The sequence below is a fragment of the Lethenteron reissneri genome, chromosome 8 (genome assembly GCF_015708825.2).
Source record: "Lethenteron reissneri isolate LAM-NWPU_2019-01 chromosome 8, ASM1570882v1, whole genome shotgun sequence".
In the NCBI taxonomy this organism is placed as follows: Eukaryota; Metazoa; Chordata; class Hyperoartia; order Petromyzontiformes; family Petromyzontidae; genus Lethenteron; species Lethenteron reissneri.
Window position 1 is genome coordinate 4316038 of NC_083786.1, and position 60948 is coordinate 4376985.

A 60948-nucleotide genomic window follows, 5' to 3' on the forward strand; every position below is an offset into this window, starting at 1 on the left:
CCGCTCTTTTCTTTGTCAGTGGGCAAACGTACAAAATCAGCAGGGGATAAAATGTTTTTTTCCCTCACTGTATATACAACGAGGCAGAGTCATGTCAATGTCAATAGTTTTTTTTTTTTCACAAGGTGAGAAAAATGAACACCGGATATGGATCTAGAACCGGGTATGGACTTTTCGAGATTTGGTTTCATTGCAAAATTCGCAATAGCATCTTCAAATGGTGTTGTTTTTCGCACAACGTATCAGTAACGACATCTATCCAGCGGATGAACGAAGTACAACGTGAAGCAAGCGGAGTTGACAGCGGCGGTAGTAGATGTAGTAATAGGTTTTCCCCTTTTTTTCTGGCAACAAACCAGGTGTTAAGATGTTAAAACACCAAACTGAAACCTTTTACGAGGAATCATGTCTGCATTAACCACAATAATTGTGGTAACAATGCAAACAAAAAAAACATACTCTGATAGTATATGCATTGTCTTTGAAACTGATTGGTCCACACCAGAGACAGCTTTCTTTTGAGCCTAGTCTCAAAACGGTGTTAGACCAGAGGACGCCAATGCATATATTATCAGAGTACGGTTTTTTTTTTTTGCATTCTGACCACAAGTATTGTGGTTAATGCAGACATAATTCCTTGTAAAACGTTTCAGTTTGGTGTTTTAACATCTTAACACCTGTTTTGTTGCCAGAATAAAGGAGAAAACCCTATTCTCATATTTTGGTACTGGCAAAGGAGGACCCATGATATGACCACATTTCTACAGAATTTCACGTGAACTCCCAGCGCATCATCTTTCGAATGTGATGAGCATTCACAAGTCAGACCTGTTGATAATTCACCACAGCACGTAAGTATTAGTGCGTTGTTGTATTCCAACCTGTTGACATCAAGCCCCTGAGGCAAGCACACTCGCTAAAACAGTGTACAACTCGGGTAAGTGTATATATAGATAAATAGTGTTTGCGAGGAGGCATTTTTGCACTTTTGTGTGTGTGTCAGGAAAGCTTAATTTTATCTGGCTTCCCTGCGTGACATATATTACACAGATTATAGCAATACATCATTGCATCCTTTGTACATAATCCTCTTATTGAGAAAAAAATTGGGAGTTAATTGTCAACGGTTTGCTGACAATTCGTCTCCTTCTGTGAATTGCGAGCGGGTTAATGCACACATTGTCTGCCGAAAGGTCACAATAATGTATGATTATATTTTGAAGACAACAATACAAAAAAATCAAGCTAATTTTGTCCCTCAAATAATTACATCGCGCATCAAAGTTTCCACCCCCCCCCCCCCAAATCATTGCTCCGCTGTAGCAAACCGTTGACAATTAACTACCAATTGCTTTCTTCTTAATTGAAAATTCTCAAATCCTCATTGCTTGGCACGGAGAGCATGAATTACACTGTCACAATTATTTTTGGTCCTGGGTAGTAAGTGTTATTTCCTAATTGCTTATGCCTCAAAAATACTGAAAATGTATATTATTTCCCATATACTTTGCTTTTGTGACCAGGACATTGATATTTTGAAATTTACCTTTTCTCCAGAACATTCCAGATAGATTCAGTGCTGAGTAAAGTTGGAGTAATTTCTCGAACATTCTAATAATATAAATAGTAGTATATATACAGGGGCCTTAAGCCCACCAGTTCAGTTTAGTTCCAGCTGCCTAATTGGATACATATCTGCATTTTCTGAGATGGCATCAAGAGGCTGCAAGCATCCGGCACACGCATTTTGCTATGTCTGCGGCCAATTTATCAAGATCAAAGCGAAAAAGTACTCTGTGGAAGCATCTGCGTGAGGCCTACAAGACATATTTTGGTATGTCCCGATCAAGACAAACCCTGGGCACCTCATTTCACCTGCAAGCAAGGCAAAAAAACTTTGGAAATAAGATGGACAATTGTTGCTCGGAATTTTATGTTATCAAATGTTTTTTTTGGAAAACGTTTTAATTTTAAAATGTTTTACAAATTTAAATTTTATTGAAAAAATATACCATATATGAAAAATGTTGTGAGAATCTCTTACACATTAGTCATGGGTGAGATAATTTTATTTTTGTAGGATGGTACGGTGGGGAAAAGAGAGCCATGAAGTTCGCTATCCCAATAATTTGGCAGGAACCCACTGACCACTCAAACAACTGCTACTTCTGCATGGTGGACCCTTCCAAACGTCAGAGTGGCAAGAATGCACCTGCTATCACATATCCGGACCTTTCTTCATCCATCGCCCCAGTGCCACACTGCCATGCGCTCCCCGTACCCACTCCTCCGAAAAGAGAACAACCGTCTTTAGAAGAGAACAGCAAGTCAGAGAGCGAGGAAGACGTTGTCGATCCAGATGACAATTTTCGAGGTCGAGCTGAGGAGAGAAACCCATACTACCCCAACCAAAAAGACCTCAACGACTTGATCAGAGATCTTGGTCTCACCAAGTCCAATGCCGAGCTTTTGACGTCTAGGCTCAAGCAGTGGCACTTATTGGATGAAAGTGTGCAAGTCGCAGATCAGAGGAAGCGTCACCAACCTTTTGCAGCTTCTTCACCCGTCAAGATGGGCTCTGCTTCTACCACAATGTGAACAGTCTTTTCGAGACAATCGGATTCACCTGTAACCAGAATGAGTGGCGCCTCTTCATTGACAGCTCATCCAGGAGCCTCAAAGCCGTGCTGCTCCATAATGGTAACAAGTACCCATCTCTTCCCCTGTCTCACTCGGTGCACCTCAAAGATGATTACAACAGCATCATGACCTTGCTGGACGCCTTGAAGTATGATGAGTACGGCTGGGAGGTCATCGGAGACTTCAAAATGGTGGCATTCCTGATGGGTCTCCAAAGCGGTTTTACCAAATTTCGATTTAAAGCTTTCGTGACTGCAGGGATTCATCTTCTTGGTTCTTTCGGTAAAGTCACGTAGAAGGGAAGTAATAAAATAATAAAAATAAAACATAATAAAACAATTCTCACGACGTTTCGGCCACAACGCAAGCAGCCGTCCTCAGGTGAAAACCAGGTCCGTCGAGGCGACAGAGTCTGAATGAAACAGCACACGAGCTTGGAGCATATATATAAGCTGGGCGCATTGACAAAGGAATTTGCATATCAAAAGGAATTTAGCATATTTATGGGAAATGCAGGAATGTGATTAGTACTGCATATGCATGTGCATTATGCAGGATTAACAGCATCAAAGGGAGCTGCAGTTACTGCTGCTGCAGCAGTTGCTGCTGCTGCTGCAGTTTCTGCTGCTGCTGCAGTTGCTGCTGCTGCAGTTGCTGCTGTTGCTGCACTTGCTGCTGCTGCACTTGCTGCTGCTGCTGCTGCTGCAGTTGCTGCCTTATCCATTTTAATATAACACTATGTATTATTCTACCCACCCTAATGTGTATCATACTGCTATATGTTTACTGTACAATTACGACACCATACATTACTCTGCACACTGCACCATGCCAGTGAGTGGAACGCGGTCTGAAAGTCACCGTAAACGTGAACACAATCAGTTAAGATCCGAAATGGTTTATTACGTCCTTCCAATGATTGCTAAGCCAGAATCCATCTTCTCGGTTGAAATTGTCTCTGTGTTTGTATATGTGGATCGCCTCATGAACGAATCTCTCATGATAGCCAGATGGCTTGCAGAGAACCTCTGTCTTGGAGAAGTCAATATCATGTGAGCCCACTGAATTGTAACAGTGATCTGCCACGGCTGAGGTGTTTGTCCTACCGTGTTTCAGGTCTGCCTTATGTTCACGGATGCGGTCCGAGACATGTCGTTTGGTTTCTCCAATGTAACTGCTACCACAGAGGCAACTTAGTTTGTAGACGCCAGGGTACTGTATGTCTGGAACCACATCTTTTACAGACGGGACCAGATCACGGATTTTATGTACTGTGTTGAATCGGACCTGGATCTTGTGTTTAATCAGGATTTTGGAGATCTTTTTTGTGACCCCAGCAATGTAGGGTAAGGTGATGGTCTTGAAAGGCTCCTCAACAGGATCCTTCTTGATGGTTGGAGTGATGGCTTTGCGGATTGTGTAGTCGGAGTAACCATTAGCCTTAAGAGCTTGGCGTACGTGTTTGAGTTCACTGGAAATGTGTTCATGGTCGGAGATGCATTGGGCTCTATGATATAGAGTCTTGATGAGGGAATTCTTCTGGGATGGATGGTGGTGGGAATCCGGTTTTAGATAAGCATCCGTGTGGGTGGCTTTCCTGTAGCCACTCTGTCTACAGGAAAGCCACCCACACGGATGCTTATCTAAAACCGGATTCCCACCACCATCCATCCCAGAAGAATTCCCTCATCAAGACTCTATATCATAGAGCCCAATGCATCTCCGACCATGAACACATTTCCAGTGAACTCAAACACGTACGCCAAGCTCTTAAGGCTAATGGTTACTCCGACTACACAATCCGCAAAGCCATCACTCCAACCATCAAGAAGGATCCTGTTGAGGAGCCTTTCAAGACCATCACCTTACCCTACATTGCTGGGGTCACAAAAAAGATCTCCAAAATCCTGATTAAACACAAGATCCAGGTCCGATTCAACACAGTACATAAAATCCGTGATCTGGTCCCGTCTGTAAAAGATGTGGTTCCAGACATACAGTACCCTGGCGTCTACAAACTAAGTTGCCTCTGTGGTAGCAGTTACATTGGAGAAACCAAACGACATGTCTCGGACCGCATCCGTGAACATAAGGCAGACCTGAAACACGGTAGGACAAACACCTCAGCCGTGGCAGATCACTGTTACAATTCAGTGGGCTCACATGATATTGACTTCTCCAAGACAGAGGTTCTCTGCAAGCCATCTGGCTATCATGAGAGATTCGTTCATGAGGCGATCCACATATACAAACACAGAGACAATTTCAACCGAGAAGATGGATTCTGGCTTAGCAATCATTGGAAGGACGTAATAAACCATTTCGGATCTTAACTGATTGTGTTCACGTTTACGGTGACTTTCAGACCGCGTTCCACTCACTGGCATGGTGCAGTGTGCAGAGTAATGTATGGTGTCGTAATTGTACAGTAAACATATAGCAGTATGATACACATTAGGGTGGGTAGAATAATACATAGTGTTATATTAAAATGGATAAGGCAGCAACTGCAGCAGCAGCAGCAGCAAGTGCAGCAGCAGCAAGTGCAGCAGCAGCAGCAACTGCAGCAGCAGCAGCAACTGCAGCAGCAGCAGAAACTGCAGCAGCAGCAGCAACTGCTGCAGCAGCAGTAACTGCAGCTCCCTTTGATGCTGTTAATCCTGCATAATGCACATGCATATGCAGTACTAATCACATTCCTGCATTTCCCATAAATATGCTAAATTCCTTTTGATATGCAAATTCCTTTGTCAATGCGCCCAGCTTATATATATGCTCCAAGCTCGTGTGCTGTTTCATTCAGACTCTGTCGCCTCGGCGGACCTGGTTTTCACCTGAGGACGGCTGCTTGCGTTGTGGCCGAAACGTCGTGAGAATTGTTTTATTATGTTTTATTTTTATTATTGTATTACTTCCCTTCTACGTGACTTTACCGAAAGAACCAAGAAGACGGTTTTACCAAGTTTCCCTGCTATCTTTGCCTTTGGGACAGCAGGGACACCAAGGCGCACTACCACAGGCGGGACTGGCCACAGTGGACTGAGTTCTCTGTGGGGAGGAACTACGTCAAGTGGGAGCCACTGGTGGACCCCTGGAAGGTGCTGATGCCACCACTGCACATCAAATTAGGCCTTATGAAACAATTTGTCAGAGCTGTAGATAAGGAGTCGACAGCCTTCAAGAACCTTGAAGACTTCTTCCCTAAGCTGTCTGAGGCGTAGGCCAAAGCCAGTGTCTTCGTCAGAACACACATAAAGAAGATGCTGCAGTGCAATTAATTCCCCAAGAAGCTCACTAGTAAGGAGAAAGCAGCTTGGGACAGCTTTGTCGTGAACTTATGGACGCAATTTCGCTCGTTTTCTCATTGAAAATCGGTAAATTTCCAAATATCACTGTCCTGGTCACAAAGCAAAGTTTGTGGGGAATAAAAGCCTTTTTTCTATACTTTTTAGGCATAGGCAATTACGAAATAACACCTATTTCCCAGGAACAAAATTTGTGTTACATAGTATTATTTGCCATTATATCTGAATCGTACATCGGGCGCCGTGACATTTCTCGCGTTACGTAAGTGCCATTTGCTTTGTTGTTTCGACAGCCTGGACGGTGCCGATGCTTCTGGGACGCAATTGGTCTGAGTGTTTTCTCTCTCTCCCATTACATTCATCATTACCGAGTTCGGCGCAAGAAGAAGCACACTTGATTTGTACACTTGATCGGCGATAGCGATGGTATACCCCCAACCTTACTACAAACTTCCCTCTTGCCCCTCTCTTCAACCCAAGCAACATTTTTGCATGAGTTTAGAGTTCATTCAATCGGGAAACGATCACATTTTACGCCAAAATGTGCGCGTCACTTCTCAGCGTGTGTGTGTTTTTAAATTCTTTATATTAAGTTCGCTTGCTTGCTTACGACCGTGCAAATCTTTCGGTCGTTTTTTAACCCACTTCCCGTGATCCAATCGAGCTGACATTTTCCACACAGACTCGTTGTGCGTGACAATTAATGTTCGTGAAATATTTTTTCCAAAATTTTACACTTTTTAGGACAAAAATATTATATTTAATTACCAATTGCTTAATGGTGCAATGCAATCATCTGACCCATAGGTGGCAGCCATCTCAAGCCAGAGGACGAGAGGACTGTAGCCGCCACGCATATAAAGGATTTATAGTGAAAAACTTTGTTTTTACGGGTTATACTTGTTTTTAATTTACAAATGAACTCAACGCTTCAAGATACGCCAAACAATGGATGTTTTCACGTGACGCTGACACAAATGGGCCGTGCATTTGCGATGCATTTTGGACCGGCTGCTGTTGGTGCAGTCACGAGGCGACGATTTAAACCCCCCCCCCCCCCCCCCCCGGACACATCTGCACATTTGTTAAGATACGCACACTGGTAGGTGCACGCAATCGCCAAGCTAATGGTTGGCCTTTCATCTGTTGGACATTGGTCATTGTGAAAATGTCATACGAAAAAAAAGTGAACGCTTGCAATCGCGCCTCCGGGAGTCTGTCATTGTTGTTATCGCTACGAGCCCGTGTCTTGTGACTCGTTCACATGAGCACGTAATCGTCCGGTGGGAAAGTGGTGCATCGTGCGATGCGGACACTTTTTTTTTGTTGAGTAAAAGTTTCTGGTAAATTGCGTGACCGACCGGCGAGGTGGCTCCCGGCGCTGCAGGGACTAGCTCGCAATCGGAAAGTCGTGGGTTCAAATCCTGTTCCTGGGTCTTTCGGTAAAGTCGCGTAGATAGGTTCAAAGAAAATACCAAAAAAAATAACAAATAACAATTTTTGACCCAAGAGTATGAATTCCTGCAGTCACGAAAGCTTTAAGTCAGTTCAAATCCTGTTTTTCTCAGCACCCCACCCCCTTCACCCCCTGCCACCCTCCCCGATCATAGGAATTTGGACATTTAATTTGTCCCTGCATCCAAGGGCGTTTTGTATGACGTTTAAAAAAGTCAAAGTGCGCCCTTGCTCACACGAGTAATGAAGCGGACCGTGTCGTTATTGGTGACCCCAACTCGACGGAGGTAAAGTGACGCATTGCTGGTGGCAGAAGCCGGCGTTTCAAAAGAGGACAACCGCCGTTCAGCTCCCCGATGCCTACATTTCAAGCGTGCTCTGTATGTCCTCTCTATTGAACGGTATATGTTTCGTGTTATCTTTATTTCTGACACACGTGCGTACACTGCTGATACAAGCAAAATTATATTTAAAGCTTTCGTGACTGCAGGGATTCATATTCTTGGTTCTTTCGGTGAAATCACGTAAAGGAAAAAAACAATAAAATAAAATAATTAAAATAAACAGCAAGAACATTTTCTTCCTGTGGTTTTCCCACCTAATGATGATTGCTTGTGTTGCAATCGAAACGTCGTGAGAATTTTATCATTTTATTTGATTGTTTTTCCCTTCTACGTGACTTTACCGAAAGAACCAAGAATAAGCACAATTCTGTAAAACGCACACTTCTGATACAGACACACCTAGGAAAAAGGGTGGTGAAGTCATCTTATGTATTTTATTACGTTTTATTTGTATTTTTTTATTATTTCCCTTCTACAAAATAATAAAATAATAAAAATAAAACATAATATGTATTTCATTATGTTTTATTTGTATTATTTTAATAAAACATAATATGTATTTTATTATGTTTTATTTGTATTATTTTAATATTTCCCTTCTACGTGACTTTACCGAAAGAACCAAGAAGATGAATCCCTGCAGTCACGAAAGCTTTCAATCGAAAGGGTGGTGAAGGTTGCAGCCCTGAAACGACTTTCTCTAGCCCAGGGGTCGGCAACCAAAATAACAAGAAGAGTCATTTCTTTCCAATTCGGTACAAAATTCAGTATTTCAAGAGCCGCAATGCATCTGAGTACATACTGTACATACGTACATATCGTCAAGAAGCAGCCTGTAAAGAGCCGCATGCGGCTCCGGAGCCGTAGGTTGCCGACCCCTGGCCTAGCCCCTGCTGGCGAAAGGGCCTCCGCTAGACGGTAGCAACAGAGAAGCCTTTTAAATGGCATTTGGCCTACGAGTCAAGTCAAATGAATTACATTTTCTTGTTATACACACGTGGTGCCATTGCGGCACAAATCTGCCACTCAAAGTTCTATCATCACATTGTAATAAAATAAAATATTAGAAACAATGAGATTATATGCATACTATTGAAAGTTGTTTAAATATTAACATACAAGCATAAAACATTAAATATAAACATCACAGTTGTGGCTGTGAGTTAGTTGTTGTATGCAAGTGCAAAGAGATGTGTTTTGACACGTAGGCTATCGCGACCAATATTAATATTCATAATCATAATCAACGTTGGGTTTAGAAATTGTAAATGTTGTGGTTTCACGCTTCAACACACCGGTGGGCTAAAGCAGTGAACTATTTGTCTTTTTGTCAACGTGACACTTTTTTACTGATTGGCCGTGTCGGGTGGTGGAGGGTTACGACACATTTATAAATAACGCGATATAAACCCAAAAACGTTGATTATGAGATGTGTTTTGAGTTGTGACACGATCGCTTTTTGGTATTGTTTGTTGCTGTAAATGTCTGACGAGGCCCAACTGGACATCTGTGAAAAAGAGCTTCATAGCTCATCGGATTTCTCCAAGATATATATTCTGATTCTGAAAATGATGGAGTCCTGAGCGTGCGGGTTGCTTCGGGGAGGTTTGCTCCAGAGATTGTCGTGCTGCAATGGAGAAAGATCTGTCCAACCCTGTGGGTTTTTTGGGGTTTGGTTGTTGGTGGTTGGAGTAGTGTTTGGAGTTAAGGAGCCAAATGTGTGTGATGTAATAAGGTGGAAGTGCTTGGGTGTGTGCTACTCTTCCTTGACGGCCGGACATCGTGGAAGTGGTGGGAGTACTCACACTTTACCTCACCACACGGGACCTGCCGATAGACGAGCTGAGCTGCACCCTATTTGTGCTGTTGGGTGGACAGAGGCAGCACAAGGGGGATATGGAATGAAACTCTTAAAACTCAACAATGTTTTTATTTTACCACGTAAGGCCCACTGCGCTCTCTAGCCATTTTCCGAAGCGACCTGGCCACAAATGATAGCTCAACGAAGTGGCTCATCACGTGGAAATGTATTGCTGCCAAATACTCGAACCGATTCTAATTGTGGAGGGAAAACCCAAAAGGACTCGGAGAAAATTCCTACGCGACCACGGGGAGAACACGCAAACTCAACATATACAGCAGGCTTCATGGTCGCGATCGAACCCACGGCCTCCTGCGTACCAAGCGAGGTAGTTCACATCTCACCACCGTGGTGCCCAAAAACTGTGAGGTGTAGGAAATTTGCCCCGTTATTTCAACTGCCGTGTCGGGAGACAGAATCGACGACCTCTGGATTGCAAGTCCAGTGAGCTGACAGTTACACCACGGAAGAATCCCCCACTACTAAGTAGCTGCAATCATTGTGTAGTGACACAATGCACAATGCAAAAGGCACCGGTCTAATTCGAAACGGAGCATGTTCGTTCTAACACTCGTGTTCTACGCTTGAACCCAAACTTTTTTTTACATCACAAAAAAGCAACATTCATCGCATTATCCATCACCACACTTAAGACTTCACATACGATTGAAAGAACAAGTCATGGGCGATATCTGCCTATCGTGCGTCAGATTGCACTAACTCCACGGCCAGAATCGTCGCACAAAAGCTCCGTGCCTCGTTTGTTTGCACTGCCATCCTCTTTATGCAGGCATCTGAAAAAATCACTATAATTATTTCGTCACAATTCATTGAGCGGACACGAAGCTGAATAGAGCATCACGGGACCTCCTTTGATTTAAAGTTCAACCGTTCTGCACCTGTGCGTGTGTGTGTGTGAGGCATGTCGGGGAGATGTTCCAATTATCTCTTTCCATGAGCTTTGGTTTCCCTCTGACTCGGAAGGCTCTAGCAGCTGGGCGCGTTCCCTTACCTGGGGTCACAAGGTGGAGGATGCCCAGTCAGGCAGATAAGTCACCAGGCGGATCTACAGCTGCACGAGGTAGGCAGATGGCAGACGATGCTCTAACATCAGTGGCAGTACACTGCAGCACAGCGCCAGTGGAGGAATCCTCATACAGATTGGGTAATATCAAAATGTAAACGCCATTCGTTAATTTCGCTCTGGCTTTAAAAGGGAATATATATAATAGGCAACGTTACGGACAAGGGCCCCTTCTTCAGAGCAAATATAACAGACTAGCCTTTCGCCCATCCAAGGACAGGCAGTAAATTTTAAACTTGCAAGCGGAAAACAGACCGTGGCGTGATATTCACTACATCAATGCGTGTGCGATTTGTAAGAGCGCGGTGACACAGACCTATTTCATGTAAAGATTATAATCCCTTGTTCATCACGACGTCCTTTTTACTTTGATGTCTCAACAGCGTTACGGAGATCACGTGACGTGAGGGTTCTGCCTTTGTCGTGAAGGTTCTGAGTTGACGCCGTGGAGGGGGGAGTAGGCGCCTCACCCCCCCATGTGGAGTGACGTCAGCCACTAATTAATATTAATGGCGGGGGGGTGTCAATTTGGAGGACGTCACCTGTTCATGATTATTAATGAGGGGGTGGGGTGGCTCCATGTGGAGTGACGTCAGCCGCTCATGATTATTAATGAGGGGGGTCCACGTGGAGGACGTCTCCTGTTCATGAATATTAATGAGGGGGGCTGGCCGACCTGGAGTGACGTCACGCGCGGGACACACAGACATTCCTGACTCATTATAGTAGTAAATTGCGTCAGATGGTTACATGGCCAAACCCCAACAAAACACGTTCTTTCGTAGTGGGCAGGTAGGAACTTGGTTCAACCAATCCGGCAGCGTACATGTTTGGGAGGGGCGCACCTCTGGTTGGCTGCTGGCTCGCGGTCACGTGACGCACTTCAACCAATCCGAGAGCGTACGTGTTTGGGCGGGGCTATGCACGACAGACAGACAGACAAATAATCCCTGGTGGGCAGTGTGGAACTGTTGTTCCTACCTGTAAAAGTATCCATGAATCACGGGGCCAGAACTTGATCCGATCGGAGAAAATCATGCACATGTATGTATGCTGAACTTCTTTCGCACCCTACATAGCCAACTGTGCTAATCGCAGGTGCGGGGGAAGGACGACAAACTAAATAGCCTGGATCGGAGACAACAACTGCCGGGTATAGTATTGTCCCGCTGAAATCCGAGTGCCAAGCACCCTCCGCCCAGGAGTTCCAGTTGTGTCAGTTATGCATGGCTTAACTGGAGAATAGTCGCGACTTAATCGCGATAACTAAATGATGACCGGCCTCTTTAAGCCCACGGTCTAAATGACGCCAGAAAAGTGTTGTACCTCCTGATACCCACGATGGTATAGAATCTGAAGACGAAGAAGAAAAAATATATAAATCATCTATTCATATAATAAAATACTAACAAAAATAACCAGTATTCAACTGTATAACAATTCAAGTTGATATCAGTGGTAGAAATTAATGGCAAACGTTTTGGTATCCTTTGTAATAGTTACAGCTGCAACTAGCACCCCTATGGACTCATGGGCCAACGTACTTTGCAGTAAATGAATCAACCCATATTTATTATGGGGAAGAGATGTTTCGATATACAATAGCGATGTATATGACTGTAGTAGAACAGTAATATACAGGATGTTTGAAAAAGATGGACCCGATTTGAAATCGCTATATCTCTGCAACCACGAACCGCCCATGAATGAAACTCTTACCACTTGAAAGGGCGGGGCATAGAGAGGGCGGGGCATAGAGAGGGCGGGGCATAGAGTTTCAAATGATTACCGCAGGATGCCTCTCCCAGTGCACAAACAGCCCCTATCCTCAGTCATTCGCAAGACGGTGACCCCTCAACGCAAGGCGTTTTGCGTTCTGCAGTTTAGCAAGACTGAATCCGTAATTGCGGTGCAGCGTGCGTTTCAACGGCGTTTTGGCATTGATCCGCCGATGTCAAAGAGCATTCGTCGTTGGTACCGACAATTTGAGGAAACAGGCTGTTGATGTAAGGGGAAGAGCACAGGGCGACCACGCACCTCGGAGGAAAACGTGAGAAGAGAGGCGTTTGGGACAAATTCAACTATCCTCTCGATGTTGTCCGTACAGCAGGTGGATGGCACATAGAGCATTTATAAAATGGTTAGTGAAACTTGACAACTCATTGAACCGTTTGGAAATTTTCGTGTAAATGTAACATGTTGCCATCGTGAAATATACTGCTTCGAAATTGGGTCTATATTTTTCAAACACGCTGTACATTACAATTCGCCATATCACAGGCAATGGCATGAGCATTCGCGTGTATTACATTCCCTGGCACGTGTCGTGACGGGTTCTGCAAAATCCACCCATGTCCGTCCAGAGCTTAGCGAGCTGTATTTACTTCCGGTTGACAAAAACACGATAAGGTCGAAGGTCGCACTCATTAACACACAAAGTGCTTGCCACGAATACACCACAATATCTTGGGGGCCGTCCATAAATGACGTCACGCACCTAGGGAGGGGGGGGGTCACCCTTTTGTGACGAGGGGGTGGGGGGTTTGAGAAATGTGACGTCACATCAAAACGCGCAACTTTAAATAAATATAGACAACACGTTCTACTAAATTAAATATACGTTTAATAAATGTTTTCTCCTACAACATCAGAGTGCAGCGCCACATTAAATACGCACTACAATGACAATAGTTTAAAGCGATTTGAAGCACGATTTATTTTCAAAATGGAAATATGGTTTTGGGAGGGTGGGGGGGCAGAGCTTTGTGACGTCATATTTTAGGGGGGGTCTGACTTTTTGTGACGCCGTGTGACGAAGGGGGGGGGGGTACAAAAATCGTCCAAAATCGCGTGACGTCATTTATGGACGGCCCCTTGCTGAACCCGTCAAGGAGCATTAACCACCACGCGAACTCCGCTCATCCTCGCAGCGAGCATCGCACGCTTTGAGATGTGTTTCCGTGGCCATCTGAACGCTCTTCCTTCGGATTTTTAGGAAGCCACCGGAGCTAAGCACTGTTAAATCGAGACTGAAAACTTATTTCCTGAGCATGAAAAACGAGAAGAGGTTTGACCATTTTTGGCAAAAAAAAACAGGTGTTAAGATGTTCAAACACCGAGTAGAAACCTTTTTCAAGGAATCGAACTCGCATTAACCGCACGTACTTGTGGTGAACATGCAACCAAGACATGCTCTGATAATATAGTGCATTGTCTTTGAAACTGATTGGCCGACACCAGAGACAGCTTTCTTTATGGCCTAGTCTCACGACCAGTGTCAGAACAGAGAACGTCAAAAAGCGAACAGTAACATTTCGATTTAAAGCTTTCGTGACTGCAGGGATTCATCTTCTTGGTTCTTTCGGCAAAGTCACGTAGAAGGGAAATAATAAAATAATACAAATAAAACATAATAAAATAATAAAATATTGCATGATTTTTATTATTGTATTATTTCCCTTCTACGTGACTTTACCGAAAGAACCAAGGTGAATCGAACAGTACACAAACAATGCAAGTATCAGAGAATGAAGAACTCTGGGTAAGCAACTGTACCATGGGACCTTACATTCCAGTATCAAAGTATGAAACATAATCATAGGTGTTACCTTTTCTGGCAATAAAACAGTTAACATGTTCAAACACCAAATAGAGAGATGATCAGCAGGAAGGGCCAATGAGCTGCTACGATCTAAATCATGGTTATTCCACAAATGGGATTTTAACTTGTAACCACCTTCTGACTTGATTCCATTGCTCGACCAATTACACCACCTGGCCATTACAATTAATCATATTTCGATATTGGTAAAAAAATATACTACCAAAAGTTAACATTTTATATCAATCCACTCACAATCGGTAATATTTAGCAAGTCAAGAAAGCGGATAACAATGACAGACATACCGAAGCATATCCGTTTTTAGTACAATATCTCAAAAACACGTGCGGTCACACTCGAGCAAGGAGTGCAAATTATGGTCAATATGGGAGCATATACAATAGAATGAATAACATTGAGATCGTTTCGTATTCAGTTTTTTTTATGTTTCAGGCTACAAAGTTTGGACATATGGCAATCACAGCATCCGTTTCCACTTAAGTTGAACATGACAGGAAATCCTCTCAAACTTCCAAATTATTCCATCCCACCCCAAAGACAGACACCCCATATAGCCTCAACAGTCTGTTTGGGCAAGCGCTGTGAGCGAGCACCTATGAAGGACGGCACGGCACACGAGGGAGTGGGTGGCCAGCACCACGCCCGGCCGCCTTTGTCTCCCTAGTGGCGATGTTTACACACCACACAAGGTGGCAGAGTCGATCTAGGGGAGGACCAGGATCGGTGTTGACCGTGAGCGGGAATCGAACTCGGCTCGCCGGGTTTGTAGCGCAACGCGCTAACCCCATCACACGTCTCTCGTGGCGAAGCAAGAAACCTGAAGACATGTCATACGTTGTGTCAACAGTGAAGGTTTAATAATGGCTTCAAGCCTGCAAACGGAATGCCCAAAGCTAATATCTGCAATTGAAGAGGTCACATTCATCCTTATCAGACAAAACTTTATTTTCAGTCTTTATATCTACAGAGAGAAAAAACATAAGATGATAAATGAAGGTCATGTTCAATTAGTTCCTTACATTCTACACCGGGAAGATTCAGCCATTGCATGCAAGCTTACATTTAGATATGGCACGGAGTAGTTTTACAACATTACAGCTTCTTACATCCATACGTTGAGAAAGAAGATTGGGGGTGTACTTTCAATGAAATTGGAAATGCATTTGCTTTGTTTCCACATGGGAAGGTAGGGATGTGCATGGTGTACACAGCATCTGAAGCAAATACACTTCAGGGGCCGAATTCTGCTTTCGATGCAACATTTCATGAGAACAAATAAACTTGGGCCAAATATTTTTACCCAGCAAAGTGATATTGGCAAGCACACAAACTGTCCCTTCTTGAGCAAAGCCTGAAAGTTGCATGCAGCACTTGATGTATGTAGTATCCAACTAAAAACAGCATGACCACGCCGAATGAAAAAAAAACATAGGTTCCCGAAAATACCAGCAGATTGTTGAAAAGGTATTTTTTTAAGTTGGGCTATTTCCAGTGGAAGTGGTGTTATTGGATGAGCAAAAATAATTAGAAAGTTTTACACTGAATGTGAAGACATAACACTTGTTTCGTAACATTAGCAGAACCTCGGCCTCCAACCCCACAACATCCAAGGGTTCGTGTTTTTTTTCTTCAGATATTATATTGGCATAGAGTGATGAGGTCAATGTGTTTGGTAGGGTGTAAGGTTGTGAGCCAGTGAGGTTTTTCTTTTATGGAGTATCACTGAAAGTTGGACGAAACAGCAGTTGATGATTACAGCACTGGTTTCAGCACAAAGTGTTTTTTTCTGCTGAGAAACTGAAAAGAGAAAGCTTTAAAAAAGCAGCCATGCCTTTGCCTTCCACGAAAACTAAGAGGTTGTTTGGGTTAAATCGCGTAAATGTCGTTAAAACCCGCCACCACCCGACACGGCCAACTAGTAAGGGTTGTCACGCAAAGATAATGTGGCCAATTCGTCACTAGTACAGCACACCGGTGTGTTGGAGAGCCAAGCCACAACATTAACAAAAAAAACTCTATTATGGATATTGGTCGTGAAACCCTGTGTTAAACTCAATATATAACTCTGGAAATTCTCAGTTATGCCATGAACTTGTCGTATTAACGATGTAAAGCACGAACCCCAAGCACATTTGTCAAGACACCGTCACTTGGGAGAAAGTTTGAAGCAAGTGTTTATTGTAAAAGGTCTACGATTTCCAAAACAAAAGCTGACTTTTTATCCTGAAAATGTATCTATTATCATTTTAATTAAGTGGAAATAATAGAAAATTAATGCATGCACAACAAAGCACCATCAAATCTCAATACACCACTTTCAACCAATCACTTTCGGAGACCCAATCGTAAAAATAAAAAAAAACTATATAAAACTCTACTCTTTCAATCACAAAAGGTGTATGCGTGTTTAAGTTATGTTGCTTCATTTCTTTACAAATACATAATAAATAACCTCGTGTTACTATTCTAGTAATACTCGAATGCAACAGCAGAACCAAATAAAGCTAAACTTAATGTATACTCGCCGCCCATCCTCCAGCCTCTTCAGAGGAGCACATGACCTCAAGCAATTACAATGCAGCCAATCATACAATGACCAGTTGCGATTATGGAGCGGTACCCCGAGATGACCGAGTGCATCGCTTAAAAAAAAGGTTACCACTTGGGTCTTCTCAGGATGCGTATTCGGGTTGGTACCCGCGCGTTGCCCGGGACGACGTCCGACGTTTCGCTCCACGTGCCCAGGAGCTTCTCTCGCAATAGCATTACTTTTTGCCCTCTGCTATGTGCGTCGCGTTCATTCGGAAAAAAACTTGCGCGCTCACAAATACCCCCCCCCCCACCCCCGTGTGCAAAACAAACAAAAAAATCAACGGTCGGGCATAGCGCGACGGGGACATGGACAATCGTTACGTGGGAGCGGCACGTGATGACAAACGTGGCGGTGCGACGTTTAGTCCGACGCGTGGATTTTAAAATGGGACTCCCCCCCCCCCTCCCTCCCTCCCTTCTTGGGCGAGCGCGGCCTATGAAGAGGACGTGCCCAAACCAACAAGATGACGTATTCTGGTGCACGTGCAGTCTTCCTAGAAGAAGATCTGCTTGGCGTCGCTGGGAGCTTGCTCCATGGGGCAGTAGGGACATTTAAGCCTGTTGGAAGAAAAGGGGGGGAAAACACGAAATGAGGTAAAATAACCACCAAATAAATACGAGCATCTGCATGGAATGTTTGTATCAAGGACACGGTAATACTTGTGGTTTTGCAAGTACAATGGTTGCATGAATGCTGTATAAAAAAAATTTATCCTACGCGATTTTAATATGAAAATAATTTTTTTCTAAATTATTCGCATTGAGGCAGGGTAAAGATGTGCTCCCTCTGTACCTTACAGCCATGTTTAATACAAAACCAGCACATCCACACAAGAAAAATTACCTGAAAAGTTTCATTCACGAGCCGCATATACGACAGCCACAGCTTGACTATTAGGGAATGGATACGGCACAAATGATCACTGAAACAATGCTAAGGAGTATTCCCACCGCACTTTATTATTTCCCCTTCATACAACTTCGCAACAGGTTATGCACGACTAGCTTTACTACTGGGCTCCGCCCGAGACTTGGCTTCACCACGCCCGGCCACCTTTGTCTCCCCAGTGGCGATGTTCACACACACACCACACCAGTTACTCGTTTGAGGCTGAGTCGACCTAGGGAGGGGTGGGGCTGGGTGGGGAGGGGCTGGTCACTCCGTGGTGCCCTTATAAAACTCAACGTTTAACTTACTTACGCCGGCTTGTGCCCGCCCTCACAGTCGGGCATATTTGCGGAATACACCACGCCGCCGTTGACCCTGGCCATTGACCGAGCAACCCAACGTTCCTACCAGCTCCCTCCACAGGAATATGTTAGCCCTATCCTACTCAGAGGCATGCCCGTACTGGCCACAGCCTCTCATGCAGAGGACCCACTCGCTGACCAGTATCTCTCCACCAGGCTCCCTGCTGACTTTCTAAGCCAGCCGTTTCTATGGAAGCTGTTCCCTAGGCAACATGTTTCCAGGGTGACAAATGGTCCTAGTTAATACCAGTAATACTTTTTTTTTAATTTTGCAACGCACAAGTGCTTTAGGGTACAGGGTTTGAATGTTGCAGTCTACATCGGTGCAATATCCATTGGTCAAAATGTGGATTGTATAAACAGATTATTTGGCGATGCTGCACAAGCACAGTGAATTGGTGCCACAAGCACAGTGAGACTTCCGAGATTTTGGGATTCGCGTAAGTTTGTTCAAATTGGCACACGCACATACAACGGAATAATGAAACACATGTAGAGATAACCCTTATTGCCAAGTTGAACTAAACTAAGTACCAAACCAATATTATTTGAACAGGTTTTCATCATGCAGTAAATGGTCATTATATGCTGAAAAGGCCACGTAAACACTAGACTTGTGACAAGCCACTGATGAAGGAAAACAGTTTACCAACCCGACACCACAGAGAGAGGTGGAGATCGTCGACTGCTCCACTTGATATAATCAGGTTCTCACTTGTGGTTATTTCGTACTCGGAGCACAGTCACCAATGGGCTGCTCAAAAACACCGTCGACTAATTTTGATTCCACCTCATTGAGCCGTAATTGATTGTAAATGGCACAATTGTATTACTGCGCAATGCAAAGACAGACAGCAAAACCAACAGAGTCAATTTAAGGAGGAGAAGAAGCGGTTGAACTTCCAAAGCAATTCCGGGAAACGCGACACAAAACTCAACTGCCTGGCTTAGGGAAAGCACACTTTGTTTAACTTTCGATTGGAACGTAATTGGGGATTTACCACATTAGCCATCACCTCGCTAAATGAGAGGGTGCTTGTCTTGAAACACCACATCGCTAACGGTCAGGTGGCACGGCGGGGGGGGGGGGGGATTGGCTGATAACCCCCGCACATCTCAATCCAATTACACATTACAACTTGTACCAGCCCCTGCCGGCATCACCATGGCTATACGCATCGCTATCCACGCAACGGTGGTTGTAAACAGTTGCCTATCGTACGCTGTTATAATGGATGTAACCTATAAACTATTTTTCTTTTACCAGTAAAGCCGCATTGGGCTATGTAGCTTTTTTTCATAAGCGACCTGGCCACAAATGAAAACTCAATGAAGTGGCTTATCACGTGGGAATTTATAGCAGGAGACAAATACTCTGAGTGCATCTTGAGTCTCAATGTGGAGGGAGAAACCAAAGGACCCGGAGAAAAATTCACGCGACCACGGGGATAATATGCAAACTCCAATTATACAGCAGGCTTCAGGGTCGGGATCGCACTCACGACCTCCTGTATACCAGGCGAGGTAGTTAACATCTCGCCACCACGGCGCCCCTTGTAGGTGATACAAGTTCCCGAGTTGCTAAGGCTGCTGTGACAATGCCATGGATCGTTGCGAACGCAGATCCTCCAGACTCCGATTACTTGTTCCCCGGCTCAAGCACACACTTGTTTCCGTTGACGAGCTTGTTGAGGGCGTCTCGCGAGATGACGTGGCCGCACACGAGGCGCATCGGCGGGTTCGATTCCGTCGTCTGCTGTCGGAGGATTGGGCAGGCGAACACCGAGTGGTACCAGCAGCCCTTGCCCAGATCGATCTCGATCTACAGACGAACACACACAAACACATAGACCCCCCGCTATAGCCTTAATAGACTGTTGGGGCAAGTGCTGTTAAGCGAGCAGCACATATGAAGGCCAGCACATCACACAAGGGGGTGGGTGGCCAGCACCACGCCCGGCCGCTTTTGTCTCCAGTGGCAACATTTACACATTGTATCAGGTACTCATTTAAGGCTAAGTGGACCTAGGGGAGGCCCAGAACCGGTTCAGATAATCGTCACTGGTGTTGACAGTGAGCGTGAATCGAGCTCGGATCGCCGGGTTCATAGCGTAGCGTGCTAATAGTTGCACTACAGCCCCCCACACTACAAAGAACCACAAGTCAAAATTCTCCAGCATCAACACTTAAACTTGATGAGAACATATTACATTGATAGACTGCATTTTCTACATTCAAGACTATGATCATCACGAAAATTAACAAACGGATAGACCGTTGGGCCAAGGGGAGGTAAAACTAAGAGGCAATGGAGCTAATTGAGAGAACCGATAGGTAAAACAAATGCGTCGAGGCATGGTTTTAACAACACTGGGCTAGGCACGCCACAGTCGGGGAGCAGCACAACACTGGGCGAGGCACGCCACAGACGGGCAGGCAGCAGTAGCACAACACTGGGGTAGGCACTGCACAGAAGATTGGATTAACACCATTATGTGGAGAAGCCACATCCAGTGGGTGACCCGTGCTGACAGCGAGCACATGAGTCTGGCATGACACTTGACCTGGCGACGGTGTGGCCAGCACCGTGTTCGGCCAGCTCACGGCATGTATACATCTTGCCAAGGACACATTTAAAACGGAGTGGTTTTAGGGGAAGGCTCTGGCCAGGTTTAAAAGCTACTCACCACTGACGTACCTGGCTGGGAATTGATACCAGGACACTGACATTTACAGCACAGTGCACCAACCACTGTGCCACAATTTCTTCTACACAGACTATTGATATATTTAAAATATATATTGGTTTTGGCACAGATGGTGTTTAACATGAACCTTATAAAACTAAAAAAAGTATGTAAATTAATGTTTATTAACCAGCATGGACAATAGTGTTTTATATGAAGAATGCCTGACTTAAATCAATGGTGACTTGAAGGACTTTTCAATTAAAGCTCCCAATTTATTACAAAGTGTTAGAGGATTGAAATACAGCATCTATTTTACAAGGCAGACATAACAACAAGATGAATGCAAGATTAACTTTTGCACTGTTAAACATTTTAACGGGTGATAAGAGTACGCAACGGTGTTACCGAATTACTTAATCTTGTAAATTACATACCAAGGGTGTTAACTTCTGCAACATGTGTTAAGAAAATCATACAACACTGGCAGTCAGATATGACTGTAAATGTGTTGCCAATTGGCTTAGCGACAAGCATGCTAACCAACTGGAACATCCCACATACATTAAGTACAGCAGAGTTCCAAACAACTCCGGAACTGGTCTCCACATTAACACCGCTTAATGCTTTTCACTGCTTTGACAGCACACAATTCACATACAAATCACAATACTGATTGGACTGACATTAGAAGACCACCAGACCAGTAATGGTCAGGTTTCAATCAAATTTCACGTGCACTGCTGAAAATAATATCCTTATTGTGGGGCAGTAATGGAGGTGTCAAAAGTGTCAATGTATCGACGCTTTCTTAATCCAACCAGATTGTACAGCGGACTGGGTGAAGTCAGGTAGTTTTGGCGAGTTTAAGCGCCCCCTGGCGAACACAGTGGACAAACACAGCATTTAAAAAAATATTAATTAGACCGGGGGTGGCAAAACCTCAGCTTCGTGTCTCACGGCGGCGAGATGTTAACTACACCTCGCCACAGAATTCTAACTTCTCATTTAAAAACTCTACGGCCGTCTGGCCGGCTAGCAAGCAAGCGTGAGCGGCGAACTGGCTGTGCTGGAAAACGCTGGAGAAAAGTCATCGTGTGTCTTGTGACTCAACGCCAAATTACAGATGCTGGCATACGGCTAATCGGGTCAGGAAGTTTGGTCACCCATCACTTGGACCTAACACTCAGGGGGCTTTGACGAATATATTTTTAGCAAGGATCCAATTACACGAACATAAAAATTGCGGGCAAAGTTAAAGTTTTTTGGGGAAAAAAAAATATATTTAATATTACCGATCAAAATGCAAATGAATAAATGATCACTTGTGCTGATTAGATATTTAGTGATACCATATTCTCAGGATTATGGAACTTTTTTCCTTGTAGGTTAGATCAAAAGTTGGGGGGAGCGTGTTATCTGGTGGGAGTGTGCGCGTGAGATCAGATTTCCATTAAAAAACATGTGGGGCGGGTAATGCATTTTACTTTCTGCAGTATCACACGATGTAATGGGAAATTAACAGGTTAGGGCAATTATAGCTTTGCAACAGAGTAAAAACCACATGCATGTGCACAATGTAAGATGAAAAACCCTTACCTATTAAACTAAAACAGACTCCTAAAACAAGTATAACCCGTAAAAAAAAGTTTTTCACTATAAATCCTTTATATGCGTGGCGGCTAGAGTCCTCTCGTCCTCTGGCTTGAGATGGCTGCCACCTATGGGTCAGATGATTGCATTGCACCATTAAGCAATTGGTAATTAAATATATTTTTGTCCTAAAAAGTGTCAAATTTTGGAAAAAAATTTCACTAACATTAATTGTCACGCACGAGTCTGTGTGGAAAATGTCAGCTCGATTGGATCACGGGAAGTGGGTTAAAAAACGACCGAAAGATTTGCACGGTCGTAAGCAAGCAAGCGAACTTAATATAAAGGATTTAAAAAGGGCAGTGCCTCTTTTTTTTTTAAATAGGCAAGGGGTTAGCAGCCCTGAATCAGCGGAATAAATTTCCACATTTCGACAGTGGAAGCCCAAGTGTCTGCACAGGATGTGTACGTTATCAGAACGGAATCGGAAGTAAAAGGTCATGCGTGGGAGGGCGTGTGGCACAGTTTGGTGCCAGCTATCATAAAGTGCGGTCGTGTTGCCACAGTTCTCTGCAGTGAGTACAATATATTCAAAAAACAGCAGCGCTTCGCGTCTCTAAAGAAAATTAATAACTGCTTGCATGCTCCGAGATTCAGCGGCGAACACGACCCACCCTGCAACTTGCAGACGTCTCAGAACGGGAAATGATTAATATGTTCTTACTGAAGTGTACTTCCATTCACATCACTCAAGCCAGCAGACTCTGAAAACATTAAAACTGCAATCAAGCTTCTATCAAATCTGGCGCAGACTAATATTCGCACACAATCTACACCAGCGTCACGAAAAACCAAGATGAAAACTGAGAAATGATGATAGAGGTTGGATGAACTCCCTGCGAGTGGGTAAACCCTACTGTCCGCATGCCTTTGCAGTGAGAAACAACTGACCGACTCCTCGCACGTATGACGCACGCAGTCCTAACATGCCCCCTACCGGCAGTTCATCCTTTTGATTCCATACGCCCGTGCACTGCCTCTGCTCGATCACCGCCTTGATGTTGATGAGGGACGGCAGGGCAATGCAGCCAGCGGAAAAACTGCAAGGGAGCAAATAAACAACATTCAATGGTGGAAAGCAAAGCAATCTCCGTTAACACAATATTTATTGATATTTTAATTACCGACCGTCATTTCGGAGTTCCGTCACACGCATTTGCAGAAGGGACCCAAGGGAACTGTCGATACGAAAGAGTGCAGGTTTAGTTTATAATACAGCCATTGGTGATTTTCTAATTTTGAAATGTGGCCAAAGCTATTGTTGGCACAAAGAAGCCACTTTTTGCAAATGCTACGACACTTTTAATTGGCACTGTATGTGCGGTGAACTTTTCGCACCGCAAGTAGCCAACCGTGCTAATTGACAACGTTACTGCAGGGAGCACCATTGGCTAATAATTTGTAGACATTAAGATGCAGGCTGCAACAATGGAACGGCTGATCCAGTTGTGGATGCATAATCACCGTGCTATCCTATTTCATTTTTCATTTCATCTCACATTGTAATTCACCTGTTACATATTTCACTTAAATGAGCAATGGAGTGGTGATGACCTCCGAAAAAATAAAAATAGGGTTTACCCTTTCTGGCAATAAAACAGGTGGTCAGATGTTCAAACACCAAACAGAAACCTTTAACAAGGAATCAAGTTCGCATTAACCACACGCACTTGTGGTGAACATGCAAACAAACATGCTTTGATAATATATGCATTGTCTTTGAAACTGATGGGCCTACACCAGACAGCCTTCTTTAGGGCCTAGTCTCACCAGTGTCAGACCAGAGAACGCCAATAGGAGAAGTACAAAGACAATACACTATCAGATAATTTAAAACTCGGAGTGAGCAGCTACAAAATGGGATTTTTTCCCGAGTATCAAAGTATTAAAAAATAAGAAGAGTTTTACCCTTTCCGGCAAAGCACTGGATTTGTTACAAGTGCACCACTACACACCACTACGCGATGGCATTACAGTTAGTGCTTCACATGCAATCAGAAGGTTGCATGTTCAATCCCAATCAGTGGATAACAGTGGAAGTTCCACCAACTAAGAACCGCCAATGGAGGAACACATTCAACGTTCATTTGACCGGACTATTCTTGTTCCAGAGCTAAATGCCAATGTCGAGGTCTGCTAGCTACGAGAGTGATTCAGGAGAGGGTTTACCATAAACGTTCAGTTTCAGTTGCGTAGTCACAAATCACACTCCTGATAAGATCATTATGAATCGCCAATGCCTATGCTAATAGATACAAACCACATTCTTCACGGGAGTAGTGCAACATTCAGGGGTGTTAACTGTACCTGACACTGAGCGGCGACTCAACAGATAGCCCGAGCAGAGCACAGGCATCGCGGGTGAACAGGTCGCAGATCTCCGCCCACTGATTTGTGTCCAGCAGGTGAGTGTAGGGCGAATGCTCGATGCCCTGGCGCAGGTACATGAGGCTGCCCATGAGCACCTGGATATCTGCAAGCAAATAGGAAGATGAAAGAACTTTCTAGAGACAATTCAACTTTGCTCTTAACACAACACCTTCATCAAATCAGTACTGCAAAGGGCACCGATACCAAAGCACAACGAGCCACTGTGTATGGGTGGACCATTCTTTGCAATGCATTGAAACCGAGTACAGTATCTGATCCCCACCACAGCGATGTGGAATATGCAGTAATGGCTCATGAATGCCTACACAGATGTGTACAACCCTATTCACATGTTATATAGTCCAGCAGTCCCCAACCTTTTTGGCACCAGGGACCAGTTTCGTGGAAGACAATTTTTTTACGGACCGGGGGGGGGGGGGGGTTCATCATTGGGTCTTTCCCCCTTTTCAAAGAAGCTCTCTAGTGACGTTTGTTTTCTACTCATGTTGGCTACTAGGGGTTACAGCTTGTGGGCTTACCAACACTGTGACTGAGACGAGTGCGCAGTGCGGGAAAGAGGCGCGGGCGGAAGTGGTCAATAATAAAATAATGGGGGCGGGCCACACGCGGACTCACCGCTCACCTCCTGCTGCTGTGCAGCCCGGTTCCTAACAGGCCACGGACCGGTACCGGTCCACGGCCCAGGGGTTGGGGACCCCTGTTATATACAATAAAATACTATCTGAACTTATAAAAAGATCAAGGCGCAGCCCTGGAATGTCTGCAGCCCTGAAATTTCTGCTCACATCACTGCAGGTAGGCAGGTTTTCACGAGACAGAGATTTAGATTCGAACAAGAGAAGACCTAGAGCCAGTTCAGATATTCATCACTGATGTTGGTCATGGCCATGAATAGAATCGAGATTGCCAGGTTGAGTACCGCAGTGAGTCTACTGCTACGCTATCACTCAACAACAACAACCGTCGTTCACCACTAAGTGGTGGTGATGTCACGTCGGCGCTTGTGCACTTTGAGGCCACGTAAAGTGTCGAGGCTCGCTGGCAGGTCACGGAACAGACCCAGGTGCCATGGGTTGACCCAACTGAAATGACCAACAGATATACCAACTGTGCTCCCCCACTGTGCCAACACTCTGCGTTTTAGCTGCCCGGCGCTCCGCTCACCACACGTACACGCAAACACACATACCTTTTTGGTGCTGGCTGGCAAACGGCTGAAAATTGCGTGCGTACTCCAATGCCTCCCGCTGCTTGGTTCCACCGCCCGACAGCAGTTGGATGAAGTAGAGACGATGTAGCTTGAACTCCAGTGAGCTGTTCTGCGCGAGCAAGCGCTCGCGGTTCGACACAGCCCATCTGGTGAAAAATACTAAAGTTAACCCTTTCTCCCGTTCAGATAACGTATGTGTGTGTCATCAGTTGCTCTTCCGATTGTTCCGACGACGTATACGTACGTCACGAACCAGAAGAAAATAAAAAAAATTACTTTATCGGTGCCGAGGCTCACACAAGGCCATGCGGGAGGGCGTGGCAGTTTGGCGCCAGCTATTGTAGATTGTGGTCGTGTCGCTACGTTTTCTATGGTGAGTACAAAGTCTTTAAAAACAACATCGCCATGCATCTCTAAATAAAATTAACGCTGAACGCCTTGCGCGTTCCGAGATTCAGCGGTGAGCGGGACACCCACCTAGCAACTCGTAGTCGTCTCAGTATGGGAAAGGGTTAATAAGAACATATGAACGTCCTGAAATTTAAGTGAGGTGTGGCGAGTGATTCAGCAGATGGCCTCGGTTGGAGCACTAAGCCAGGAACACTAATAGCCTCATTCAAAGCCTAGGTATATCCACGAGAGGTGTCGCAGGATATTTTGTATGCCAGGTTTTGATATGGCATCTGTTACCTATAATGGGGCAAAGAAATTCTAATTTTCGTGCTGGACTGCATTCAGTTTATTCCAGCTCTTGAGCGACTTGTGTCGACGAAAGTGTCACACATGTCTCAACTAAAAGAGTTACTGTATTTCTCGTCTCAAGAAAGCAGTGTGGGGGTTTATGCTCATCTCTATTAGCAGTTCTAAAGGGTAAATTATATCTTTCCATGAAATGGACCTAACTTTTAAATTGGATGAAGACAAGATTGCAGTTTTGCTATTCAATGCTTATTTGTTGAGACGGAGGGCTTGGTTGGCCTCTTGTTCCATCACATTTATGGATTTTCTCTGGGCCTCTCCTGATAACGTGGGTTTTGGTGTCTGCAGCACTCGGGGATGCGTGTGGAGGTTATCATTTACCCCACCGTCTGAGAGGTCTCCTTTTTTTACGTCCGTCTTTTTCTCCCCATTTACATCACGGTTGTCACTTTGTCGTATAAGGCTCGTTAAAATTCCATGGCATTTAAGTGCTAATGACATACAAATTCTTACTGAAGATCCCATTAGTAACTTTAGCACATAAAGGTTATTTTATATCTATGCTCTGTGATATGTAAAAAAAGTATACATCAACTTTTCCACATTTGCCTTTTTGGTGCAAATGGAAACTTTGAATTTATATTTTAATAAAAAGTATTCAAACCTTTCTCCAAATGCTCCTCCTGCTGATTAATTTTTTAAAGTATAAAACTAAACTGGTAGTCAGTCCACTTAGCATATTCACAAAACAATTGTTACAAGGACTTATTAGTATTTCATTTTTTTACGTAACTTATAAGATAAAAAAAAAATATGAGTCTACTAAGCTCTTAGGTACAACACTGTAAAGCTTTAACAACAACCTTAAGTGTTTAGTTGGCATCGTCTCCTACATTATCTGCAAGCGATTCCTGTTACTCAAGATCCAGCCATTAATCTGTCTAAAGCCGGCATATAAATAGATATGTTATGCAAATATGTATTTAGAGTACTGTAGTTACCAATTCGGTCATGACATAAATTCACAATGGCCTACCACCACAAAGTGATCTCACATCTTCAGGAAACTTTTCTTACTGTTAAATAATCGGCCACAGAACATATACAACTCAACAAGGGCTATGAATAAGATCACTCAAACAAACAACACGTAGCTCCTATGTTCTAGGTCCATGCCTAGGCTGTGTGCCACTAGTTGTGTGATGGAAGTGACGCTTCTTGGAAAGAGAAAACATAACTTTTCAATATGAAAACAGACATTTCAGCCACACCACCATTGTGTCCTTGAGTGATATTACCAGGGTATGTATACATGTTGAATTTCTTTTGCACCATTCGTAGCCAACCGTGATAATTAATCAGAGGTGCAGGGGAAGAACAAAAAAACTAAACACAAACAGCATATCTAAAGAAATTAGTTTTCAATCGAGATTTAAAAGTGCATAGCTACAGTACTTGATAATATCGGAAGAGCATTCCAGCGCATCTGAAAGCGCGCGATGCAGTGGCCGTCTATGTTTGGTGGCTAGCACGAGTACGTTACCAATATGATTCGTGAAGGGGAAGGAGGGGGATGGACGTCCAAAAGGGCATCAGAGGCCACGCTCTCTCCCAGACAAATTAATTTGTCATCACTGCACCCCACAACCAAGTTGCCTCGAAAGCAACCCTGACATGCCGGAGTCCCCGTCATCTCCCTTCACAGGTTAGGAGCTCATTACCTACGGCCAGCTTGATTAGTTGATCAATGACTATAAATTATCATTGTCACGGATATTGTCAATACATACGCCAGGGCAGGTCGAAGGTCGTGCATCTTCAGGGCCTCCAGGATCCTATTGAGCTCAATAAATGGCTCCTTCTGGTTCTGGTCAAGAGGTAGCCCAGCTTCCTACTCACACACAAGCACACACAAGCATCCGCACATTGTTTACAAGTGCTTAATTTCGACGCGACGTCTCACAGGCAATATTTTCAAAACACGACTGTGCAATCACTGTACAAGAACACACATTCGACAATGTTTACTACACTTTTATACATTGCTTACGAAATACCATGTTATTTATAACATACCACAATCATGTATATACTCATTATCATGAGCCATGGTCAATACACTGCTGGATGAAGGTTGCATATACTGCCCTGTCTCAAGTATGGTCAAAGGTATAAGGTCAGCTCGTCACTGTTCCAAGGTTAATTAAAAAAAGAATACCGCTTTAGTATATTTCGGAGAATTGGTCATCCTGTCAAAAGACTGGCCCACACCCACAAGAATGTGAACTTTCCACCAGGGGCGACAGAAATTACAGTCACTACATTGCTCACAATTAGGGAGACGCTTTGCCTGAAATAGAGCATTGTATTCCTATACGCCAAGTACACGTGAGCGCAATGTACAAACACGCATTCTTACAAACACATGAGGAAAGGAAATGAACGCCACAAAAATGCACACATGATCAAGTGATGCGCACGCAAGACTATGCTGGAGCTTTTCGAGCCACGAGACCTTTCATGTTAGCCATTAAGACTTGTACATAAGACTTACACATATACACAATGATGTGGAAAGGCAGTTGATGCCATATGACAGGAAATCCCACATTCACGTGGTGCGGGCGAGTCCACTGACAGGATGACCATTGCTGACCATACAGAGCGGCGCTCTTAACAGATTTCAGCAAAACGCCCCTAAGTCATTGCAACAGGTACAAAAAACTATGTCGGTGGCATTGAGATGCATACGAAATGGCTTAATCAGAGCGACTCGTACATGCACTTGACACACTGCTCACATCTGAAACCCTCTTGTTGTGGCAAGCAGCAGACCTCGACACTGGCATTCATCTCCTGAATGCCAATGAATTTTAACTGCTCACTTACCCAGTCTAGGTTGAATGTGCAGCCCTGAAAAACGGATTTCTCAGCATTCCCCACCCCCGCCCCCAGCATCCTCACCAACCCACACCATAACCATCGTGGTGAAGTACAATTGAGTATCCCCCCCCACAGCCCCACAAGGTGGGTGTGGGGAGGCCCTCATCCTGCAGTGGACTGATAAGACAGGGTGAACATGTCTATGCTGGGTAACTGTTACACAAGTATATGGGCACACAGCTTGGGCCTAACGTCTTGGGATTGGGGGAAGAGAGAAAGAGAGAACACGACATGCCTTACCTGACAGAGCTGCTCGCCAACATCCAGCATGCCCTGCCTGAACAGGTGCTCCACGATCACATCGTTGAGAAGTTGCTGTCTCTCGGGCGTGCTGAACACCCCATCCACCGCCACGCTGCTGATGTCGGGTTCAAAGTTCTACAAGGGCGGCATTGACCAGAAAATGTTCATGCTCCAATGACCCCCAAACGACCAAGGGACTAGCTAGAAGACGACGTTCGAATGACGCGTCTCACAAAGCACTCAAGACTATTGAGTGCACACGGTGATCCAATTCTTGTATGCAACAGTTGTGTTCGGGCATTAATAGTTGAACACTTTTAGAAGTATATGAATACAGAGGTGGCTGTTTGAGCACTTTGAATATTAAAACGCAAAGAGTTAAAATGCAAACAGGTTAAAGAGGATTAGATATCATTGTTATCACCACTGTGCCACTGCTACAAGCCCGGGTACAGAGTTTGCTTCCTGACCATGGCTAATATCACGAACGAGTTATATCATCAGCGAGTGATATCCGAGCCAGTCCTGGGCATCCCCCTAAATTAAGTAACTCACACTGATGAGCGTGGTGTATAGTCAAATAACCCCAATGGTTGTTATGGTATGGGGAAGGCCTTCATGCCACAGTGGACTGACAACGGTCAGTACATAATTATACAAGGAAATGAGAGGCAATTAATACATGTATTTTTCATGTTCTTTGGAGGTAAACTGTATAATTGATCTACAAAACTGGACCACAAGGAGTTTATTTTACAAATGTCTCATAGGGCATTTAATGCCCATTTGGAGCATATGGGACATCTAGACAGTTCATGAGTTTACTGAACATTTATAGGATTTGATTAATCAACTCCAAGCAAAGCCGACTCACAAAAATATAGAAACACACCATTACAGGATTCAGCCCATCGGACTTATTGTGTTCAACTACCATATTGCAGGTATGGGTCAAACACTTATATGTCCGCTTCTTTCCTCACACTGCTTGTCTTTGTAATTCCCTCCCATCGCTCCGTTCCAGAGTTAACTAATATCTATTACACGCGCCGTTAGTTTTTAGCCGTTTGGCGTTTCGGGGCCTTTGGGCTTGTGCTCAGCAACTATGATTTAAAAAAACAGAGCATTACACGAGTGGACAAAAAAATTCTCGGAAAAAAAAAGTCAACTAAACGTGCTGCGGTGTATTAAAGTCAACTTGACAATGTCATTTCACAGCTTGCGCTGGACACGGATTAAACCCCATCATAAGCTTGGCCCTTACCCTGTCAATGGCTTTCCCCACTTTGGAGACACTGCCATGGATGTCCTTGTGATCGGACGCCAGCTTCTGCACCGTGTCACGGATCTTCTTGCAGCAGTGGGACAGCACCAGGGCATGGGTGGCACTCAGCTCCGCCTCATCGCCCACTTTCACAAAGAGGGGGAGAAACGTGGACAACCAGTCAGACCGCTTTGCACATTGTGCTGTACAATGCTCGGGGGAAAAAAAAGTCAATGTATGAACACAATTATATATTCTTGGTCTAAGAAGCTCAAACGGACTGTGATGTCAGTATAACACGCTGCAAAAAAAACGAAAACCACTTGTCGCCACAGATCAACAACATACTTCAAGATTGTATATTATCATAATATTGTACTGACCAGTTTAACATGAGGCTTCAGAAAAATGTATGTGATTAGTGATGAAGTTAATTGGCGTCCTCTGGTCTAACACCATCTGAGACAAAGAAAGCTGTCTCTGGTGTAGACCAATCAGTTTCAAGGACAATGCATATATTCAGTGTTTTTTTTGCACTTTGACCACAATCATTGTGGTTAATGCAGACATGATTCCTTGTGGAAGGTTTTAGTTTGGTGTTTTAACATCTTAACGCCTGTTTTGTTGCCAGTAAAAAAGGGGAAAAACCTATTATCTTAATTTTTGATTTTCACACAGATCATCTGTAATTTAGAGGGCAAAATATACGACCACCACTTCAATAAGCTGATGCTGGCAATACCATCACTTTCAGTAAAAATATACTTTCATAGGAGGTATGTATACTTGTGAACAAAAAAATTGCACAGGACTACATTTGAATCCACTGAACAAGATCAAGGTCCTCTCCATCACCACGTACCAGTTGCACAACACGCACAACCCCCAAAGAGAAGAAAAAAACCGCATTTGCCAAATACGTAACATATGCTAGTATACAAAAAGCACACACAGCTGTAACCTGTATGCAACGCATTACAGTAATAATGAACATTCCTTACACCAAGCACTGCACAATAAGCGGCAGAAATATACGACTCCACTGCCTTTGTGCCAGGACCATGCTAAACAAAAAAACCCTCCTCACTAACGCACTCCCTTGACATGTTTATAACCTATGGAAAATTTAAGAAAACCTACAATAGCTATAGTTGTCACTCGAATGGAAAGAGCAATTATGGCTGACGTTGGATTATTTATTTGGCAATGAGTAAATATACTTTCCATTGTGACAAGTCACAATGTCTATTCGCTCCATGAAGCCAATGGTTTAAGTTTATCTTATTTGATACATGTGAAGTGACTCTAATTGTCACTGTGTGGTGCCGGGCTTACGAAGCCACGGCGGATAATGTGTTGTCATTATGTGCAGCCCGATTACGGGGTGTAGTACCAGCACTAGCGAGGCTTGGGTGAGCGCTGGTCAGCGCGGAGGCACCGCGAGCAGTGTGCGGTGCGGGCTCCCGGTGTGGGAACGAGAGTGAGCGTCAGCCAGTCAGGGTTACGTTGGGGCATGATACGCTGAGTTGACCTGCTGACACGTGGCCGGATGATATTGAAGGGGGGCCACTGGCGGACGGGGGCCGCTGGGTGGTCACGTGGTCTAAAAGAGCTCTCGGGAGCCTTCGAGAAAGAGCTCGAGAGATCCGGAAGGTGGGCGGGGCGAAGGGTGGAGCCAGCCCCAGCCCACGGGGATATAACGGAGGCCGTGAGGAGCTCGAGGTTCTTCGTGTGCTGGTGTCAAGAAGATCCGCGTCGGGGAGAAGAAGCCTCAAGCAACACGGTCCGGGACCCAGCTTGTGGTCAGGGCCGGGATAGCGAACCATGTCTAGTTCTGCCGTAGCGTGGTTAGATGGGCATTCGGGACCCGAGTGTAGATTGTGTCATGTTGTGTTCCGTTGCGGAATAAAGAGTGTTGCTCCCAAGATGCCATCTGCGACTCAGTTTGACTCACGACACATGGATGACGCTGATTATCCAGTTGCCCGGCTATGTTACAGGAGAGATCCATGATGTGCGAGCACAGCAACAACAAAACAAAAACAGTAAGATTGCAGAGAATGAGTATCGGGTCCTTTAGGAATACTGCACACTAAATAATATATTTAATTATCGTAAACGAAAGATATGAAAGTCAAAAACAGTGCAAGTGTAAAATCCAAAAGTTAGGGACTGGTGCAGGTAAGCTCTATATTTTAGTCCAAGTGACAAACACATGCAAATTAAAGATGTGGGAGCAACAGGCGCTAGAAGAAGTGAGGTACAGGTGCAAGTATGCTCCGTTTTATTTTAATATGGAAGGAGGGAACCACGCTGTAAAAGAGCAGCACGCGTATTCCAGAGACGTGGAGCAGAAACACGGAAATATTTTTTTTTATATAAAAGTTTTAGCACATTTAATTTTTTGTAGATATAAGAAGGCACTTCCGAGGCTACAGGAGGAAGTTGGAGGAAACTGGTGGATTTGTTTAAGAGGACCTTTAAGGGTGAAGCTAGCACAGTGATGGTCCGCATATCCATGGGGGACAGATTTGAATTAATGTACGTATGTATGATTCTAGATGTATGCTGAACTTCTTTCGGTTAATGGTATAATAGAATGAGACGTTTTAAGGCAAATTTAGGAGCTAGGTGGTAGATGGTGTCTGAATAATCAAATATTGGCAGGATGGTGCTATTTATACAAAATCGAGGTGAAATAAAGCATGTTTCTGTATAGAAATCAAATTGAGTTGTCATCTTGTTTAGCCATGTGGACAATGTGGATCTTAAAATACAGTTTCGAGTCCAGAATGTCTAGATCTTTAAATGTGTCAACTTGCTCAAAAGGGAGCAAATCCAAAGCAACAAACTGAAGAGATTGATTGGGAGATAGGTTTGGGGAAGCCAGATAATAACATAACTTTGGTCGTTTTTGCGTTGAGGCTGTGTCCATCTCAGCTGGCAGCCCTGAGCCTGTGGTTGTTAATTCCACATTCGCTTCACACACCATCCACCGTTGCCATCCCTCAATGTATTACTTACTTTGATCGACTGTCTATTGATGACAAGCTCCGTAAACAACTGCCCATGAATTTGACAACAAAAGTCTACATGACTCTTACGTTTCAACACCTGGGGCTAACAATGCAAAAACTGACATCCCTACACTTACTGTGTGCTTTTAAGAGTGAATGTTCAGTGCACACAGCCCGCTTGAAAAAAAAAAGATTCGGTGGTGCCGAGTTGGCAGTTGTGCACAAGCCCAATTAACAAAAAAAATTCGTGTACTTTAATAACAATGCCTTAAAAGAAAAATGGATAATTAGGCGTACAGTAAGTTATGGCAAAGGCACACAAAACGCCACAAAATGTATGTTTCTTTTGAAGGCAGTGTCATTGATTAAAGAGTTTCCCAACAAAAACACGCGTGGGGTCTGTAATTCAGTAACATATCTAATACAAGCCATTGCGTATTAAATAAAGTCTACATATGGGGGGGGGGGAATTATTTGTATAGACATTTAAACACTGCGTATGGGATGGCATCGCCTTGTCGAAACAGCGATCACTGCTGTAGAATAGTAATTTACAATTGACCCCAGGTTTGGTTCTGATGCTACATTCTAGCACATTAATGACATTGCGGTGACGCCACTCCCATATGCAGTAATTCTAAAGGTGTGTACAATAAGTTCAATCTCGTTCTATGTCATAGCATCCCGCACGGCAATTTAGTTTCATCCTTCTCATTAGGGAAGCTTAAAACCGTCTCAAGACATTGACATGACCTCCCACCCACCCCAGCTGTGTGTCAACGATACTTTTTTTCTCTCCTGTGTTGACTCTTTATTTTAAGAATCAACAGCTTTTATTAGACGCGTTATTGAATTACAGACTCCACGCGCGTGTTTTGTTGGGGGGGTATTTCTCGCGTGCCACGTGGTACCACACGGACACTTCAAACGGCGGGACAGTAGAGTGATGGTAAACACTGGACACACGGGTTCAGACAAGACCGTCACAGCAAGGAAGTCTAAACAATAGTATACACGAGGAGAGATAGTAAAATGGGGACAGTGGGAAACGGACGAGACAGCGAGATTACAGAAAAGAGAGTACAGTACAGAAAATATGGGACAGTGCTGGCACTAAATCAAACAAGACAGCACAAATTAGAGACAGTAAACAGTACAGAGACGACACAAACACCTGCCAATACAGACTTGTGAAGACCAGACAATCGACTACAGACAAGACACAACAGCCGAGATAATCTCTGTATAGACGACAAAGTTCTGGCAGTAAAATAAAAGAAAGCGAAGAGAACGGCGAGAACGACAAAACAATAGGGTACAAAGGTAGTGGGGGGACGAGGGTAGAAAGTCGACTGTAAAAAAACAGAAGACATCGCAAACTAGAAAAGAATGGACAGCACAAACAATACAAACGAGCCAAACATATGATACTATCCTGAATATAATCGTTGTTGGGCAAGACGGAGAATAGTCGCAACGACCCACTCAACGCTATTAGTAGCATCCTCGCTATTATTAGCATCAACATTCTCATTTTGCTAGCAAGCACAACTTTATTATAAATTATGTACGTGGTGGGTAGCAGAGAGGGCTGTGTAGCAAAAAAAAAACACGGGTTGTACGGTGTCGTCTATGCTCTTCGCTTTCACCAACCCCGTAACGGCCTTCAAAGGCACGGTGACACATTAACCCATCGCCCACGACCCACACGGCGTGGATGCCTTCATCCAGCAGTTGATTGAACAAGGACTGTACACTACACAGTCGTGATAACCGAGCCATCATCGTTACCCTCACCCTTCCAAGCACTTCACCAACTCGCGTGGTTCAAGTGTGGACAAGCAAACCGCCTCCATGACTAGCACGGCGTGGACACACATATAGGCCTTTAATCCAACACTACTAGTCTGGGTCTGTACAAACCCATCACAATACAAATAAAACAAACACACACACACAACACAGCAAACTAAAAAAAACTACACAAAAACCACAGTCACGCATGGCAAGACAATTATCAACAAGGGTACGAGGCCGGTGTGTGGTGGTGTTGGAGGTGGGGGGGGGGTGTTCGGCCTTGTCTGAAGCCTGCACATCTCCACTCACTTCCCGCAAGCTCCTGGCGAATGCCCGTCACGTACTGCGCCAGGTTCTCCAGCGTTCTCTCGCAGTGCTCGCCATAGGCGGAGAACTTCTGCAGCACGCGGTCCACCTCCCGCTCCACGTTCACGCACTGCTCCATGTTGTTGTTGTTGTTCTTCTCCTCCACCACCACCGCCGCCGCCACCACAGACGCTGCGGAGGCCGCCACCGCCGCTGTTGTTGTTGTTCTTCACCCCGTCGACTTACACCGCCGCCGTCTTGTCGTGGCCGACAACGCTTTGTATTTCGCACAACGAATGCGCGTCGCCGTCGCCGCAGCCGCCACGCTGATTGGCTCTGCCGGTCGCGAGGGCGCCTCCCATTGGCTCGAGGCCGTTGCACGCGCCGTTGGCTGTGGCCCAATGGGGGGTGGGGGGGGGTAGCTCGAGTGGCGTATCCGTGTTAGGGTTTCTAAATGGTTGTGGAGGGTTTTTTGTGTTTTGGTGACGCTCAGCTGACGTTGTGGGACTGTAGCATTAACACAATAGGGGGTTATTTGTGTGCGATGTTTTGTATTATTACGTTAAAAAGGAATGTTATAGAGACTAATTGTAATGTGTAGTTACTCTAACGATTTATAATTAATAACCAACGTACTCTTTGTATTTTAATACTGTTGAAAAGCGTATTTAGAATAAAAAAATATATTTTAAATACCCCCCTCTCCACCTCACATGGACTGCTCTTCTCCCCTATAAAACGTGTGGCGTTTAACACTCGTGACGTCACTGCCATTTTACTAATTAACCAAAGACACCAAAACAAGTCCCCTATAGGGACACGTCGCACCAAAATCACCTAATCTTCTTTCTCGATTTTAACTCTCGCCTACCGAGCCCCCCTAAACCGTCCCTGAAATCAAGCGCGCCGCCAATATCACAGCCATTTCCCGTCTCCCTCCATTCATTAATGATTCCTGTAGGGGGCTGCACACGTCACCATCAGCCGGTGTTGACAGAAGCCCTAAGGCTGCTGTCACTGACACGGCAGCAGCAACAGCAGCAGCAGCCGCTGTTGCTGTTACTATTTCAGCACTCATCATAACCACCACCCTATCAACCACCATCATCATCACCACCACTACCACCACCACCATCGTCACCACCACATTTACCTCCATTACCAACCATCACCACCATCACCCACGTCCATTACCATAGGCAGCATGTGGGCCAAGCTGCTGTTCCTGCTGCTCTACGTGTGCGTGCTGTTCCTGCTGGCGCGATTCTTCGAGGCGGTGTCGTGGTGCGAGACCGGCATCTTCGCCTCGCGTCTCGTCGACCCGGTGGCGCTCAGCCTCAGGAAGCTGCGCGGCCTCCTCGAGTCGCGCGGGCTCAGCCACGCGGGGCTCCTCGAGAAGAGGGGCCTCGCCCGCCTCGTACAGAACTCCGGTAACTCGCTCGCTCGCTCGCTCACGACTACTACTAGTAGTAGTACTCGTGTTGGCTATAGTACTGTGGTGGTGGTGGTGACTGGTAACTAGTCGTGTTGTCTCTAGTACTGTGATGGTGGTGGTGACTGGTAACTAGTCGTGTTGTCTCTAGTACTGTGGTGGTGGTGGTGGTGATGGTGGTGGTGACTGGTAACTACTCGTGTTGTCTCTAGTACTGTGGTGGTGGTGGTGGTGACTGGTAACTAGTCGTGTTGTCTCTAGTACTGTGGTGGTGGTGATGGTGGTGGTGGGGCTCAGGTAACTACTGCTGCTACGACTCGTGTTGTCTCTAGTACTGTGATGGTGGTGGTGGTGATGGTGGTGATGACTGGTAACTACTCGTGTTGACTATAGTACTGTGATGGTGGTGGTGGTGATGGTGGTGGGGACTGGTAACTACTAACTACTCGTGTTGTCTCTAGTACTGTGATGGTGGTGGTGGGGCTCAGGTAACTACTGCTGCTACGACTCGTGTTGTCTCTCGCACTGTGATGGTGATGGTGGTGATGGTGGTGGTGACTGGTAACTACTAACATTTCGTATTGTCTCTAGTACTGTGATGGTGGTGATGGGACTCAGGTCACTACTGCTGCTACTCGTGTTGTCTCTAGTACTGTAATGGTTGTGGTGATGGTGGGGACTGGTAACTAAATAACTACTCGTGTTGTCTCTAGTACTGTGATGGTGGTGGGGACTGGTAACTACTAACTAGTCGTGCTGTCTCTAGTACTGTGATGGTGGTGGGGACTGGTAACCACTGCTACTACTACTCGTGTTGTCTCTTGTACTGTGATGGTGGTGATGGTGGTGGTGGTGATGGTGGGGCTCAGGTAACTGCTGCTACTACTCGTGTCGTCTCTAGTACTGTGATGGTGGTGATGGTGGTGGGGCTCAGGTAACTGCTAACTACTCGTGCTGTCTCTAGTACTGTGATGGTGGTGATGGTGGTGGTGGTGGGGCTCAGGTAACTACTAACTACTCGTGCTGTCTCTAGTACTGTGATGGTGGTGGTGATTCAGGTAACTACTAACTACTCGTGCTGTCTCTAGTACTGTGATGGTGGTGATGGTGGTGGTGGGGCTCAGGTAACTGCTGCTACTACTCGTGTTGTCTCTAGCACTGTGATGGTGGTGGTGGTGATGGTGAGACTGGTAACTACTAACTACTCGTGCTGTCTCTAGTACTGTGATGGTGGTGTTGGTGATGGTGGTGGTGGGGACTGGTAACTAACTAACTAACTACTACTCGTGCTGTCTCTAGTACTGTGATGGTGGTGGGGATGGGGCTCAGGTAACTACTACAGTCTGGTGGTAGCGGTGTTAATGATTGGAACTCGCCCACCTATAGTCATAAATTCCGCTGACTAGTGGACTTCTGTAATGGTGGTGGTGATGATGATGGTCGTGGTGATTGGGACTTCGTTCACTACTACTATTGTTGGATGCAACTACGGCTGGGTGATGGTTTTGACAGTAATGGTAGTGGCGACTCTATCGCCTATTAGAGGACTGCTTTATTATTGCTGTGCTGTGGCACTACTCCTGGTGATGATGGTGGTGATGGTAGTGGTGGTGGTGTTAGTAATGATGGGAACTCACCCACCTATAGTCATAGATGGCGGTAACTCCTGTATCGGTGGTGGTGGTGATGGTAGTGGTAATATAGACTCCTGTAACTACAATCGTTGGCCACGATGGTGGTGGTAATGATGGTGGTGCAGATGGGGACTTGTCCACCTCCTCGTGGAATCGGGCAAACTTCTCTCCAGTACTGTGACTGTCGCTACCGTTGATGATGGTAGCGGTGATGGTGATGTTGAGGACTGTTCAATAGTACTGCCGATGATGGCGATGGGAATGCGCCCGCCTCGTCAAAGACTCGAGTACAGAATCTACTGCTGCTACGACGAGAGATGATGACAGCGATTGATGGATGGTGGTGGCGATAGGAATGATGATGGGGGGGGGATCTTTCTTGCCATTGCATGCACACCACCATTAAATACCAGAATCAGAATATTTTTTTTACGAAGATCTTTTTAACATATGTCCAGTAGGGGCGGGTAAGAACGCTGCAACAACAAACGGTGCAAAAACATGATAGGGATGCACAGGACAAGAACGTAAAACAAATCACCCAAACACATACAAATTCAGCTGAACCATCCCCATCCTATCAGGCAAAGCCCACTGAGCTATGGAACTATTTTTCAGAAGCGACCTGCCCACAAATGATAGCTCAACAAAGTGACCTATCGTGTGGAAATGTACAGCGGCCAAATACTCTTAACAGCATGTTTCTAAATGTGGTGGGAAAAACCGGAGGACCCGGAGGAAAAAAAATCCACGCAACTACGGGGAGAGCACGCAAACTCCAAATATACATCAGGCGTCATTGTTTGGGATCAAACCCCTGACCTCATGCATACCAGGCGAGGAAGTTCACGTCTCACCACCGTGGTGCATTGCCCTGCTCAAGGTGATGATAACGATGATGTAGAACTCCACTTTTTTAACCAGGAAAGCCCAACTGGTCGGCATTAATGAGGCTGTTTGTCCATTAATTCCATTAATTAGTGTTTGGCTTCACGGCGTGTTGGAGGCTTTTGTATTTTCCTGGTTTTGTAAGGAGCTTTGAGATGCCGCGGCATTTAACTTCTAAATAAAAACAAACTCGTATCCTTGCTTGATGCACCTTTAAAGTTGCAATACATCTTGTTTTGTAGCTGCTCTAACAAGCTGAGGGTGATGATATTCTTCTCTCTAGAGGCCTAAGCCAGCCGTGGAACTGGCGCGTGTTGATGCTATTTTAGTGCATTGTCATAACAATATTGATTTAAGATTCTAAGGCAATACAAACAGTTCGAATCTACTGCTGTTAATAAAAACAAACTACCGATTCACGTAGTAAATTACAGCTCCTCACTTGAACAATGTGGCACCATTAAGGTTTTCAAATTTCCCCCCTCCATGTGCCGAGTTCAATAGAATAACTTGGAGCTGATCCTCCTATTATCATGTAGTGACGGAGTCGAGGTCTCAGGATTGTTCTCATCTTGTAAATATAGGCGAGGGGACCCCAGCATGGCTCTGGTGTTTGTGTTGAGGTTGCGGGTCCACGTGGACGTTGTCCGTTCATGTTGAGAGCTTGGGTTTATGTTGAGGTTTATGTTGAGGTTTATGTTGAGGTTTGTGGATTCGTGTTGAGGCTCTGGGTTCACGTTAAAGCCGTTGGTGTAAGTTGAGGCTGTGTGTTTCTTGATTCAAAATTAGGTTGTTTTGGGTTAGGTCATGTAAATATGGCAATGTTTCAACTGTAACCCTCAACCACTCCACAGAGCCGCTCAAATCAAGTTGTCACATGGGCAGATATGCCATTTTTATTTGGGTTTGCAGCAGACCGGAACGTTGCACAGCAAGCAACATTTTTGACAATTTTGCACGATGCTTAGAAGGAGGATAAAACCAGTATCACCAGGTGTTAACAAAGCTCTGCTCTCGCATTAAAGAGCTTCCTGATCCGGGTTGTTAAGTAGAAATCCCATAGGTTCATGTTGAGGCTCTGGGTTCGTGTCGAGGCTGTGGATTAGTACCGAGGATTTGGGTTTGTGTAGAGGTTGTGGGTTCACGTTGAAGCTCTTGCTTAGTGTTGAGGATGCAGGGTGAAGGAGTTAAGGCTCTTGATTCGTGTGGAGTCTTTATTTGTATTATAGTATTGAGATGTGGGTTTGTGTTAAGACTGAGGCTGTGTGGGTTCACATTAAGTCACAGACGTATTGTTGAGGCTGCGTGTTAGTTTTGAAACGACATGGGTGACTTGCAGTTTAAGTGCATGTACACAAGTCGAGAGAGTGAAGTGTCAATGATATCCGCTTGGATGCTCCTTCATTTACATCTTTGGCATTAGATATAGGAGCCATCCATCCATTTAGTACGTACTTAGCCCCTCCCCACCCAGCCCCACCCCTCCCACTCCCCACCCAACCCCACCCTCCCTACCCAGCCCCTCCCCACCCTCCCTACCCAGCCCCTCCCCACCCAGCTCCTCCCCACCCTCCCCTCCCTACCCAGCCCCTCCCTGCACGACGGACACAATAATCTCTTGTGGGCTGGTGTAACCAGGAGGTTCCTACCAGTATAAACAGACATCAATAGGCAGGCAAAGTGTCTCCCTGCTAAAAAAAATATTTTATTTTGTCGTGTTCATCAGCATTGACAGGCCTGTGACGATGTACAACATTTCACATTCACATGGCAAGGAGCCAGTTATTTCATATGATGACCAATGTTGGCTGCTCATGAGGGTGGTACTAATTTTATTGAGCCAAAGGGATCCATTACCTGGAGTCACAAAAAACACAAATTTTATAATCCAGCATTGATTTACAGCCACTTCTTCGTCATGTCAATCATTGGGGTTGTTTGACCATACTTTACAGGAGCGCAAAAGGGGTCGGTGCATATTTTTGTAAGGACTTTTTTTATGTTGCAGCATTTTCATTGTTTCCCTTCCCAAACTGGGATTTGGTGTCATTTTAAACCAATCACATTCTGAAATCGGTTTTAAAAACCCATAAATTAGAAAATCGTCCTATAAAACGTAGAGAATTTCCCCTGGGTTGTGGATCACTGTTTCCAAAGCTGAGCTTCTAAACAGCACGAAGTGCACCCTAAATATACTGCTGCAGAGGCATTTGCAATGCAGTGCAGCCTGCAATTTTGCTCGAGCCCATTTCACATTCCAGACGCGGGATTGTAATTACACAGCCTTACAATTAAACGCTAATTTTGCAAGTGGTATTGCTACGGAGTGGAAATGCATGCAGCAGCAGGTGCTTACATCCTGCAGATTGGTGCGATTGAGGATTCAACCACTCCATGTGCTGTACGTATCGTCACGCGCAAAGGATGTACATTATGGCGAAGGGCGTAATGTGGCTCAATTATTAAACACAGGGTGCAGTCCCTTCTCGTGCTGCCTTATATTCAGCATAACTTCTCATGTAGCTTCATGGTCAGCCTAACTTATCACAAGCGTAATAGAAAACGAAGCATCGCTTTATCATAAACGCACTGATAACGTGTTCTCTTTTCATTCTATTTTCCATAATGTGTGTAAGGTGTTCAATTTCTACGTGTAAAAATTTTAATTGCAGTGCAAATATTTTCTACAGCAATGTGAGGTCAGTGTCAAATGTTGGTGGGGCACCAAAAAATATGCTGCACTTACTACTCTATGCTGACATTTAGCTAAAACTTAATTCAGTATTGGGTATTGTGTCTTTACCTGTACTGAGCGGTGGTGACGTAGCGGTTTGTGCGCGCCGCTTTGAACCCAGCAACCTGGGTTCATTTTCCGCTCACGGCCAACACCAGTGACAATTATCTCAACCAATCCTGGGCCTCCCCTAGGTCGAGTCAGCCTGAAATGAGTACCCGGTGTGGTGTGCAAACATCACCATTGGGGAGATGAAGGCGGCCGAGTGTGGTGTTGGCCACCTTGTGTGCTGTTCCGGCCTTCATAGCTGCTCGCTAACAGCACTTGCCCCAGCAGTCTGTTAAGGCTACACGGGGGATCTGTCGTTCTTTTTGTATCCACAGCATATCTATCCTGAAGAGTTCCTAGTTGTCTTGGAGGTTGGAATTTGAGTGTGTGCTTTCAGGCTCTGCAATCACAGACCTGGCTTATTCCCACAACAGCAGAAATACAACAGTCTGCGAATCCCTGCAAATTCGCGGATTAGTGGCAGTTCGCGACTGCCCCCGTGATGCGCGGCACACCGCGGCGGATTGAGAGCTTTTTGCGGACCGTGATCCATTGAAGTGGGCAGCGTGAACGGCAGAGCTTCGGGAGTGGAGCTGCAGGGAATTGTAGAGATGAGATCTGGTTTTTTTTTGACATTTTTTATTTTATACCAGCCCAGACTAAGCTATGGTGATGTGATTTGTTAAGCAGAAATTTTTTTTTTTTACTTTATTGGTAAGAAAAATGCAAAAAACATCCTTTAACATACACCAATACAGCAAATGTGTGTCTTAGAAAAACCGTAACCGTATAATCCACAAGTTTTTCACGTATTAATTTAGCCACTAGTCACCTGCCGCACTTCCCCTGCAATTTTTTTGCGGATTGACGAAATCACGCATATAATTCCTCCCATAATTTGCCATACACCGTGTCGGCACGAACGTTTTTCTGCACATTAGAAGCCTAGCCTCTGTGGTAAGTACTGTAATTAAGTTTGAACACTTGTTATCATCCACTCATATTCGTCCAGTCCACCGTGAATGTGCACTGATCACACGTAGTAAGCTCTGTAGAATAATAACAACAACAACAACAACACTGTTTTAAGTACCGTATGTTACAAAATTGGCTCGGACTCGAGGATGGATTCCCAAACATCTGCCGGTAACTAGTTTCCAGGTCTTTGGGCTGGAGAACCCAAAACTGCGTTGGCCTCGCCGCAGCAGGGTTTTCGCCCGGGTACAGCAGCAGATCGGCATGGGCGATGATCGTAGATGGTGTCGATTGGGGTCTGTTGAGGCTGGCACTGCACGCTGCTCAGCGGTGTGCCGTGGATTACAGGATCTGCAATTATGGTCCCGTCGATATCGGTGCTCATAATTGTGTTTCTGCTGTAATTGTGCTCTCTGGGGAACGATCTGAAATCGGCACTAATTTAAATAGGACATTTAAGGCATCCTTAACATTGTTCCCAATGAAACGTGCCCTTTGTATGAATGGCAAAATCTGTGAACTGTAATTATCTGCACAGAATCGTGCGTTTCATATTCCAGCACACGCTGTTGGTCCGATTTGTATTGTCTCGGCTAGCAGGGAGTCCTGTGTTCTAAACTGCCCCAGGGCAATACTTGGCAAATTAACAGTGATAATGATCTTTTCCCCTTGTGAGTTTTAGATGCAGTGCACTGTTCCAGTCGTCGTTCATTGCTTAATATACTGCAGTACTGTGGAAAGTTGTCGGGAGCGATTGCCAACATCTAGAGGAATTGTTTGCTTCTGTAATTGCTGCCTGCTATACCTACTGGGAGCATTTAGCGGCAATGTTAGTGTCATTATTGTAGAAATATTGCTTTAATTAGCGGTAATTTGGTTTACACTTGAAGGGGACACCGGTCTGCCATGGGTCTATGGGGATATCACAAATGGTGAAGGATTCTCGTTTATTGAAGTATCATAGTTATTCCTCTGCAGTACTACACTAATTCCTCCTGATGTGATATCCCGGCAATATTGTCATCCATTTGCTCTACAGCACTGGTTCATCATTAGTGGCATGTTCTTGGCATCATTGGAGCGCACACACTTGATGATCTTTAACTTGTAGTGTATCCGAGATCCGATCATATAAGTCCCGCTTGTTGGGAAGTAAACGGTGTGTGGGTTTTTTTTCCTCCTCCTGTGTATAGAGAAGCCCCTGCCATGGGAATGTGGAATGTATTGCGTCACTTCACGACCTTAAATTAGATGAGTTGCACCACATGATTGTTTGAGCACAAAGGCGGTTAATCATTCACACTTTAACTGTCTTGCTGATACAATAAAAAAAATAAGAGCAAGGCTAAGTTGTATGTGGAGGGCCAGTACGTTTTGATGAATGAAATGGGACAGACTGTCATGTACACACATTATATCTCTCTGCGTTTTTTTTATTTCATCTCTGTGATATTAATACTTGTTTTGTCAAGATTGCTGGGTTTTTTCTTCACCTGCTTTGACGCATTCACAATTGTAGCATTGTCAATTTTGTCATGAAGACTAGTTGTATGCGGTGAAGGATAATTCTGAGTTATTGAAATAAATAACATAAATCTACCCTTCCTGTCTCCGTGTAAATATAAAATATATTCTCAGTCTATTAAACGTTGGGTCTCATGGAGTAAATGTTAGACGGCAAGCATTTGTTTAACATGCAAACTCTGGAGTGGTTTGCCCCTTTTTTTGGTTATCCAGAATGTTCAAATACTGCTCATACAATGTTGTCTTTTGTACTGGAAAGTCAACGTTATTTAGAGGGAGTTCTTGATCAACAGTAACAACCAGAAAGCGAGCAGAATTTGTTTAGCATGCTGATGTGAGACCCAGAAGGTCCAAACTTGTCCAGTGTTTGCACACTTAAATGCATTATGTTGGTTAATGTACGTTTTGAAGGCCAATAACCCGACGGACTAAAACACATTTAACTTTTTACGCAAATATATGTAATATAATTTTTTTCATTAATGTATTTGATTCAATACGTGTGATTCTTGTGATAAGTTTGAGGGCAGTTGTTCATATGGAGCCAAATGGAATTGCATGCCCAGACATGCCTGTTGTGTTGTTGCCACATTCCTATTTCATGGTATAACCTTTGGAGTTGAAATGCTGTCCTGTATACTGCATATTTTAGATTGTGTACTTGTTTTTGCAATCGTCGCTGTACGTTTTTATACAAATAGGATATTCGAATGTAATTTTATTTTGTGCTAAACAGTCTACATTCATAATTTTTCTGAGAGTACAGTGTAAACAAGCGAATTGCACCATCTTCAAATGCGGTGTCATCAACTCTTGCTGCGGTGTTAGTAACCAGAAGTACGCTCGCTATCGTGAAAAGCGGCGTCTGTGAGAGCCTCCCTGTTTCCGAGGGAAAATCGGATGGATTTTAACTTGGTTCAAGCTCAAGTCGGCTTGTGTCCATGTTCACTCAAGCATCGGGTGGCAGTGTTCATCTCAATTGGCAGAACAGAGTCGGCAGTGACATTTCCACATTTCCATGGCCAATTTAAGTCTCTGACTACGATGTCCATTCTTGGGTATGACACACAGTGGCACTTATTTTGTAGACACCCCCAGAGGGATGATGGATTAAGTAAATTACCTTTACAGTAAATTACCTCTTCTTGGTTCTTTCGGTAAAGTCACAGTAGAAGGGAAGAAATAAAATAATAATAAAATTAAAACATTATTTTATTACTTCCCTTCTACGTGACTTTACCGAAAGAACCAAGAAGATGAATCCCTGCAGTCACGAAAGCTTTAAATCGAAAAGTAAATTACCTGTTCTGTTTACGTGACAACCCTTACTAGTTGGCTGTGCAGGGTGGTGGCGGGTTTTAACGACACATTTATATATTTACGCGATCTAACCCAAAAACCTCTATTATGGATACCTTTACAGAATTTAAAAAGTGCAACTTCCAATAGTGAGTCTGGCGTGCTAAATGCAGAGGCACCCAATTAAGATGCAAGTTTAAGAGATTTTGAACTCCGCTTTTGAAGATTCCCCCAGTAGTGCATGGCGACAGCTTGAGAGAAAACTCAATCGAGACGCAAACCAGGAAAACCGCAGAGGTGCTGAGCCAGAATTAACCCTTTCCCATTCCGAAACGTCTGCAAGTTGCAGGGGGGAGGGTCCCGTTCACCGCTGAATCTCGGAACGCGAAGCGGTTAGCGTTAATTTTATTTAGAGAGGCTTCACGATGTTGAATTTAAAGACATTGTACTCACCGCAGAGAACTGGAGCGACACCACCGCACTCTTATGATAGCTGGCACCAAACTGTGCCGCACGCCCTCCCGCATGGCTTTGTGGGAGCCTCGGTACTGATTACGTTTTTTATTTTAGTTTTTCTTCGGTTTTCATTCCAATTATGTACATGTACGTCATCGGAACAGGAAAGGGTTAATAACAACAAACATTTATGGCCCTTAATCAAACCACTTCCGGATGAAGGACTCCCATGTCAGTCGTGGGTATTGTTTGACCATACTTCACCACGCTGGTCAATGCAAGTTGATGGAAGGGGGGAGTGGGCATGATTCGTTGAAACATCACTCGCAACTGATATTAGCCGTGGCCGGGAATCAAACTCAGGTGTCTATACTTTAATACCATCTCACTGTGTTGATGTTAGTGAGGAACTCTCCACAGGTAACAGCCATGGCTGGAATTCAAACGCAGGTCACTTGGCTGTGTTCATAGCGCAGTGCACCAAACAACACTGCACCACTTTGTGTAACCTCAGGCGGCATTACTCGCAGCTAAATTGTAAAATATAATAACTGGCCCAACACAGCTATGTTTATACATAATTTATTTTTAAAAGGGCAATAGAAATCTCAGGAGGCTTGTAAATGAATGGACTTGGAATACATTATATCAATACCGATTTACTCATAGGTCTGTTCAGGCACCCTTTTCGTCCTCCACCTTCTCCCCCTGTAATTTGTTGAACTCTGAAAATTTGAGGTCATAATTTTATGCAGGAATCCTGATTCGTTTTGTCTAATTTATACTCTCCTTTGCATTTCCCTCCCACTGTTGTGCATTGAGCATTTTTACGTCTCGTTCATTGCATCAGCCTGAAGCGCTACAGTTTGCGCAAGTCTCGCACAACCGATTCTTACACACACACACAGTTAAATGCGTGCATGAGCTGGGGTATTAATGATGCATCAAGTCATTGATTGATATCGATTGTTAAGCGTGCTACACTTGCTTCAAATTGAATATTCAAGAATCTGATGTTTCTTTAGAGGTGGCTGGGTAAATCGGAGGTCATAACGTGGAAACACTGAGATCCTCGTTTTTTAATCCGGGTTTCAGCCACTTCTGATTAAACCACTTTCTCGAGTGTATTAGCGAGTTCACGGTGTCGGCCCGTTCACCAATAATGACAAAAAAACGTGTTACATTTGCTTCTGCATTTTGGCTATTTCCAGATCTGAGGATGGAACATTGGCTCAACTGACGTGTGATGATCATTGCTATCGGTGGCGTAGCGGATCGGAAAGAACAGTCTGTTCTGCTATAACGTGTTAGTTGCATTCCTGAAGAAAACCACATTATGGAAAAAAAATCACGTTGTAATAAATAATATATAATATAGGGTCAAGCACAGTCCGCGATAACACGTGAGATGCGTACGCAGGCTGAACACAGTCTGAGGAGCGTGGGTAGCATCTAGTAGCATCCAGCAGCATCCCGCCTTGTGCGATGCTACGCCTGATGAGGCTGTTGTAATTACCGGCGAAACGTTGTACTCGAATTGTACATTTTATGGGTTTACTCTCCAACACACCGGTGTGCTGAACTAGTAACTAATTGGAATGTTTTGTTCACGTGACAAACCTTGCTAATTGGCTGTGTCGGGTGGTGGCGGGTTTAACGACACATTTATATTTACACGATCTAACCTAAAGAAACCCTGAAGACGGAGGCTTGTGTTGCCTCCGAAACGCCGTGGTTTAATTACATTTATTTAAATTTTTTACCTACGTGACTTTATCGAAAAAAACAAACTGTATAAATAAACCCTCTTCTGGAGTTTTATTTTAGTTCAGTGTTGACCAGGTTGATATACGCGCGTCTGCGTTTTGGGCGGCACGTGCAGGCGATGTGAGCGAGGGAGAGCTCTATTCCACGCTGGCCGAGGGGGAGGCAGACGTGGACAACGCCAGCAGCAGCAGCAGCAGCGCGGACTTCACCAGCGAGATGCACTTCTACGAGCAGGTGGAGGACACCAAGGATGGCGTGTGGCTCGTGCAGGTAACGGTTTCTCTCTCGCTCTTTCCTCTCTCTCTCTCTCTCCTCTTCCGTCAGCCATTTCCCCCGCACCTTCGATTAGCGCGGTTGGCTACGTACGGTGCGAAATAAGTTCAACGTACATCAATACATCTCAACAGGGCCAATAAAATAAGTGCTGCTTTGTGAGAAGTCCAAAGTGGTAGTCCGTATGGGGAGACTGCTTCCTCCCCACCCCCAACAGGACATGAGTGCAGCTTTGAATAAGGAGACACATTCACTTTTGGGTAATAACAGTTCAACACACACACACGTGGCGGCTGGCTGACGATGAGGCTGAACGAACGTTTCCCCTCGTGGTCGTGGCGTGTGCGAACTCAGTCTGCGTTGCTGTGGAGCGTTAGGTGTAAAATCACACGTAAGTGGAACTCTGTTCTGTGCCTCCACACGTGAGTCCAAATATGCTTTAGTCTATACCCTCGTGTTCACCATGGTCCATTTTGGTCAACAAATTAAGTAAGCAGGCAATGCTTCTTTACACCTAAAAGTAGATAAATATTTCAAACGCATCCCATTAGCCGCTCACTGGGCCGTCCATAGGGGGGGCGCAGGGCCCGTAAATCCCAGTGTGTGCCCCCCCCCCCCATGCCTTCAAACTAAACCGGAAGTATTACATCTGATGCCGTGATGTCGAAGCAAGGAGGCCCCCCAGAGCGCGGGACATTCGGCAATCACTCCGATTCGCCGTACTCTAGGGGACTACTCTGCCACTCGGCCTTGTCGGAGTTCATTATTTCAGGAGCATCGGTTCTCTACACAAGCGATTTGTGGACCAGTTTCGACGTGCAGCGTCTCATCAGCAGAGCCAGGCTTGCTCAGACAGGTTGTATGGAAGGGAGCACTTATTCCTTGCCCCCCACCACAGCTGGTCCACTGTTAAATTCACTGCACCAATATTTATTGCTGGACGAACAAGTCTCAAGTATATACGTGGGCTTTCACGATTCGTTATTAGTTTATTTTGTATTAGATCGTGGCGGTATAATGTCATGGACAGTTTTAATAAATGACATTGCTACACGATCCAACCCCAAAGAAACTAATTACGAATCATGTCTCAATTGTGGTTATCAGGGGACATTTATCGTGGTCATTATAATATGTGAAATGGTCGGCTTTGTGCCTTTGTGCCAGAACCACACTGGGTACTGTTGGGAATTGAGAGTGTTTTCATTTGTTTCATCCTCTGTGGGGCACAGATCTCATGCAAGAAGAAACACTTCATGCTGGAGCCGAAGGAGTGGAAGGAGGTGGTCAAAAAAGTATCCCGCTTCGGCATACGAACAGGGACCTTCCACTGCTCCCTGGATCCCAGGTGAAGATGATGCATTGCTGGCCAAACATTGCACACGGCAACGTATGTGTAGTAAGTTGCAGGAGGCTCGGACGACGTAGTTGGAGGCACACTTATTTATTAATACCAACATATGCACAGCGACAGGAATACACAGCACTTGAAGGGGTATCGGCCCCTTCACCCGTCTAACAGGGAGACCCAATGGCTAACCCCGCTAACCTACGCCCGGGTCCTCCACTATGGAGCTAGGGGAGGCTACCTATCCCAGCCCTGGTCAAGCTGGGATCCCGGCACCCTGAGTCTCCAGACCGGCTCTTATAAGAACGTCAGTCTGGGCTCTCGGGGCCACGCCACCGGCTTGCCCCGGTCGGTCCTGACAAGGACAGCGAGTCAGGGGAGCTCCGGGGCCTATTCTAGCTGGTCTTCACTCTTCGCTGGTTTAAGCTAACACTCGACCTCGAGCCCTCTGGCTCACCACCTTTTATAGCACTCGGCCCCCGGGAGGGGCCCGTGGGGGATGCAGGTGTGGACGTCGGTGTGAGCACCTCCTCTGTGTACGGCCCTAACCACGCCCCTTGTGTTTGTTACCCATCCGTGACCATACATCTTTACAATTACTCCTCTACATATGTATGTATGTTGAACTTCTTTGGCGCACCATACGTAGCCAACCCTGCTCATCAGAGGAGCGGGGGAAGGACAACAAACCTTTCTACCCATTTCAATCACAGCAGCTGTAGGTTTTTTTGCATTGGGGTAAAAACGTGTTTTTACAGTTAATGCATAGCATACAATACCATTGTTTTAATTATTGTATAAAGGCAGTCCATGAGATATGAACGTCCGTCCCATCACTTGATACGGTAAATTTAGCTGTGACGGTCCCACCTGAAGACGGAGACTTGTGTTGCCTCCGAAACGTCATGATTTAATTGAGTTATTTTCATTTATAATTATTATTTTATTATTATTATTATTATTTTACCTACGTGACTTTACCGATGTAGTTAACATCTCGCCAACGTTGCCTCCTTAATTAAAATTCATGGAGTGGTGTTCTTCTCCGTTTGTGACCCCTGAACCTGTGCTGGAAACTTGGTCTCGTGCTTCTGGCTGTGGCCAGTTGTCCATAATCACGAGTACCTACTGACTTCCCACAATGTTGGTACTCAATTTATTGACCCCACAAGGGTGATGTGTCCGAGTCAGTCCTTAAAATGGAATTTAAATCCATGACCTTGCAATTGTGAGGCAGGTGCTCTATCACTTCATCGGTACTTAGTAGAAGCTGCAGATATATCTAGCAGGGCCAACTGTATTTCTGTACTAATATCCTAATGTAAAGTGAAGTATCAGAAGTTTTCCTTCAACTTTCCTTCTCCATACTCTTTGGTTTTTTCGGTGAAGTCACGTAGGTGAAAATAAAATATAAAATAACTAAATCACGACGTTTCGGAGGCAACACAAGCTTCCGTCATCAGGTGGAACAACCACAGCAAAAATGTTTTTACTGTAGTGGGCAGAGAGAGCTGTATGTGACAAGCTGTTGTCGTTATTTACTGTAAACCCGAGGTAATTAGGATATTATCATATTAATCACATCCTTATAGACACAGGGGGGGAAGCTTGTGTTGCCTCCGAAACGTCGTGATTTATTTATTTATTTATAATTTTACTTTCACCTACGTGACTTTACCGAAAGAACCAAAGAGTATGGATGGATCCTTGCAGTCACGAAAACTTCAAATCTAGAATTTCCCTCCAGTGTAACATTAGCACGTGTTGCTTATAAGATAACTGTGTTTATATTAGGTGTGCCTATACCCACCTTCCACTCTTTTACATTACTACGATACAGTATTTTCTTTATTGTACAACATACGTTTTGATGTATATTTTGTACAAAAAAAATATTTGAGACATTTGGAATGTGTCTTACCTTTTATACGCTCTTTTTTCTACGAAGCTTATTTTTAAGAAAGATTGAATGTCTCCAAGATTCGTTCCCACGCTAAATAAATAGATCGATAATAATTTATACCGAGAAAACATTGCGGCACTCAGTTAAAGGTTGATTTTGCATAATGCTGCCGTGAGTTTGAGCGCAAATTCGATACATTTTTAGGTGGCTTTATGTCACAATTTTACCAGTATTTTATCGGCATGCTCGCACTGCACAAATAGACGTTTACAATAGGGTCATAAATTTACCTTCCCCTTCATCCATAAATTGAGTTTTCAGCGCTGCCACAATAAAAAAATGCTAAATTCGTGTAGAAAGTTTCTAACAATCATAATAAAATGTATTAAATATAAACAGAACTACATGTTTTTATTGGCTTCACATATTAATAACATATAAGACCATCAACCTATTGTCTTTCTGGATAAATATTACCCAGCAGCAGTTGTCTCAGCAAGCATAGAGTGCTCCTCAGCAGACTCATTGAACAAATGCTCCTGGATTACTAGATGTTACCGACTAGGGCGCTCCATATGAAATATGTATCTAACTACATTCGGTTGTTAGAATTGTACCTCGGCTTACTCGCGGTGAGTAGAAACAATAACAATTGTAGCGTTGAACGGTTGCACTGTCGTGTGAGAATTAAATGTGTTTCATTGGTTGTCGGGTGGTGGAGGATTCTTAATGACACAAATTTGGTCGGATCGTTCGGTAGCGACCCAACCCAAAAATGAATTACGAATCGTAACATTGGCTGCAAAAGCCTGCTACGTGTTGCGTACATAAATTAATTCTGCATTGCCGTGGAGAATTATGGGTAAAATGTAAATAAAAATTGTTTTACCTCCAAAATGAAGGGTAGTTATTGATGTTCCACTTTTGAGTGTCTCCGTGTGATTGGATGTCCGTGCATTTTGTAATTTATTTCATTTTGCGTGCACGGTAATTCAAAACAGTAGCAGCCGCCAAATGTTTATGTAGCAGGTGGCATATGTGTGATTACAAAATTGAGTTAGACTTCATTTTCCGACCAGATTTCAAGTCAAGAAACTAAATTACGGTGTAACATAATAACATTTGGCAACTTGTGAATTACCAATGTGTACTCAGCGAGTGCCTTTGTTCTATATGCTCCAGAGTTTTAACTTTTATTTGGGGTCTATTTTTTATTTACATTCATGCTCTGTTTATACCCAGCCAGACTGTCATTTATTGTAATATGATTTTGTCTGCTTGTAAATAGCCTTACACATTTCTCAAGCTTCCTCATGAATAGGGTTATCGTATGAACTGTTTTCTTTGGATTCAAAGACCTACTTGCCCCACCCTGTATTTTGAAAAAAAAGTTTTTGGCGCCTCATATAATCCAGTAGATGTGCGTGTTTCTGTGTGACCTGATTTATATAACTTTATTGACACGAGGCGCAAGAATGGGATGTGTCCTATTTTCCTAAGCGTCGTAGAATCCGGACTGATTGGCATATATTAAACTCTGAAAATTCTTCTTGTTGCGATGTTTATTGGACAACCTGAAACAGCCTGATCGGCAAGAATACCTGAATGGAAGGGGCAAAAAATCGTGACCAAACTGGATTGGCTTAACTCTGAACAGTCCTGGGATGCTCTGAATATCTTAACGCCAATGGGGGCAGTATTAATCCATCAATGTGCAGTGTATCATGCTGAATGTTCTGGATAATGTTATGGGTATCTGGCAGGGTGGCATTGTGGCCAGGGGGGGTGTTTGCGTCACACTCAGAAGGCTGCGAGCACAAATCTTGGTTCAAAACACGTTCCTTCGGAGTGGGCAGGTAGGAACTTGGTTGGACAGCGCATTCGTGCGATCCGTGTCACGCGGCGCAAGCTGCGTGGGGCAGGCGCGTCACGTGGTGCTGAGCCCGCCCGAAGCGCTCTATGAAATACAAATCGAGGGCGTGGCTCTGCACGACAGACAGACAGACAAATAATCCCTGGTGGGCAGTGTGGAACTGTTGTTCCTACCTGTAATATATATTTCGACTGGAGGAATCCTATGAGCTATGAAGCTCTTTCTCACAGATGTCCGGTAGGGGGCGGGTCAGCGGGTTACATCAACAAACAATACAAAAAACGATATGAGAGCTAGATAGAGGAAAGGTAAAGCACGTTGCAATAAATAAATAGTACAGAAGTACACATTGCACAAGTACAGTGGGGGTCGACTCAACGTCATCGTCCTGTCCAGGTTGTGTAAATTTATCACCACTTTGTAGGAAGTAAAGAATGGTGTCGCATTGCGTGACGAGCCCCCTGCCATCAGAACGTGGCATTTCCCACCGAAAACATTGGGCTGGGTGTGGAGGCGGCGGCGGCGGCGGCGGTACAAATGGCATCGCGAACTCTGATATGAACCTGGCGAACTAAATTCTATTACCCCTGTCCGTGGTTAACATCAGCCACAGGTTTTATCTGAACCGGTGCTGCCCTAATGCCAACCTGCACTGGCCGGTGTGGTAAACTATGGTCAAAACAACACGGCAACGCCACATGGGGAGGCCTTGATCCAGATGCGGATTGAGAAAGGGATGCTAATTATTATTTCTCGTTATTATTAGCTTGTCTTTAACCAATTCTCCCGGTATGGACACATTGTTGTTATATCTCACGGTTGGCTACGTACGCTGCGAAATAAGTTCAACATAAATACGTATATCTCAGAAGCTAAATCAGGGTTGAGCCTGTTTCGTGCTTTGATGTAGTAATCGCTATGCAGCACACAGGCACTGCAAGCTGCTGCGGGGCCTGTGTTGCCAGCGGAGGGCAAGTACGGCAACATCCACCACTAGGCTCCCACAACTCTGATCCCCACTTTTACCAACCTACACTGACCAACCTTGGGGAAATATGGCCCCACGTTGGCGTAGGGAGGCCCTCAACCAGCAGGAGATTGATACAATGGCTGTAGATGCATATGTGACATTATGAAATCAATGCTGTCATAGCGGATGAGCAATAGGCTGGATTTGGAAGCAGTCGCCCTCCAGCAACAACGGAGGGCAGAGGGGCGACGCTCGCAACAATGAGCGAAGCGCTGGGCGGCTAAAACGCAGAAATCTGCACTGTGGGGAGCACTGTTGGTGCATCTGTTGGTCATCTCAGTCAGTGAACCCATGGCACCTGGGTCTGTTCTGTGATCACCTGCCAACAAGCCTTCGACACTTCACGTGGCATTAAAGTGCACCTCGCTATGGCACAACCTCCGTAGTGACGTCACCGCCACTTAGTGACGAACTGCGGTTGTTGTTGCAATGAGCTATTGATCCTTTAATCATGAAGGCACTAAATTTCGATTTAAAGCTTTCGCTGACTGCAGGGATTCATCTTCTTGGTTCTTTCGGTAAAGTCACGTAGAAGGGAAATAATAAAATAATAAATAATAAAGCATCATAAAATACAATTCTCACGACGTTTCGGCTACAACGCAAGCAGCCGTCCTCAGGTGAAGAACAGGTCTGTCGGAAAGACGCTGTCTTTCCTGTCTTTTTATTATGTTTTATTTTTATTATTTTATTATTTCCCTTCTACGTGACTTTACCGAAAGAACCAAAAACATGAAGGCACTCTTATTTTTGACTGTACGAAGTTCTCTACGCTGATGTCTTTCCTGAATGTGTGATGCGTCATCGTTGGCATTTGCCTTGCAAATTTGCTTACAGGTTCTGCATGAAGCGGGGATGGCTTGGACCAAGTCTCATTATGGCCGTGCCTCTGACGAACACCTCCAAGGGAAAGGTGGTCCTCAAAGGTAATTTAACTTTCATTCGAAACGTAATGGTGTTGCTCTGAACAACATGAAGGGGCATTCTTCTATCCAATAACCTTAACACCATGTATAATCTTATGATCTATTTCAATCCATCGTCAAAAATTCTGATTATATCTATGTTTTTAAATATATACACGTACACCTTCAGTGCGTGCCAATTATGTTCATTGCGCTGTGGCTTGCTTTCATCGTCCAAATGCGGGGAAATTAATGACGTCTTGTTTTATGTGAAAATGCATTCTATTGAATTTAGGTTTTTTTTTCCTCTGTGGCCTAATTTTCATTAAGTTCTCATAAGTCTGTCAAGGGCAATTCTGGCTGTGATTTTGCTTCTTTCCAAAGCAACACAAACATTTATCATTCATTGGCAATTTGGGGTCGATATTTAACGTGCTATAATTTTGTCCATGACACACTATGACTTATTTTCTTATTTCCATTGCCAGGATGCCTTTACAAAGTCAAAGTACAGTATGTACAATCACCTAATAATTGGATCGCATTCCTCTCTCTCATCAGATATGAGCACATGGTGGGAATTCCTCATTCCCATGGCATTTGCCAGTCTGTAGGATAACCGCTGTTGACTTCCCATAATGAGGCACTGCATCAAGCCCTGACTGGGATTCGAACTCAGGTCTTCTACTCGTGAGTTGAGGACTCTTGTAAATGTACTGAGGGAAGAGGAGGGAGCGATGCACATGATGAGTGCACGGTGTGGACTCGGGAAACTTACCGAGGCTGGAGAGCAATGGGAATACCCACAGCCGGATGGTGCAATACCGTAAGATCGGCAGATTGTGTATGGTGTGGTCAAGTGTAGGCACTCACACCTCTCCCAAGACGTCTTGCCAAACATCAGAGTCGGCTAAATATCCTCTAGAGAGGTTTTCCAGTATTCCCTCCGCTGGAGGTCCTTCTGTTAACAGCGGCATGAGCAGGCAGTTGCAGGGCTGCACCTTTACCTGACGATGCATCGTAAATCTGCACGCTTCATTCCTCCTTTTGCCCTTTTTTATTTGACACTAGAGTTCCACGGGAGGGTGAAGGGACTGCAGCACATCCTGGAGTGGGTGCACGCGAGCGTGGCGGCTCGCATCGCCGCCGTGCGCAAGCCGGCGGAATTCTGGGACGAGTGGCGCAGGCCGGGCATGAGCGACGACGACGCCAAGGCAGGAAGGGGCGGCGGTGACGGCGGCAGCAGCGGCGGCAGTGGCGGCGGCAGAGGGAGCAACAAAGTGGGCGCCGGCAACAGCCGCGTCAAGGTCTTCCTGTTCGCCAACCTCGACCGGCCGCCCATGTTCCTGTCGGCCGTCAGCGTCAAGTTCACGGGGCGTGTGCGCTTCATCTTCGTCGACATGCGCAGCTGGCGCAAGGAGGACTATGAGCGGCGCGGGGAACTGAACCTTGCGCAAGCTGCCCGCGTACATCATCCAGACGCCCGAGGGCACGTACGAGTACGGCACACTGCGAGGCGAGCACTTCTCGCACCGCGCCCTCGACATCTTCCTGCGCTTCTTGCAGCCCGAGGTAAACGACTTGTTCGTGCTCAGCCTGGTGCTGGTGAATGCCGCCGCATGGATGGACCTCTTCATCACACAGGGTGCCACCATCAAGCGCTTCGTCGTGCTCATCAGCACCCTGGGCACCTACAACACGCTACTCATCCTGTCCTGGCTGCCCATCGTCGGCCTCCTGCAGCTGCCCCACCTGGACACGTTTTACGAGTACAGCCTGAAGTTTCTGCGCTTCACCAACACGACAAAGATAGCGTCGTGGGTGCGCACGGACTGGATGTTCTACTCGTCCCACCCCGCGATATTGCTGGGCACGTACCTGGCGCACGGCCTGATCGTCGACCTCATCGAGAAGAAACGCAAGCTGTCCGACGAGGACGACGAGATCCTGATGGAAAACAATCTGGACTGGCTGTCGAGTCTCTGGGAATATTATTCTAATTATTTGTTCCGCCCCATAGGCTCCTTCCCCAGCTACCCCACCAGTTTTTACGACGGCGACTTGGAGGACGGCATCGACATTTTGCTGGAGAGACTCGCCGTGCCGGACCTTTGGCTGCGACCGTCAATTTCGACCGATTATATAAAGTATCTGCCGACGTGGGAATTTAAGTGCACCGAACGGATTAAAACGCCGGCCCGTGCTGCCGCTTGTACACGCGCGCCCGGAACGGGCGCGGACGAGGGGTGCCGCCGCTGCTCTGCCTTGCGCGCAGACGACGACGGCGCCGCCACCGACGAACATTCACGCGAAAGCGGAGCAAGCCGCGTCCCCCCCCACGGTGCCTGCCCTTCGTGTAAATCCGCCGGGGCACGCGACGGATGTGACGGCGACGCCGCGCGTATCTCCCCTGTCTGTAGTAGAAACCCCGGACCGTGCGAGAGCGAATTTGGCCGCTGCGTTTGCGGACGAGCAGGAGGCGGTGAGCGCGGCGGGGCTGTCTCCGGCGGTTGGACTGAGTCGACGGGTCGCGAGGAGGCTGGAGCGCCGTCTGGGCAGCCCGACACAGACCCTCACGTTGTGGTAAGCAGACATTCATTTGTTCGTTCGTCATGTAGCTTGAGCCCATCTAGTCTCAAGAGTGAGTTTACGCCCTTTTTTTATAATATGTCCAGATATTTTAGCTTCATGCAGTCGAGCAAAATACATTTCAGCCTATTATAACCCAAAAGTTAACGTGTTTTCTTATTCGAAGGCGCACTCATTTTCTGTTAGGGGTGGGGAGGAAGCAGTCTCAAAATAAGGACTACCACTTTCGACTTCCCACAAAGTGGTACTTAATTTTACCACCCTGCTGGGAATTATGTATGTAAGTTAAACTTCTTTTGCACCATACGTAGACAACCGTGATAATCGGAAGTGTGAGATGATCGGCTGACTTAATCCACGATGTAGCTTCAAACGCATTATATTTCAGAAGGTTGCATGTCTTAGTTATATTCTTGTTCTTATTTTTTAAAGAGCACATTCTAAAATAAATGCAATTCTTTGTTGTCATAGCGATAAGTCAAGAAACATCGAATATATCCCTGCTCTCTGGGTCCGGTTTCCTAGGTGAAAAGTGGGCCACGGTCCCTGGCTCAATCCTGGCCAGCTCTGCTCCCAAACAAACCCCGCCAAAGGAGGCCACTGGAGGACCCGTGTCCAAACCGCAGTTTTGTTTCCGTGCCGCAGGCCGACAGCAGCGCCTCCGACTCGGAGGTCGAGCGGGAGGTGGAGGCCGACTGGTCGTGCTGGCCGCGGGGCTCGGTGCGCGGCTCCGAGTGCGTGGTGTGTCTCGAGGCCTACTCGCTGGGCTGCCTGCTCACGTGCCTGCCCTGCGGCCACGCCTTCCACGCTCGCTGCATTGCCGTCTGGCTCGAAGGCGGCCGCCACTGCTGCCCCGTGTGCCGCTGGCTCGCGTTCCGCGCGCGACCCCAGCAGGCCGCCCCCCCGGCTCCACCCGGCTCCACCCAGCACGCCGATTAAAGGGGAAACGTCACTCGTAAAATCCACCCATCCATCTGCCCCCTACCCACCCACCCACCCCCGCTGCCCCTCAAAGCGGGTGCACTTAGTGCACTACATGAAAGGTTGAATGAAATTCCTCTTTTCCACGGTACAACCGAGCCATGCAGGGCCCACGCCAATGCAGCCCAGTGCAGCTCAGGGAGGCGCCAGGTTGCTTTTCCACTGCAGAAGCCGGTGCCATGCTGCTAAAGTCGCACGCGATGAACGAGTTGGAGAGGCATGCAGATGACGCTGCCTTCCGTCTATTGAGTGATGTCACGCTTACGGGCTCCTCGCGGTACGGGTGGTTTTCCACTGGCTTGTTATTCGTGCTGAACGAGAACCAGGCCATGATGCCGCTGGCCTCACAAGAAATCTGAATCCAGCTCGGGGCCAAGCAGGGCCAGAGGCATTGCTAACCAACGCATTGCGTGCTGACGTCAACCGGCACAGCAACCCAGACACATCACCGCATCATCATCCTTGTGTGTCTGAGGCCGGTCATTGCAGTGTGATTCTGCAGTGGGGAAAAAATGTGACCCCTCCTGAGCTCTGCACCACCTTGGTTGTACATTGGAAAAGAGGAATAAGTGTGTGTTTGTCCGGCAAAGGTGCATCTATCAGTTTTACATCAGTGTCATTGGCTAGGAAACGAACCTAGGTGACCGTGATAATAGTGCAGTACGTTCCCCCTACATCAGCTCAACCAACAGCAAACTTGACTGCAGCCAGTCTATAAAGCTTAACGAATATCTTCGTGTCTTCAATCACTCCTATAACAAATACAAGCTTGCCTTGTGGCACTGTAATTGAGGGCAGTTCCTCAAACGAAGCATCGAACATTCATCATTGCCAAACGTAGATGAACGCAGCCCGACCATTTAACGTTAAGTGACAGGCATCGCAGAGCCTGTGCGCTAGCTGTGCTTTGCTTCCAGCGCACG

The 60948-nt window shown here is 45.3% G+C and overlaps 2 protein-coding genes across 2 annotated transcripts; one reads left to right on the forward strand and one right to left on the reverse strand.

The window, feature by feature from the left end:
• Window positions 1-16469: 16469 nt before the first annotated feature.
• LOC133360050 (E3 ubiquitin-protein ligase RMND5A-like) lies at window positions 16470-36651 on the reverse strand. The gene is made up of 9 exons (XM_061578633.1): window positions 36370-36651; window positions 31247-31392; window positions 29980-30117; window positions 28587-28687; window positions 26077-26243; window positions 24804-24969; window positions 23434-23536; window positions 19824-19978; window positions 16470-17463 (listed from the first exon to the last, which is right to left on the reverse strand). Exons 1-9 carry the CDS (start codon window positions 36503-36505, stop codon window positions 17400-17402), a joined length of 1176 nt encoding a protein of 391 aa, XP_061434617.1. The 5' UTR covers window positions 36506-36651; the 3' UTR covers window positions 16470-17399.
• Window positions 36652-37089: 438 nt separating this feature from the next.
• Window positions 37090-60433, forward strand: RNF103 (ring finger protein 103). The gene is given in 7 exon segments (XM_061578644.1): window positions 37090-37796; window positions 49239-49393; window positions 50629-50744; window positions 56388-56476; window positions 57527-57903; window positions 57905-59038; window positions 59690-60433. Coding segments are annotated over 7 exon segments (2391 nt in total). The 5' UTR covers window positions 37090-37570; the 3' UTR covers window positions 59984-60433.
• Window positions 60434-60948: the final 515 nt, after the last annotated feature.

Bases quoted from the DNA above. Each gene is read 5' to 3' on its own strand.
- LOC133360050 (XM_061578633.1), bottom strand. From the start codon at position 36,505: ATGGAGCAGTGCGTGAACGTGGAGCGGGAGGTGGACCGCGTGCTGCAG. The intron at 31,393-36,369 runs GTGAGTGGAGAT...TCTTTGTGAAAG, and splicing joins TCGCCAGGAGCTTGCGGGAA to TGGGCGATGAGGCGGAGCTG. The intron at 19,979-23,433 runs GTAGGGGGCATG...GTTCGTCTGTAG, and splicing joins ATCAAAAGGATGAACTGCCG to ATCGAGATCGATCTGGGCAA.